The sequence below is a fragment of the Nylanderia fulva genome, unplaced genomic scaffold (genome assembly GCF_048542155.1).
Source record: "Nylanderia fulva isolate GAGA-0341 unplaced genomic scaffold, ASM4854215v1 Scaffold136, whole genome shotgun sequence".
Lineage (NCBI taxonomy): Eukaryota > Metazoa > Arthropoda > Insecta > Hymenoptera > Formicidae > Nylanderia > Nylanderia fulva.
Genome location: NW_028189580.1, coordinates 105497 through 177585, shown reverse-complemented (window position 1 = coordinate 177585; position 72089 = coordinate 105497). Strand labels below are relative to the sequence as shown.

General features: G+C 36.9%; 1 protein-coding gene, 6 long non-coding RNA genes and 1 pseudogene across 13 annotated transcripts; 1 reads left to right on the top strand and 7 right to left on the bottom strand.

The window, feature by feature from the left end:
* Positions 1-1761: 1761 nt before the first annotated feature.
* LOC146724367 (uncharacterized) lies at positions 1762-3618 on the bottom strand. Its single transcript, XR_014924101.1, has 5 exons — positions 3423-3618; positions 3182-3345; positions 2843-3055; positions 2408-2641; positions 1762-2285 (listed from the first exon to the last, which is right to left on the bottom strand). It is a non-coding gene; the product is annotated as an uncharacterized LOC146724367 (long non-coding RNA).
* Positions 3619-9212: 5594 nt separating this feature from the next.
* LOC114936325 (uncharacterized) lies at positions 9213-10099 on the bottom strand (annotated as a pseudogene).
* Positions 10100-10681: 582 nt separating this feature from the next.
* LOC146724366 (uncharacterized) lies at positions 10682-13094 on the bottom strand. 2 transcript variants are annotated; one of them, XR_014924096.1, is made up of 5 exons: positions 13051-13094; positions 12630-12914; positions 12223-12551; positions 10948-12126; positions 10682-10848 (listed from the first exon to the last, which is right to left on the bottom strand). It is a non-coding gene; the product is annotated as an uncharacterized LOC146724366 (long non-coding RNA). The 2 variants fall into 2 exon arrangements; XR_014924095.1 differs by lacking the exon at positions 10682-10848 and having other exon boundaries at positions 10855-12126.
* Positions 13095-13935: 841 nt separating this feature from the next.
* LOC146724365 (uncharacterized) lies at positions 13936-14758 on the bottom strand. 2 transcript variants are annotated; one of them, XR_014924100.1, is made up of 3 exons: positions 14535-14758; positions 14325-14453; positions 13936-14135 (listed from the first exon to the last, which is right to left on the bottom strand). It is a non-coding gene; the product is annotated as an uncharacterized LOC146724365 (long non-coding RNA). The 2 variants fall into 2 exon arrangements; XR_014924099.1 differs by lacking the exon at positions 13936-14135 and adding an exon at positions 14148-14251.
* Positions 14759-18215: 3457 nt separating this feature from the next.
* Positions 18216-23179, bottom strand: LOC114936331 (uncharacterized). 5 transcript variants are annotated; one of them, XR_003820686.2, is made up of 12 exons: positions 22854-23145; positions 22463-22646; positions 21958-22182; positions 21703-21791; positions 21450-21575; positions 21095-21191; positions 20576-20653; positions 20387-20460; positions 20024-20097; positions 19512-19624; positions 18444-18656; positions 18216-18330 (listed from the first exon to the last, which is right to left on the bottom strand). It is a non-coding gene; the product is annotated as an uncharacterized LOC114936331 (long non-coding RNA). The 5 variants fall into 5 exon arrangements; XR_003820685.2 differs by having other exon boundaries at positions 21079-21191; positions 21450-21569; XR_003820684.2 differs by having other exon boundaries at positions 21079-21191; positions 22927-23142.
* Positions 23180-40514: 17335 nt separating this feature from the next.
* LOC146724364 (uncharacterized) lies at positions 40515-42962 on the bottom strand. Its single transcript, XM_085479987.1, has 2 exons — positions 41753-42962; positions 40515-41649 (listed from the first exon to the last, which is right to left on the bottom strand). The coding sequence occupies exons 1-2, from the start codon at positions 42822-42824 to the stop codon at positions 41099-41101; spliced, it is 1623 nt and encodes a 540-aa protein (XP_085336113.1). The 5' UTR covers positions 42825-42962; the 3' UTR covers positions 40515-41098.
* A 2388-nt stretch (positions 42963-45350) lies between these two features.
* LOC146724363 (uncharacterized) lies at positions 45351-46083 on the top strand. The gene is made up of 3 exons (XR_014924098.1): positions 45351-45702; positions 45799-45898; positions 46002-46083. It is a non-coding gene; the product is annotated as an uncharacterized LOC146724363 (long non-coding RNA).
* A 14330-nt stretch (positions 46084-60413) lies between these two features.
* On the bottom strand, positions 60414-61368 carry LOC114936329 (uncharacterized). The gene is made up of 3 exons (XR_003820681.2): positions 61266-61368; positions 60906-61086; positions 60414-60770 (listed from the first exon to the last, which is right to left on the bottom strand). It is a non-coding gene; the product is annotated as an uncharacterized LOC114936329 (long non-coding RNA).
* Positions 61369-72089: the final 10721 nt, after the last annotated feature.

The following is a 72089-nucleotide window of genomic DNA, read 5'->3' as shown; positions in this document are numbered from 1 at the left end:
ATATAGAACAGAACGACAATTTAATTCCATACATTGATACTCATGAAAATACAAGTGTTTGTGAAATATTCTCAGAAGATACTGTTAACAAAAATTCATTGATAACTCTTATTGACTTTAAATCTATTGTAAGAAATCCAAGTAATGCTTTCATTGCAAAATTATACAGTAAATCTTCAATTCCACGGATTCCACATTCAATCTATTATTGATGATAGTACATTTTTTTGTCGAATGGTTATATTTCTATATTTAAAGAAAAAGTTTTTTTGCAGTTGAATGCACCTCATTCTATTAATAAACAAACAATACAAGAAATCACAGCAATGTTTGATATAATAGAGAATCCTTTCCATCACCTTCGAAATGAGTATCAACGTATGGAATATTTAAAAACTTGTGGCAATTATATAGTTCCTATTGAGTATTGTATAAGTAAAAGAAGAGTGTCTAAAAACACTGGAGAATTTGTCGTAAAACATGTAAAAGATATTTGCGGTTATTTCATACCTTTAAGGGAACCTTTAAAAAAATTTTTTGAATTGTCTGATGCTTTTACTGCTACGATGCATTATATTAACTCGCTTAAAGATTCTGATACCATCAGAAACTTTATTCAATCTAAACTTTGGCAAGAAAAAAAGAAAAGCTTTACAGATTATGCTATTGTTTTTCCATTATTTATATACTATGATGATTGGAAAGTAAACAATCCTTTAGGCTCTTACTCTACTTCACTTGGAGGAGTATACGGTTGCATATCATGTTTGCCGCCTGAATGCGTGTCGCAATTGGAAAATATCTTTTTAGTTCTCTTGTTTAACACAAAGGACCGTAAAGAATTTGGAAACAAACGAACATTTGCACCTTTAATTGAAGAATTGATTTTTTTAGAGTAGGTCGGAATAATAATTGATGTTAATGGGAATCATCATAAAATTTATTTTGTGCTAAGTTTGTAAACATCGTTACTTTTGTAATCTACAATATGATACGTATTCATTGAACAGACGACTGGCTGACTAACTAACAGATACTGTACTGAATTTCATACTCGATGCTATACAAATACTTTATTTACAAAACAAGCAGTCGCGTATTTTGACGAGTTGAAGGTCAGTAATCCTGTTTAACATAACCGACTTCAAAATATTAGTCAGTACACCTTGTGATTTTTTCCTTTGGGGATATATTAAGGACATTGTCTACGCAACTGTTCCTGAAAATGAAGAAGAGTTACGACACAAAATCACTAGAGCTGTTAAAGGCATTACAGCAGAAATGCTGCAGTCAATAATAAATATTATAAAACGCGTTGAATATTGTATTGAACATGATGGTCAAAATTTCGAGCAATTTAAGTGTTAATAAATGTTCTATAAACAAACATTGTATGTTTTCTTCTCCGAACTCTCTTTGACATTTCAAACCGTTCAAAAATACTTAGAATCCAACTTACTACTTTCATACATAAAATGTCAATTATCTCGTAAACGATGCATAGTAGGAATTTTTTACTACATATGATTTTTGTCGCAAATAATCCCTACTATACAAATATGCATAAAAATTATAGATATCCATTTAAAAAAACTATGTTAATCTGCATAACTCGAAAGGACCACGAGTAGAACAAAAATTATTACGCGCACTTTGTAGCTGACTTAGAGCCGTGCAAATTCTTCTTATTAAACTTTCTTGTAACTTCAACCAATTGCGAGATATTTGCTCAGACATCTATGGACAGACACCCTGTAGCATTCATCATCCACACCTTTCATTTACACTCTACACTTTTATTACACCTTACACTTTTCACTGCACTTTTACACTTTTTTACATCTTTATACATTTGTAATAACTTCAATTCATTAATATACATAATGTTTTTAAGAAAAATCAATATTTCCATAACAACACATTCATTCATTTATTTGTTACATATTAATTCTTTTTGTTCTTTCGCTTTATACTTTCAATGAATAAACATTACTTTTTCAAAGATCTGGTGAATTTATTTATAAGTCGCTACATTTTTGGTGACCCCGACGTGATATTAAAGCCGACGTGATATTAAAGCCGACGTGATATTAAAGCCGACGCATTTTAAAGGCTGATGCGGAATAAGTGCCAAGTGATCGTCGTATTTGAAGTCTGCGAAATATTATCATCGCTTGGAAGAATTGCTGGATATTCTGATTTTAAGAGATTCATTCTTCGGATCTTTGAAACATCAGAGGCGGATTAGTCCTTCACGGAAATTCTCAAATCATTTTATCGGATTCCTGGAACAAGAGGAAAATGCCAATCGATAGATCACCAGTTAGACCCTGTTCGGATACACAGATTGATATGGATTTGGCGAGCGGATCAAATCAGGTTGGATCAGAAAATATTAATATTTTACCTTCTCAAACTGGACATCAGGTGAGTGATCCTATGTTACAAATTCACTCAAATGAGTTTCGTTTATTAAAACTACCGACTTTCTGGCATAAACAACCTAAACTCTGGTTTGCTTCTATTGAAAGTGAGTTTACGGTTTATCGAATTCGATCAGATGATATTAAATATAGTTCTGTCATTCGTCATCTTGATGAACAAGCCTTAGTAAACATATCTGAAGTCATTGAAAATCCACCTAAAACAGATAAATATAATTATTTAAAGAAAATATTAATAAATCGCTTTACGGATTCAGAGGAAAAACGTTTGAGACAAATATTAGCTGGAATTGAACTTAATGATAAAAAGCCTTCGGAATTACTTCGAGAAATTCGTCATTTGTCTGGAGGATCTTTAGCAGATAGTGTTTTGCAAATGATTTGGCTTCAACGCTTACCACATAGAATTCAAACGACTTTAGCCGTAGTAGAGGATGTTCCTCTTGTTAAACTTGCGGAATTAGCCGATAAAATTGCTGATCGGGACGGCGGTTTGCAAGTCGCGGAAGTTTCCAATAATACAAGTAATAAATCTTCGGATTTCGCGGATTTGCTACGAAGAATCGAAGCTCTAGAAGTTTCTCGTCGTCGAGATCGTTCCAAAAGCCGGTCTAGAGAGAATAGAAGATTTAGATCGTTATCGCGTAAGAAAGACAAATCAAATAAAGATATTAAAGATACATCAATTTGTTTTTACCATAAGAAGTTTGGTGATAAGGCTAAACGATGTACTTTACCTTGTTCTATGTCCAAAACATTCTTGGCTTCACAGGAAAACTAAAAACGCCGCTTAAGACTGAGGCTGCTTACGACGGTGTTTCTAACAATCGCCTCATTATTTTCGACAGACATTCAAATTTGAATTTTCTTGTCGATACGGGCGCTGATATATCGTTGTTACCTAAAAAGGTTTTATTGAAGCCGTGGCATACTAATTTAAAACTTTTTGCCGCAAATGGTACTCAAATTAATACTTACGGTTCTAAAACTTTAATTTTGAACCTCGGTTTAAGGAGAGAATTCAAATGGAAATTTTGTGTCGCGGATATTCAACGTCCTATTTTAGGCGCCGATTTCCTTTGTCATTTTAATCTCCTAATTGACATTAAAAACAAGAAATTGATTGATAATGTTACCGGTCTTATGAATACTGGAAAAATTCAAGAAGTTGCACATTTGTCAATTTTTACCACATCTCCTGATTCTGTGTACCACAAATTTTTAACCGAATTTCCAGGACTCACCCGATTTTCTCTAATTTCCTCGGTAAAAACACATGGTGTTGAACATCATATCGTTACGGAAGGTTCTCCTAAATTTTCGACTCCCAGAAGACTTACTCCTAAGAAACTTAAATGTGCCAAGGAAGAATTCAAGTCCATGTTGGAGCAAGGAATTTGCAGGCCTTCAAGCAGCTCCTGGGCAGCCCCTCTACATATGGTACCTAAAAAGGAACAAAATTCTTGGAGACTGTGTGGTGATTATCGTGCACTCAATTCAGTGACTATCCCGGATCGTTATCCCTTACCTCATATTCAAGATTTTTCTTCTTCACTTTTTGGTAAGAATATCTTTTCTAAAATCGACTTAGTTAAAGCGTACTATCAAGTACCCGTCGCTAAAGAAGATATTCACAAAACAGCTGTCACTACTCCATTTGGGCTTTTTGAATTTGTCGTAATGCCTTTCGGTTTACGAAACGCAGCCCAAACTTTTCAACGGCTCATGAACTCTTTACTTAATGATTTGAGTTTTGCCTTTTGTTATCTTGATGACATTCTTATTGCTTCTAAAGATGAGAAAGAACATATTGCTCACTTACGCATTATTTTTGATCGTCTTCAACAAGCTGGAATGACAATCAATGTCGCTAAATGTCTTTTCGGTCAAAGCGAGATTTCTTTTCTTGGTTACTTAGTTTCTAACCAAGGAGTTAAACCTACATCCGAAAAAGTGAAATCAATTATTGATTATCCTAAACCTAAGACACTTCATGAATTACGCAGATTCTTAGGAATTATCAATTATTATCGTCGCTGTCTCAAGGATGCTGCAAATCATCAAGCTCTGTTAACAGAATATTTAAAGGACAGTCGCAAGAGGGATAGAAGAATTATTTCTTGGACTAAAGAAGCGGAATTAGCTTTCGAGTCATGTAAAGAAGAACTTTTACAAGTTACTACCCTTTCTCATCCTGCTCCTCATGCTCCTCTTATTTTAACTTGTGATGCTTCTGACTTTGCTGTTGGTGCATCACTTGAACAGTCTATTGACGACGATATCAAACCAATAGCATTTTTCTCAAAGAAACTAGACAAAGCTCAAAGAAATTATAGCACTTATGATAGAGAACTTCTTAGCATTTATTTGGCTATTAAACATTTCAGGCATTTTGTTGAAGGAAGACAATTGATTATCAGAACTGATCATAAACCTTTGATTTTTGCTTTCCGTCAGAAATTGGATAAAGCGTCACCAAGACAGATCAGACAATTGGATTTTATTGCTCAATTCTCTACAAATATTACCTATATTTCTGGAAAAATGAATTCAGTTGCTGATGCTCTGTCAAAAATTGAATCTATTTCAATGCCTATTATAGTTTCTTTAGAAGAACTTGCTAATTATCAGAAAGAAGATGAAGAACTTCAAGTTTTACTTTCTTCAAATTCTTCACTTCTGTTGAAGAAACTTATTCTTTCAGGATCAACCATACCTATTTATTGTGATTGCTCTTCGGAATTAATTCGTCCATATGTTCCTAAACTCTTACGCAAGAGAATTTTTGATGTTGTTCATGGACTCGCTCACCCCAGCGGCAGATTGACATGTAAACAATTACTACTGAAATTCATTTGGCCTTCTTTGAAGAAAGATGTGAAGGAATGGACTCGAACTTGTCTTCCATGTCAACGTGCGAAGATTTCAAGACACACCAAGAATTCTCCAATTAAGATTGCAATTCCTGATCAACGCTTTCAGCATGTGCATTTAGACATTGTTGGACCACTTCCTATTTGTCAAAATTACCGTTATTGTCTTACTATGATTGATCGTTTTTCAAGATGGCCTGAAGCTGTTCCTATTTCTGAGATTTCTGCTGAAACTATTTCTACAACATTTTATTCACATTGGGTAGCACGTTTTGGTTCTCCTATCAGCATTACAACAGATCAAGGTCCTCAGTTTGAAGCAGCTTTATTCAAAGCTTTAACAAACCTAATTGGATGTCAAAGGATTAGAACTTCTGCTTATCATCCTGCTTCAAATGGAATTCTGGAAAGATGGCATAGAACTTTGAAAGCAGCGATTATGTGCCACGAAACAACCAACTGGGTAGAATCTTTACCTTCAGTTCTTTTGGGATTACGTTCGTGTTTCAAAGAAGATTTAAAAGCTTCACCTGCAGAACTTCTTTATGGATCCACTCTTCGTATTCCTGGAGAATTTTTCATTGAAGAAGATTTTCCTGCAGATCCTGAAATCTTTCTTGAAAAACACAGGATTCATATGAGGAATATCAGATCATCTCCTACAAGTCATCATTGCAAAAGATCACCTTTTGTTCACAAGAATCTTTTTGATTGTACTCATGTTTGGATTCGAGAAGATACTGTTAGGAAGTCACTACAACCTCCTTATTCTGGCCCTTTTCCTATTGAGAAACGTATCTCTGATCATTTATTTGCAGTTAATGTTTCAGGAAGAGTTGTCAATATTTCGACAGAACGTCTCAAGCCAGCCTTCATTCCTAGAACTTCAGATTCTACTGAACTTTCTACCAGATCTTCAGCTCCTGTTCCTGCTATTTCAACTCCTGTTCCTGCTATTTCAACTCCTGTTCCTGCTACTTCAGCTCCTGTTCCTGCTACTTCAGCTCCTGTTTCTGCTACTTCAAATCCTTCTTCTTCTTCTACTGTTGGAAAAGCTTTACGCACCTACCCACCAAAGAAGAAGAAAGTCCATTTCGCAACGAATATCGTCACTTGGGGGGGAGTACTGTAGCATTCATCATCCACACCTTTCATTTACACTCTACACTTTTATTACACCTTACACTTTTCACTGCACTTTTACACTTTTTTACATCTTTATACATTTGTAATAACTTTAATTCATTAATATACATAATGTTTTTAAGAAAAATCAATATTTCCATAACAACACATTCATTTATTTATTTGTTACATATTAATTCTTTTTGTTCTTTCGCTTTATACTTTCAATGAATAAACATTACTTTTTCAAAGATCTGGTGAATTTATTTATAAGTCGCTACAACCCTGTATATATATATATATATGTCGTAGCCCGATAGCGAAATTAGCCAATTAGCTAAAAACCTAGGCGTTTAGCTAAATGCCGCCTGTTAGGCTAATCGAGGACGATATAGTCTAATGGCCTGGAAAATTCAGCCTGTTAGACGAGAAGTCGGCTTTTCGCCAAACGGCCTGGCGCGCTGTAGGCGATTAGAGAAATGCTTGTTTTGGAGCTCGATATGTTGTCAATTTATTGTTTGTAAATATCCCAGTGGGTCTTAAGTAAATCATCACAGAGCTCGTTGTATATTCAATTTTTTTCGTTAGTTGGCAATCAATAACAGCCATGGCAAGTTATATGCCAGTAAACCGCGATGAGTCTAACGAAAAATTAGATCAATTCTATTCAAATCGACCAGGCAGTAATCGAACAGTGTGGAGGCGAGATCAGATGATCAACGTTATGAAAGTTCTGCAGGAAATTCAGGTTCCAAGTACTAAAAAGACAGTATCTCATTATCATTACGCGAAGAAGTATGAGCTAGCAAAAATTGGAACGGAATCGTATGTAATTTTAAAACGGAAAACTTCGAATGAGCCAGTTATTTACGTAATAGCGATGGAGGATTACTACGATAAATTGTTAGAAGCTCACATTCAAACAGGCCATGGCAAAAGGGATAAGATGCAGTATTACATTAAAGAAAAGTACAGGATAACGAAGGTGGCTTGTGAAATATTTGTGTCTTGCTGCGGGACATGTAACAGAAAGAGGGTTGCTCCAAAACGAGGAGTTGTGATAAAACCAATACTGAGCGATGGATTTAATGTTCGCGGACAGGTGGATTTAATTGATTTCCAATCTTGTCGCGATGGTGAGTTCAATTGGCTACTAAACTACCAAGATCACGCTACCAAGTTCTTGCACCTTTGACCCTTGAGATCCAAGCACGCAGCTAACGTTGCTGAAGAATTGTCGAAAATCTTCTTTACATGGGGAGCCCCGACTATTTTGCAGAACGATAATGGTCGAGAATTCGTGGCTGCAGTAATACACGAACTTGTTTCCATCTGGCCTCACTGCAGGATTGTTCATGGGCGTCCGCGACACCCACAGAGTCAAGGTAGTGTCGAAAGGTCAAATGCGGACGTTGAAAACATGTTAAGAGCCTGGATGATCGATAATGATTCGATAAATTGGGGTCATGGTTGCTACAAAGTACAAGTAATGGCTCTCATATATATAATTAAATTAATATTGTGTTCTTGAATACATACTTGAAAATTTACATACTTTAAATATTGATTTCAGTGGCAAAAGAATACATCGCGACATAGAGTCATAAACAGGAGCCCGTACGAAGCTCTACTTGGACCAATAAAAAGCGGCATAAGAAATACATCTTTGCCTGATGAAATTTTAAATTTGCTTCAAACAGAGGAAGACTTGGAGCAAGCTCTGGAGGAGCAGAATGTACAATTGAACGCGAGGTAATTGACTTAAAATAAATATAATAGAACTAGATAAATATAATATAATAGAACTCATATAGTGATTTGAACTTTAGTGTTGAGCAGTGCGAAGACGTAGGCAAAAGAAAAAGAATGCGAGAGGATGAAGAAGAGGAAAGAGAGGGACCACAGAAAAAGCGACAGGTAGACGACTCGAGCAGTATACTTTGCACAAAGTGCAAAATGGAAATGCATAGCGACCGCGGACAGATTGCTACCTGTTCATTGTGCGCTAGGGGCGAACAGCTACTTGACACTCGGTCAAATTGTTTCGAGCGTCAAACGACAGAGGCCGAAAAAATGGTTACCTGTTCGAGTATCATTTTTCCACCCCTTCAGATCAATGACATTATTACATTATCTGTTCCCACTGTTGACCGTGGGCCTCTCGATTTTAATAACATATTTGGCGTTGTAACTGATACCAAAAATGACGTATATCAAATTGGAACTAAGAATGGGATATTGAAAGGATGGTTCCCCCGTATTGAAATTGCAAAATCGGGCACTAATCTTATTACCATGGCTGACGTTCCCAAAAATGTTCTTCTTACTTTGAGGGAAGCTGCTGCGAAGCAGTCGGCAAGTGGTGGACAGGGATATAAAAAATGCAATTGCAAAATTGCTAAAAATCAGTGTCAGACAAATAGATGTGCATGTTTTAAAGCAAAAATTCTTTGCAATTCTCGTTGCCACAGTAGCGCATCTTGCATTAACAAATAGTAATGTAGTAATAATTGTGTAATAAATAAATTGACAACATATCGAGCTCCAAAACAAGCATTTCTCTAATCGCCTACAGCGCGCCAGGCCGTTAGGCGAAAAGCCGACTTCTCGTCTAACAGGCTGAATTTTCCAGGCCATTAGACTATATCATCCTCGATTAGCCTAACAGGCGGCATTTAGCTAAACGCCTAGGTTTTTAGCTAATTGGCTAATTTCGCTATCGGGCTACGACATATGTCGTATATGTATACGAGGGCGGTCCAATAAGTACTTAGCCTACAAAAGAAAAACGAAAATTTTGGAAAAGTTGCGATTTATTTCTTAACATAGTCTCCTTTTAGCTCGATACACTTGACCCAGCGATGCTCCAACTTCTTTAACCCATCTGAAAAATACGTTTTCTCGAGGTCTGCAAAGTAGGCCTCCGTGGCGGCGATGACCTCCTCATTCGACTCAAATTTCTGCCCGGCGAGTGACTTTTTCAAGTTTGGAAACAAAAAAAAGTCGCACGGGGCCAAATCTGGAGAATACGGTGGATGGGGCAGCAGTTCGTAGTGCAATTCGACCAATTTGGCCGTGGCGACGGCGAAGGTGTGAGCCGGTGCGTTGTCATGGCAGAGCACTTTTTTCTTCGCCAAATGGGGCCGTTTTTTCTGCGTCGAATCGGCCAAATAATTCGGCATAGAAAAGCCCTGTGACCGTTTTGCCCTTCTCCAGGTAGTCGATGTAGATCACACCTTGTGAATCCCAGAAAACGGTGACCATCACCTTTCCGGCTGATAGGACAATCTTCGCCTTCTTCGGAGCACGTTCGCCGGGTAAAGTCCACTGTTTCGACTGTTCCTTGGTCTCTGGTGTGTACCAGTGGATCCATGTTTCGTCGACGGTCACGAAACGACGCAGAAACTCCTTCGGATTGCGCTTAAACAGCGTCAAACACTGTTCTGAAGTGGTCTCACGGTTGCGCTTGTTGTCCGGAGTGAGCAAACGCGGCACCTATCGCGCCGACAGCTTTCTCATGCCCAAAATTTCATGCAGGATATGACCCACGCGGTCTTTTGAGATGCCTACTGTTTCAGCTATCTCGCGCACCTTCAATCGGCGGTCTACCAATACGAGATCGTGGATTTTTGTCACGTTATCCTCCGTGGTAGCCATTTTTGGGGCACCTGGGCGTGGCTCATCAAAAACCGACGTGCGACCACATTGAAACTCGTTAAACCAATTTTTGACGGTCGCCATCGAAGGAGAAGAGTCACCGTACACTGCATCCAAGCGCTCTTTGATTTCGCTGCGCGATTTCCCTTGCAAAAACAAGAATCGAATCACCGACCGATATTGCTTTTTTTCCATTTTTCTAAAATCCGCGGACACGCCCGCTTCCACACGCGGTCAAAACAAAACTACGAGTCCGATTCGGCTAAAATTTTGACAGTAGCCGTCTACGAGAATGTACTACACGATAGTAAATCTCTCTGTGGCGTTACTGTAGCATTAACTATAGCATTTTTACATCTACACTTACACCACATATACACTTACACCTTATACGTTTTTACACCTTCGTTACTATGTTACAGACCATTTGTTTATTAAACAAATACATCTTTTATTGCTTTCACTTTTTATTGTAATTTCTCATTGATAACACGTATTAATAAAAGCTCTTAAAAAAAGTTATCGTTTGTGGACAAATATTACTACATTTTGGTGACCCCGACGTGATATTAAAGCCGACGTGATCAGTGATCAACACAGGAATATTCTCTTGAGCGGGAAATTCAATTTCTGAATTTTTGAAAAATTTCTATACGTGGTCAAGAATCTTCGGACTTGGATTTCCGGATCGTTTCTTTTCGTCATCGGAATATCAATCGAGATGCCTTTGGATAGATCTCCTCCTAGAACTGAGACAACTAACTCTACTGTTCCGTCTACTTCAACTGCTTTGACATCTTCGAAAGAGAACATTTTAAATCAGGTGGGATCGGAAATTTTTAATTCACCCTCTGGAAATATGCAACAGCAATCTGGTGAGTCCATTCAGATCCATTCTAATGAATTTCGTCTGGTAAAACTTCCCACATTCTGGCACAAGCAACCTAAATTGTGGTTTGCTCAAGTCGAAAGCGAATTTTTGGTATTTCGTATACGTTCCGAAGAAATAAAATATAGTACTGTTATCCGTCATCTCGATGAAAAGGCATTAATTGTCGTTTCGGAAATTGTTGAAAATCCACCCGAAAATGATAAATATAACGCTTTAAAATCGGCGCTCATTAATCGCTTCACGGATTCAGAAGAAAAACGCTTACGTCAATTATTAGCCGGAATTGAATTGAATGATAAAAAACCAACGGAGCTTTTACGAGAGATACGCCAATTATCCGGTGGATCTTTAGCGGATAATATTTTACATTCACTTTGGCTTCAACGTTTGCCATACAAAGTTCAAGCGACTTTAGCTGTTGTTGAGGACGTACCCTTAATCAAGCTAGCTGAACTCGCTGATAAAATAGTCGAACGAGATACCGGGTATCAAATAACCGAAGTAAATACTTCTTTAAAATCAAAGCAATCGGATCTTGCCGATTTAGAAAAAAGAATTGCTGCGCTGGAAGTTTTTCGTCGTCGCGGTAGATCTTTTAGTCGATCTCGAAGTAAAACAAGATTAAGATCTAATTCAAAAGATAAAAAGTCGGATTCTAAGGAACAAATTTGTTTTTATCACAAGAAATTTGGAGATAAAGCAAAGAAATGTACAATTCCTTGTACTAAGTCAAAAACTCTTTGTCTCACTGATTCAACGGAAAACTAGAGATACCGTTGAAGATAGAGGCAACTCGCAACGGTTTACCTTGTCATCGCCTCGTTATTTTTGACAAGTCGTCTAATTTACAATTTCTTGTTGACACTGGTGCTGACATTTCTTTGCTTCCCAAGAAAATATTATACAAACCGTTATCAACCAATTTAAAACTTTTTGCTGCTAACGGAACACACATTGATACTTATGGATCTAAAACTCTTTCCGTGGATCTTGGTCTCAGGAGAATTTTCCGTTGGAAATTTTGCGTGGCGGACATACAACGTCCCATTTTAGGCGCAGATTTCCTCGGACATTTTAATCTCCTTGTAGATGTTAAAAACAAACGTCTAATTGATTCCTTAACAGGTCTTAAAAACTGTGGAAAGATACAAGAAGTTTTGCAATTATCAATTTGTACCACATCTCCAGATTCTTCTTTTCACAAGATTTTAGCAGAATTTCAAGGACTTACTCATTTTGCCCCTCTTTCATCGGTAAACTCACATGGAATTGAACATCGGATTGTTACGGAAAGTCCTCCGAAATTTGCAATTCCCAGAAGACTTTCTCCGGAGAAACTGAAGTATGCTAAAGAAGAATTTAAATTCATGATGGACCAAGGTATTTGTAGACCATCATGCAGTACGTGGGCAGCACCTTTACATATGGTTCCAAAAAAGGAAAATGTATGGAGACTTTGTGGAGATTATCGTGCGTTAAATTCGGTCACTGTCCCTGATCGATATCCATTGCCTCACATACAGGATTTCACTGCGGAGCTCTACGGTAAGAATATCTTTTCTAAGATTGATATGGTTAAAGCGTACTATCAAGTACCCGTTGCAAAGGAAGATATTCCTAAGACCGCTGTAACTACACCTTTTGGACTTTTCGAATTTTTGGTTATGCCTTTTGGTCTTCGTAACGCAGCTCAAACTTTTCAGAGGTTTATGAATATATTGTTAAATGATTTAGATTTTGCATTTTGCTATCTTGATGATATTCTCATAGCTTCTAGAGATGAGTCAGAACACATAGCTCATTTGCGGATTGTTTTTGATCGTCTACAGAAAGCTGGATTGTCACTTAATGTTTCCAAATGTCTTTTTGGTCAAAAAGAAATTACTTTTCTCGGATATCTTGTCTCTAATCAAGGAATCAAACCTACAGAACAAAAAGTCAAATCAATTATCGACTATCCCAAACCTAAGACAATACATGATTTAAGAAGATTTATTGGTATTATTAATTATTATCGTCGTTGCCTTAAAAACGCAGCTGAACATCAAGCATTACTTACAAACTTTTTGAAGGACAGTCGCAAGAGAAATAGGAGAACTATTCCTTGGTCTATGGAGACAGAAGCAGCTTTTCAGAATTGCAAAGAAGAACTTCTCCGTGTGACTACTCTCTCTCATCCTGCTCCTCAAGTTCCTTTGATTCTTACTTGTGATGCTTCTGATTTCGCTGTAGGAGCATCACTTGAACAATCAATTGAAAATGTCAATAAACCAATTGCATTCTTTTCTAAAAAACTTGATAAAACTCAAAAGAACTACAGTACTTACGATAGAGAACTTTTAAGCATTTATTTAGCAATTAAATATTTCAGATATTTGCTTGAGGGACGACAACTCATTATTAGGACAGATCACAAACCCTTAATTTATGCTTTTCTTCAGAAACCTGACAAAGCTTCACCTAGACAAATTAGGCAACTGGATCTTATTGCTCAATTCTCTACTAATATTGTCCACATTTCAGGCAAGTTAAATTCTGTAGCTGATGCTTTATCAAGAATTGAATCAGTTTCAATGCCAATCATTGTCTCTCTGGAAGAATTAGCAGAATTTCAAAAGGATGATGAAGAACTTCAAGATCTCCTTTCTTTGAACTCTTCACTTCAATTAAGGAAACTTATGCTTACTGGTTCATCTGTACCTATATATTGTGACTGTTCCTCTGAGTTAATTCGTCCATACGTTCCTAAACCTCTTCGTAAGAGAATTTTTGATGTAATTCATGGCCTCGCACATCCCAGCGGTAGAACTACAGCTAAACAACTTCTACAGAAATTTATTTGGCCGTCATTGAATAAAGACGTTAAAGAGTGGTCTCGCTCTTGCCTACCTCGTCAACGTTCCAAAATTTCAAGACATACAAAAAATGTCCCTGTTAGAATTGCGGTTCCTGATCAGCGTTTTCAACATGTTCATTTGGATTTAATAGGCCCTCTTCCTTCTTGTCAAGATTTCCGTTATTGCTTAACAATAATAGATCGATTCTCGAGGTGGCCTGAAGCTATTCCACTTAAAGAAATAACTGCTGAAACAGTTTCGACAGCTTTCTATTCTCATTGGGTGGCTAGATATGGATCTCCTATAACTATTACTACAGATCAAGGTCCACAATTTGAAGCATCTCTCTTTAAAGCATTAACTAATTTGATTGGATGTGATCGCAAGAGAACTTCTGCTTATCATCCAGCTTCAAACGGAATTCTGGAGAGATGGCATAGGACTGTTAAGACTGCAATTATGTGTCATCAGACGAAGAATTGGTTGGAATCTTTACCTACTGTTCTTCTTGGTCTTCGTTCGTGTTTCAAAGAAGATTTGAAAACTTCACCTGCTGAATTACTCTATGGAACTACTCTTCGGATTCCTGGTGAATTCTTTATTGAGGAAGATTTTCCAGCAGATCCTGAAATATTTTTAGAGAAACATAGAATACATATGAGGAATATTAGATCTTCTCCTACCCATCATCACTCCAAAAAATCACCTTTTGTACACAAAAATCTTTACGATTGTACTCATGTTTGGCTTCGTGAAGATGCTGTTAAGAAATCTCTTCAAGCACCTTATTCTGGTCCTTTTCTTGTTAACAAACGAATTTCTGATTTTTTGTTTACTATTGACATTTCAGGAAAATTGGTCAACGTCTCAACGGAACGTCTGAAACCAGCCTTTTTTCCCAAGGAAGATTCTTCTGTTCTTCATTCATCCTCTTCGAATACTTCGTCTACATCTACATCTACAACCACATCTGTTGTACCATCAGTTGTACCTGTAGTTCCTACAACCACATCAGTCATGGCTGATCATAGTACTTCTTCTACTGCTTCTTTCGGAAAACCACTACGAACTTACCCAGCTAAGAAGAAAGTCCATTTCGCAACGTAGTCGTCGCTTGGGGGGGAGTACTGTGGCGTTACTGTAGCATTAACTATAGCATTTTTACATCTACACTTACACCACATATACACTTACACCTTATACGTTTTTACACCTTCGTTACTATGTTACAGACCATTTGTTTATTAAACAAATACATCTTTTATTGCTTTCACTTTTTATTGTAATTTCTCATTGATAACACGTATTAATAAAAGCTCTTAAAAAAAGTTATCGTTTGTGGACAAATATTACTACATCTCTTGCGATACTGGCACCATCGGGCGGTGAGACTAAGTACTTATCGGACCGCCCTCGTATATATACATATATCTGAAGTGATATATATATATATATATATATATGTGTATACTTTATTTATTTTAATGGAATTAAAACAAATATAGTAGGCCAACTGAACGAGCAAAAAATAAGATTTAAAAATTTTTTTATTAATAGTTAAATAATTAAAATTATTATTCCGTTACAGAAACAATATAAATCGTAAACGTTTCAACTGCACTACAGTCTTTTTCAATACATAAAAGTTAAATATTAAAATACAAAGTTAAATGTTAAAAATACAAAGTTAGTTAAATATTAAAATATAAAATTAAAATGATTCTTCGCTGTTGACCAATAGATGTGCAAGACAATTGGTCTGAGATGCCAAGTTATGTAGCACCCCCGACGGGGTCGAGAGGTGAGGACGTGCCTCCCCCTTCCCGGCCGTCGGCAGCTGTACCTCGCGGTGCGGCTGTTAGCGGCGGTAGGAATCGGGGGAGGGGCGCCCGAATGATCTCGGCGTCGATGTTCGACGCCGGATAAGGGTGTCGGGGGGGGGGGTGCGCGGGCGTAGGCTCGCGCTCTGCCCCCCGGCAGCCTCTTGAGGGGGGGGGGAGGCGGTCGCGCTCCTCGCGCTTAGGCGTGGGGTGGGCGATCGTCCTCCCAGAGGAGGAGCCCCCCCTGGTTGCGGCTAAATCCTAACTCCTACGGGAGCGGAGGAGGCTGCAACTGGGGGGGGCCGAGGGGGGGCCACGTGTCCCTGGCGGGCGGGTATTGCCCTCCCGTCTGGGGCGCCTAAGCCCCTCTCAAGGACGGAGACGTGACGTGTGGGGCCCTCTCACTGGGAGCCACAAGGCACCGGTGGGAGGGCAACACCGTCCACGGAAGGGGGTTTCTCTCCTTCTGAGAGGAACCTCCTGATGAGGGCTCCCTCAGTGAACCGCCGAACCGGACCACCCTCTTGGGGGTCCGGGGGTTGCGACACTGGGGGGGGGGCGAGGGGCGATGGCTCGAGCGGGAGTTCTCGAGCCATGGCTCCGCCCCTCAAACTTTTTGGGAGGGCGCGGCATGAGGTCGATGTTGCCTCGTGCCGCAACCGCGTCGACACCGCACAGTCATTGACTGTGCGGTCGGGGAGGTGTCTCGGCCGCAAGGTTGGGGCGGCTCCCCGGAGATTTATGGGCGGGGGGGTGGTTTCCGAGACGGCATGGGTTACCAGCATCCTCGGCACCCCCCATCCAAACGCCCCGAGTAGGACATCCTCTGGGGTTTTAGTGCGGTAGGTCCTGTCCCGGCTCTCCGGCCCGCTACGGCGGACCGGCCAGACGGAGGTGCGGGCCGGCCAGGCGGGGCAGGGAGTCCCACATAACCCTCACCTTTACCCGGAGGTGAGTGGTACCATGAGGTTTCCCCAGAGTAACCAAAAAAAAAAAAAATGCCAAGTTATGTGACATTTAATCATGCTGCGGATGGAGTCCGTCGAGAGACTATCTTCTCGGTGCACGTGCACTAAGTACGCTCCGTACCTAAGTACTGAAAAAGGTGGTAAATTTTCGGTTTTTAATACCAAAAACATTATTGGTGTATTGTTTTTAATGCTTAGTTCACTAGTAAGTGGAGGCAAATTGATTGAACAAGTATTTTGTTTAAAATAAGCCTCTTAAATATTGACATGTGCTCTGCCTGTCTAGTGCATGATATTGACAGGTAGGGAGGACAATTGACATTATGACTTAAAAGTGTGTTAAAAGTGGATTATTTTACTGTGGGATTATTTGTTACTATGTTCTTGACTATATATAATAATTTCAAATAGTTCTATTAAGTATTTAATTCATAATTAATGAAATTGTGTGGAGACTATTGCTATCTCTCTCACACCAGTGGACTTACACTTGACGTATATTTTTCTTGACTTTAGATATTTTCTGTGTGTTGGAATATATTTTTAATACATTCCTATGACTGTTTATTAGTAACTGTGAAAATTTGGAGTGATAGAGTTTGTTAGTTTGACTGGAAATTATACTTTTCATTTATATCTGTTGCTGTCTCTCTCACTCCAGTGGACTGCAGTGAAAGTTTATATTTGTGGTGTTATAAATTTTCCACATGATGGAATATATTTTTAATATACTCTTACGATTATTTGTTAGTGTATGTGAAAATCCAGACTATCAAAACTTATTAGTTTGTTTATAAATGACAGCTGCAATTCCAAACTATTGCCATCCTTGTCTGGCTTGGGGCAAATCTATCAAAAATCTTTGGGCTCTCCAATAAGCTGGTCGGAATTTTTTACGGTGAAGTAGACATTTTATATATGTTATTGACAATTGCAAGTTGTTATCTAGTGACTAGGAATAGTTGAAATAATTTTAGTTATTGTTAAAATTGAATTATTAAATTGTAACTGTTTTCCACTAGACTAATGCGCTCGCGTGCTCAAAAGTGGGTTGGCTGCATTTGCGTGTGTATCCGCTGGCAGCCTCTCATTGGCTTTGCTAACTGTAGTTATTTTCATTTAAAATCTGACTTTTAAACCTTTAATAAGTTATAAGTGCCTTTTATTGCCTTATAAACAATAGACACATAATTATATAAGTGTTTTCTATGTGACTTACATAAATATATAACATTTTTTCATTAAATAAGTATATTGAAATAAATTGCACGTGGCAGTTCTTGCTACAGCGCATTTGTTCTGCGCAGTGCGCGCGTGCTCAAGTAGGTTGGCAACCTGCCTGTTAAGTGCTGGCAATCCTTCATTGGTTGATATATTAAATGCGCGAAATTTTGATATGTGATAATTAATAACATAATTATCAATTGAAATTATTGAAATCAAGTATAATAGTTATAGATTAGACAATAAATAAGAATATTTAAGACATATATATATAATCTATTAACAATTAAAATGGACTAGTAATAACTTTAAAATATTATATTTCAGAATACATTATTATTACTACATTAATTAGTTTTAATTAAATTAGGCTAAACTAAATTGGTTTAGACACTGTCAGAAAGATATTAAATCTTAAATATCTAGTGTTAATAATAGTGGACGAACTGTTCATGTTTGCTGCTTCTTCTGTGCTACGATCCAGTTGTTTCTGCAATAAAATAAGAAATCTTTAAGTGGTTGATTTCCTTTTAAGTAGGAGAATCATTTGATTCATGTAACAAGATGTTAAGTTATAAAATATGTCTAATTTAACAGACTTACAATTATGCATCTTATAATATGCGTGTAGCTGATTGTTATAATTGTTAAAAAAGTTTGCATTGCCCCTAATCTATCTTGGGAGCTTGATTCTGACTCTGTCAAGCAATATAGTATTTTGGTACTGTTGCGTTGAAGTCGGATAGTATTTATATCTTCACCGAAAGTAATTAGTAACAGTTTGCTCCTTATCCTTGACCTTATTGGATGAGTTATCTAGAAGGAAAATCCAAAACTAATAATTCTTCATATTTGGATAATCAATCTTGATTAAATAATATAATTTTGTATCTGTATATTGATATAGATGCACATATATATATACATGACTATAAAATCTTACTAGTAGGGGTAGTTTGAATTAAGGGGTTAGGCCACTGTAGAAATTTCAAAAAATCGTTTTTTTTTTTTTTTTGCTTAAATGATGCTTTAAGATCTTAGAAATAAGAAAAAAAAGGTTTTATAACGGAAACAAATTCCTAAGTGTCATTTTTGGAAGTTACATAAAACTTTAAACGCGTTTTTCTCGAAATCACTTTTTTCAAACTGGGCGACCTCATAACTCCCACAAATCTTGACCGATTTACTTCAAATTTAAACTGTAGCTTCTAAGATACATTTGTCAGCGAACTACGTACGGATTTTACGTTCCGTTGTAAACTTTTTTTTTTACAAACAATTTTGTGCAAAATTTTTCGTCAAAAAATGAAACTTTTTCTTCAAACTTGTGTCATTTTTACAAAAACAATTATTTTTTAATTTCCGTACGTAGTTCGCTAGCTAATGATATAAAGAATTAAAAAAAATTTGGTTTTTTGTTCTACAGCAAAAATTGGAGCAGCTAGTAGGTCGCCCGTAAGGCACTGTCCGAAACGAGTGGTCATCGTTGCAGAGCTCTGTCACCGCCATTTTGTAAAAAAAAAATGCAAAAAAATTTTTTTTATATATTTCGAAGTATGTAAGATTAAGTACTTAAAAAGGATTTTCTATCACTGTTTTTGTTTTATAGTAAAAAATTATCAAAAATAGGCCTTTTTTGGGCGCTCTACAGTGGCCTAACCCCTTAACTACCTTTGTCATCTGATTATGTGTGAACAAACACTGTTTCTTCATCCTAGAATAGCGTAGGATTTATACTTGGATGTGCAACCATATTCTGGCGCCCCATGCCTCGTCTTCCCAATCTGAAATAAATCAATCGATATTTAGACAAATATCTTATAATTGATGTTTGATCTAAGCTGGATAAATATATTGATTTGTCACAAGTGCTAAACAACAAACAATAATTAGCATATAAAATACTTTATTTTATTTTACTTTATATTTACAAGTTTATATGATGATTGTGTGAATTGATAGTCATTTGTTTCTCAAATAAACGAATGTGCTGTAAAACATCGCGTTGGACTAGAGCAAAGAACTACATTTGAGTTTGTAACTGTGTTTTAGGTGTTTTACATAATGTTTTCTTAATTGCAATGCAACGGACAATTACTTATAATTGATTAACTTTGAAACTAGACAAATATCTGACTATTTTCAAGTGTTAAATGAAAAAACAGTAAGCATAATATTTATACCTGCTAACATTTGTGATGTAATGAATCTCCTATAAACGAGGTGCGCGCAGATGAAAAGATAGCTGACGGTCTTTCTGCGGATATTAATATATGATAATTCTATGGAATTACATAAACAGCTTAAGTATTTTAGTAATATGCATAGTATTTGGACTACGAATATATTTTCAGGACTTAGAAATTACTATCCAAAATACTGAGCCTATGGGCGAATATGCATTGTCTTACTACACATTAATTATTTTAGTTAATCACTATCCTGTGTAAATATTATAGCTGAGTATTCATCATTGATATTATCTAAAATAACATTAATCTTATTACGATAGAGTTTGTAAATCTTATAGTGTTATGTTTAAACACCTCCTTAAAACAGTGTCAAGGAACGCCTTTGTGTTTGTAACTGCGCTTTTGCGTTCTACACCTTTTTCCTCAATCTGAAATACAACAGAGAGTTTATATCATATATGACTAACTATGAAGTCGTATAGGAATTGGCTAATCTTAAATGACAAACACCAAATAATAGAGTATAATATCGTTTATACTTACATATCTGTGTTGTATTATATCCTCAAATAAACGAAGTTTGTAGGAGAAAGATAGCTTGGTGGCCTTATGTGATATTACCTGGAATCATACAAATATTAGGACTATTTTAATACTAGCAAGTTTATAGATTGATACTGAAAAACAGACTTGAACAGTTAGTATTCTTCTACAAAGTTTAGAAATATAAAGTTGGTGGTGAAATCTATAATATACTTTGACCTATTGTTCAATACTTTAGTTTGTGATAGCCAAAGAAACACTAATTTTATATATAACTGAATTGGATAAATTTATAGTGCGGTGATAAAAATTCATTTTAGATCAGTGCTGAGAAACACTTTTGCGTTACAATTGTGCCTCGGCATTTACATCTTATCCTTATAATCCAAAACATAGCAGACAGTTAATATTTGACCAATTGTTTTCAAGCTAGATATACGTAACTAATGAATTCCAAGTGTTAGATGGTAATAGCGAGATGTGATATTATATTAATATCGCACCTGTAATTATAATCACCTATGATGCATTTATAACAACTAACTGGTGCATAAATAAGGTGCCGGAAGTTCAAATAACTTGGTGGTCTTCCCGTTGTGTGAAATATCATAATCATCTGAAATTACATAGAATTGATTACTTTTTAGTAATACGTCTACTCATACAAATACTTTGACTACTTTAATGCTGTTTGTAACAAGTTTATAGACTGATATTGAAAATAGACTTGAATAGTTAATATTCTTTTATAAAGTTTTAAAATATAAGCCGGTGGTGAATCTATAATATACTTTGACTTGTTGTTTTAAAATACTCTAGTTTGAGAAATATATTAGCGTTGAATATCTCTTGATATTAGTTAAATAATACTAACCTTATATACGTCCGATCTAGATAAATTTTATAGTGCTGTGATAAATTCCGTCTAAGAACAGTGTTAAGAAATGCACATGTGCTGTAACCGCGTCTCGGCATTTTACATCTTCCCTATAATCTAAAACTTAATAGATAGTTAACACTTGACTAATTAACTTAAGTTAGATGTATGCAACTATTAAATTTTAAGTGTTAAATTAAGATACTAAAGTGTAGTAGTATATTGGTACTACACCTATAATTATAATTACCTGTGAAGCATCTATAATAACTAATGGATGCATAAATGGAAGTTCAAAATAGTCGAGTGATCTTCCTGTGAGTGAAACATGACAGTCATCTGAAATTATACAGACTCTTTAGTTATTTCTAGTAATAAGTTCACTAAGCTAAAAATAAATCAACAAAACAGAATTGAACGGTTAATATATACTTTAGAATGTCTTATGATCATTTTTTAAAAACTCTAAGTTGGTGATGAAACATGCGCAGTTTTGTTTCACTACCTATTGAGCGTTTCGCTGGGAATTATTACAAGTGCTGTGATGAAATGTCAAATTCCTGAATTGATGCTTTTAAACATTCTAATCTGGGACGGAGTGGGTTTTCGTTGAGATGCTGAAGCTGTTTTCCTGGTTATCTTGGAATTGTTGATGCGCTGGAATCCCTGAGACCCCTCAGATGCTTCTGGTGATCTTACGGAGCCTTTCATCATCTTGGAGTTCTTTCCGCTGCGTAAAGATAAGTGAAATTAATATACACATATGTTTTATGTGATAAATAGAGTGACGTTAAATGACAATTAGTCCAATTTGCATATGACTGTGTGATTTTTTAATGAATATAAACTAAGTAGTCAATGGATCTTACATATCTGGACTGTAATCAATAATTAGTAGAAATGGATTTAAGAATATTACACTAGAACATAACTTTTATACATATATACACATATATAAATAAGACAATTTTATAATTATTCAATAATTAATATTTAATATTTGAACTTACGTCATCTCTAATAGTGTAAAATATGTGACTTTCTCTGCATGGCTGCATTTGTGTTAATATACTTGAAGTTGCGGTAAACCTAAATACAATTCAAATGACCTGCTGACACCTGCATCATTGTAGTGCAGGATGTCTCCTTGTAAGTTATATCTTGTACTCCTGTTTCCGGGTGGTGTGCTTTTTACTGTTAAATATAATGAATACCATGTATTACTGACATCCGATTAATGCATGGGGAATAACACACACAAGTACTTATATGATTCTTTAATATCATTTTCTAGTTTATACAATAATATTGATAGACGTGAATATATATACTTAATAATCAATTAATCATAAATAACTTTATAGTATTTAATAATGATAATATAGAACTGCTTTAATTTACCTCCATATACATACTGTTAAATATCTTGGATTTCTTTACTATTGCTATCAACAATATATAAAGTCTATGTTACCTTTTACACTTGCACAATTATTACGGTCTGTTCATGTAAACTAATTATTTACTATCCAAACGAGTATATTTGTGAGACCACTGCACTGCTAAAGTGACACTTTGCAAGGATTAGGTTATGAACTCTCTCTCCCGGGTATGTTTTCTCCTCTCGGGACCCAGATAACCAAGCGTGCGATTCCTGCACAAAATACCGCTACTGTACTATTAGTGTGCCGCCACGAGATGGCAGCATACGGAGTAACCGTATGGTAACAGTACAAAACCAATACGTGATATTGTAGTACAGCGTATCATCATTGTACCTGTACTACGTATTAGTGCATATTATCGGTACATATCGTACAATACAGTTCGTACGAACCGTACCTTACCAATATGGCGTATACAAATATTATTTTTTATAAAATTTAAAAAAAGGTAAATATTGTAGGCCAACTAAACAAGCAATTAAATAAGATCTAAAGATTTATTAATAATTAAATAATTAAATTCTCATTCCGTTAGAGAAACAATATACAGCGTAAACGTTTCGACTGCACTACAGTATTTTTCAATACATAAAAATCAAATATTAAAATACAAAAGTTAAATATTAAAATACAAAGTTAGTTAAATATTAAAATACAATGTTAAACGATTCTTCGCTGATGACCAATGGATGAGTAAAACGATTGGTCTGAGATTTCAAGTTTTGCGACATTTAATATCATGCTGTGGATATTTTACGCGAATTAAATTAATATCAGAGAAAATGAAAAAATCTTTCAACTTACATTATCGTTTTAACAAGTTCTTCTTCTCGACATTTCAAGTGTGTGTTGCGAAGTCTAAATTGGTCATCAGCGAAGAATCGTTTAACTTTGTATTTTAATATTTAACTAACTTTGTATTTTAATATTTAACTAACTTTTTATTTTAATATTTATAACTTTGTATTATAATATTTGATTTTTATGTATTGAAAAAGACTGTAGTACAGTCGAAACGTTTATGCTGTATATTGTTTCTCTAACGGAATGAGAATTTAATTATTTAATTATTAATAAATCTTTAGATCTTATTTAATTGCTCGTTTAGTTGGCCTACAATATTTACCTTTTTTAAATTTTGTTAATTTATACGAGCCTTTCATTAATTAATTTTATTTTTTATATTTTTTATATTATATTTTGACAACATTAAAATTATTTCCCTATTTGAATATTAATTTAGCAATGATAATATTTTTTTTAAATATATAATATTATAGGAGTGTCTGAATTGTATCAAAGCTCCATTTTTACGCGCGCAACCAACGCAAGCACGGTTGGACAATATATGCTACCAATCCACATTGCCAATTGGCTAGTTTTGGACTAGGATCTTCTGATTGGTTAACTACGCTGGCGTTTTAAGTCGCGCATGATGTGTGCAGTGACTTAACGAGATCCTCCTAGCGCGGCGATTTTGTTTTTTCGCTCTTTCTCTGCGATAACGTGAGCCCATACGGACGTGTATTTTGTGCCTCCGATATTTGCGAAGTTATCTCGAGGAATTCCATACTTTCTACATCATTATTTTGATTTATCAAATATCCGCAGTGAGTACCTAACAGCATGTAACAATTAAATTGATAATTTCTTTTTTATTTTATGATGATTAGAAATCATTCGAGAGAAAGAGATTCGCGGTATTTTATTTTCAAGTTTCTATATATTTTATTAATATTATTTGTTATATTTCTTATCGCAATATATTTGTCGCGTTCTTTTGGTATTATACAATAATTAAATAATTTGTTAAATAATATTGAAAGATGGGAATTGTTGCATTTGGCTCGATTTTCGTAACTTAGCAACGAGACGTCGGCGCGACTAACTAAAGGCCTGCGCACAAAGGCGCGCCAACTCGTTGTTAAATTCTATACTTTTTACATATTATTTTAATTTATCAAATATCTGCAGTGAATATCTAACATCGTGTATCAATTAAATTGATAATTTCTTTTTTATTTAATGATGATTAGAAATCATTCGAGAGAAAGAGATCGCGGTTTTTTTTCAACTTTCTATATATTTTATTAATCTTATATGTTATATTTCTTGTCGCAATATATTTGTCGCGTTCTTTTGGCATTATACAATAATTAAATAATTTGTTAAATAATATAGAAAGATGGGAATTGTTGCATTTGGCTCGATTTTCGTAACTTAGCAACGAGACGTCGGCGCGACTAACTAAAGGCCTGCGCACAAAGGCGCGCCAACTCGTTGTTAAATTCTATACTTTTTACATATTATTTTAATTTATCAAATATCTGCAGTGAATATCTAACATCGTGTATCAATTAAATTGATAATTTCTTTTTTATTTAATGATGATTAGAAATCATTCGAGAGAAAGAGATCGCGGTTTTTTTTTCAATTTTCTATATATTTTATTAATCTTACATGTTATATTTCTTGTTGCAATATATTTGTCGCGTTCTTTTGGCATTAGACAATAATTGAGTGATTTGTTAAACAATATAGAGATGGGAATTGTTGCATTTAGCTCGATTTTCGTAACTTAGCAACGAGACGTCGGCGCGACTAACTAAAGGCCTGCACACAAAGGCGCGCCAACTCGTTGCTAAATTCTATACGTTTTACATATTATTTTAATTTATCAAATATCTGCAGTGAATATCTAACATCGTGTAACAATTAAATTGATAATTTCTTTTTTTATTTAATGATGATTAAAAAAATTATTCGAAAGAAAGAGATCGCGGTTTTTTATTTTCAATTTTCTATATATTTTATTAATCTTATATGTTATATTTCTTGTCGCAATATATTTGTCGCGTTCTTTTGGCATTAGACAATAATTGAGTGATTTGTTAAACAATATAGAGATGGGAATTGTTGCATTTGGCTCCATTTTCTTAACTTAGTAACGAGAGGTCGGCGCGACTAATTAAAGGTCTGCACAGAAAGGCGCGCCAACTTGTTGCTAAATTAAAAAAATGGAGCCAAAATATGTAACAATTCCCATTTCTATATTATTTAACAAATCACTCAATGTTATTATTTAATAAGAAAATGATAACATATTTTTTTATATGTTACCAATTTACAAGTCAAGAATTATTGCGATTTTTGTCAAGCCCTTATAATTCTTAATATATAAAGTGTCTTTTCGATTTTTTTAGGATCTATAATATTAAAAATACATGTCCACTTTTATACAAAAATTTTTTAATGATGTTTGAAATATATTTTTAATATATCTTTTCCCTATCGTCATTGATCACACTATTTTCGAGTGTACGTTTCTTATGTTAGAGCGGTATATTCTAAATATAGCAAATGTTTCGAAATCTTTTGTTAAGGGATTAGACTGTACTGACCGGTCGAAAAAATAAATAATTTTAAAGCATGAGTTACTAAGAAATAAAAAAAAGCTATAAACTTGTAATTTAGTACTTTATTTAAGTATGCGAGGGGTATAAAAGCATGTAAAAAGAAAACGTAAATAATATTTTTAATATCATTTATTAAATGTTAAAAAAAACTAATTTTTTTCACTAGTGTCGAAGATTTTTCGGTATGTACTCATTGGATCGACTTAAAGTTTTTTTTTTTTTATTAACCTTTCTCTAAACATTGACATAGGATTTTTTCAATATCATTGTTAGTTTGCAAAATATTAACAAATTAATTAACAATTTTTATGCTAAAAATCAAACCAAAATTTCAACAAATTTTTTTATCGTGTACTTAAATAAAGTACTAAATTACAAGTTTATAGTTTTTTTATATTTCTTCGTAATCCATGCTTAAAAATTATCTATTTTTCCGGTCGGTCACAGTAATCTTTAAGGGGGATCAACGCTGTGATGGCTAAAAAAAGTAGCTCTTTTTTGCGAATTTTTTGGGATGCCCATAAAGCAGGTAGTTAAATAAATGTTTTTGCATTGAATTTATTGTTCTTTGAACTATTAAAAAATATTTTTTTATTTAGTTAAATACATTTTTATTTTAATATAAAATGTATTTGTAGTAGACTCTGTATTATCTATCGGCCTTGCACGTGGAGTCCTTAAAAGTCATCTAAAATTTAAAAAGTCAAAATTTTTTTGAAATATATAAATATATTAGTTTCAGTTAAGCGTACAGAAATTTTAATGTCTTCATTATTCGTAAAATGGTGCATTTTTAAATAAAATTTTAAAATTTTTCAAAAAAAGAAAACCGTTTTTTATCGTACAAATCATAAGAATAGGAAATTTTAATTGTAAAAAGAAATCTGTACGCTAAACTGAAACTACATTTATATACTTCAAAAAAATCTTGGGTTTTTTAATTTCAAATGACTTTTAAGGATCCCAGGTGCAATAAAACCGATAAATAATGCAGAGTCTACTACAGACACATTTTATATTAAAATAAAAATGTATTTAATCAAATAAAAAATATTTTTTAATAATTCAAAGAATAACAATTTAATGCAAAAACATTATTTATCTATCTGCTTTATGGATGTTACAAAAAATTCGCAAAAAGGGTTACTTTTTTAAGCCGTTACAGTATTGATCCCCTTTAAACAATTAACATATTTAAACTAGGTTTTATACTATTTCTATATAAAACTTCTATTAAAAATTTACAGTATATAACTTCATTATGTCATGAAATTGTTTGTTTTCTTGAATTTTTTTTGTGTATTTTTGAAATTTTTTTCTTCAGCAATTACATTCCTACATAATTTTATCATATGTCATAGGTTCATAATTATATGTATAAACATTTGTATTATTTGTACATGTTTAAATGATGTTTTTATTTGTTTTGGAATAAATATACACCCTAGTTTTTTAAAAAGTATTAAAATTTACCGGAGCACATCACAAAAGTTATGGATCTAATTTTAATACTACTGTTATATAATTTTTCGCAAATAGTACACTGTAAAAAAAATAATCAATCTAACAGATAATTTAGTTCAATACGCACAACAACATATTTATTTAAATAAAGCAAAAATATATTTGAATTGATAAAGTACCTACTTAATTGTAGATAGCATATTTTATTGATTTAAATATATTTTTACTTCATTTAAATAAATATTTTGTTAGGCGTATTGAACAACATTATCTGTTAGATTAACTTTTTTTTTACAGTGTAACAATTTGTTTAAAGTTTCGGCAGATGCCTTTAAAGTTTGTGCAAATTCCTTCATTTAATCTGAATAATATTGATGATATTTTGAAGTATTGTTATTGTTAAATTCATTTGTAATTCTAAATCAAAATCCGAAAACTTTTTCAGCAAAATATTTTTTGAGCTATCTGTGCATGTTCCTTTTTCTTTCAGATATTTTAATAACCCAGAAATCTTTTTTATTTATAATGACACACACACACACACATATATATATATATATATATATATTCACAAATTAAAAATTTCCTGACAATATATATGATTTTTAATTAAAAAATATATTCATGTAAAAAATTAATTATTAACCCTTACTCCGTATTGTAATTTTTGGCACCTATAGACACCGTACAGGTGGGTCAATTATTTTTGATGCATCTTATTAATTAGTGAAAGTGTTTAAAAAAATTTTTTTAAATTCATACACCTTCTTTGATCTTTCTAAATAGACTAGAATAATAAATTTGAAAAATAATTTACTTAAATATATTGTTCTTGCAAATATGTGAAGTAGAAATATAATACTTTTAGAAATTACACGGACATAAATCGCCCACCAATACGAATTAAGGGTTAATTGCATTTTAATTTTGTGGCATTTGTGAGCATTTCTGATATTAGCTATTATATATTTAACATATTAAATAAATTAAATTAAAATATATTACGTATTTAAGTAATATATTAATTATTATAATTATTATATTGCATTTAATTGTAGAAATGGAAGATGATAAATCATTGCTTAGAAATAATAGTACAAATAATGCTCTGAAAAAAAAAGATAATAGTGAAAAGAATGTCTTCGAGGAAAGCTTTTGCTTGCCTGCTGAGCTAAATAAAAATTTAGATTTGGCTGATGTAGAGAACAAACCACCTGCGAGAATAGCATCACTGGCTAAGTACGTGTAAATATTTTATTTAATATTTCCTATTGTAAATTTCTTATATATATATATATATATAAGAAATTTACAATAGGAAATATTTTGGGTGATAAATTAAAATGAATCACCCTGTGTATATATATACAGGGTGACCCATTTTAACTTAGGCAGCCAAATAACTCGAAAAATAAGCACACTACGAAAAAATGTTTATAATCAAAATTTCGTCATTTCGAGGGGGACGTACAATGACGTTAACATTAGCCCCCCCACCTCTCCCCCTAGGCGGTGAGGGGGGGCAAGTTTGAAATCTTAAATGGAAACCCCTATTTTTTATTGCATATTCGGAATCTTTGGCTAAAAACACATACAATTTGTCTGAAACATTTTTCTCGATTCAAGATAGATGGCGCTGTAATCGACAAAATTCAATTTCTTCGATTTCTCTTACTGAGAACCCATGCTTACGATTCTGCAATACATTAACAATAAAAATACCACGTTTTTATTGTTAATACTCGAAATTAGTCTTAAAACAAACTTCTCATTATTTTTTATTACTCATTAATTACTTCTCAAGAAACTGCTTTTAGCGTAACCCAGGAACAACGACGTGGACGTAGCAGTTTTCTGTTCCCTTCGGGGTGCTTGATTAACGTGAGTCCCCTCGCCTCTCACAATTCGGGGTGCTTGAACGTGTGGTAACCCAGCCAGTGAAGGCAAGGTCGAGTAGTGACCCAGCCAGTGAAGGCAAGGTCGAGTGGTGACCCAACCAGTTAAGGCAAGGTCGAGTAGTGACCCAGTCAGTAAAGGCAAGGTCGAGTGGTAACCCAACCAGTTAAGGCAAGGTCAAGTAGTGACCCAACCAGTAAAGGCAAGGTCGAGTAGTGACCCAGCCAGTGAAGGCAAGGTCGAGTGGTGACCCAACCAGTTAAGGCAAGGTCGAGTAGTGACCCAGTCAGTGAAGACAAGGTCGAGTGGTGACCCAACCAGTTAAGGCAAGGTCAAGTAGTGACCCAACCAGTAAAGGCAAGGTCGAGTGGTGACACAACCAGTTAAGGCAAGGTCAAGTAGTGACCCAGCCAGTGAAGGTAAGGTCGAGTGGTGACCCAACCAGTTAAGGCAAGGTCGAGTAGTGACCCAGCCAGTAAAGGCAAGGTCGAGTGGTGACCCAACGAGTTAAGGCAAGGTCAAGTAGTGACCCAGCCAGTAAAGGCAAGGTCGAGTGGTGACTCAACCAGTTAAGGCAAGGTCAAGTAGTGACCCAGCCAGTGAAGGCAAGGTCGAGTGGTGACCCAACCAGTGAAGGCAAGGTCGAGTAGTGACCCAGCCAGTGAAAGCAAGGTCGAGTGGTGACCCAACCAGTGAAGGCAAGGTCGAGTAGTGACTCAGCCAGTGAAGGCAAGGTCGAGTGGTGACATAACCAGTTAAGGCAAGGTCAAGTAGTGACCCAGCCAGTGAAGGCAAGGTCGAGTGGTGACCCAACCAGTTAAGGCAAGGTCGAGTAGTGACCCAGCCAGTGAAGGCAAGATCGAGTGGTGACACAACCAGTTAAGGCAAGGTTAAGTAGTGACCCAGCCAGTGAAGGCAAGGTCGAGTGGTGACCCAGCCAGTGAAGGCAAGGTCGTGTGGTGACCCAACCAGTTAAAGCAAGGTCGAGTGGTGACCCAACCAGTTAAGGCAAGATTGCATTATTATCAGCTCTCTCCGCATGAAGGAGATGCTCAAAGTGTGCACCATTATTTTCTAAGGATAACAGTAATCGACAGCGAAAGTTACGTTGTACATTTTCTAGCATTAAAGGAGTTATAGCTTCACAAGCTCTTCTTATTCTTTCCATCATATTCAATCTTGTTGTTGGAGCTTCACTATACACTGCATCTTTAACGTATCCCCATAAAAAGAAATCAAGGGGGTTCAAATCCGGTGATCTCGGAGGCCACAGAACTGGTCCATCCCGCCCTATCCACCGATTTGGGAATCTTTGATTCAAAAATATCCGTACAAGACGAGCATAATGAGCAGGAGCACCATCTTGTTGATACCATAAATTTAGTCTAACTGCAAGGGGAACATTCTCTAGGTATGCTGGCAAATCATTTTCGAGGAAGTCTAAATACATTGGACTATTAATTGGACGTTCAAAAAAATGAGGTCCAATGACTTGGCCATTGCAAATGCCTACCCATACATACAAACTCCAACGATGTTGATTAAGCACCTCACGATACCAATGTGGATTTTCTGGTGACCAATAGTGGCAATTATGCCTATTGAGACTACCATTGCTGATGAATGTTGCTTCATCACTGAAACAAATATTACTAAAAAAATCTGGATTCTGATCTAACATCTCAAGAGCCCATCTACAAAATTGTACTCTGAATACGTAGTCGGCCTCACTTAATTCCTGTACCAGAGTAATATGATACGGATGGTAATTGACTGATCGTAACAATCTATGTGCCGTAGTTTAAGGGATTCCCAGTTCTCGTTCTATTTGACGGGTACTAATATGGGGATTTTGATGAACCATAGCCAAAACTGCGAGCAATCTAGGGTCATTATTATTATGAAGTCTATTCCTTCGCCTTTCGCGATGAAGTGGATTATTACGAGATCTCCTTTCAATGTTTATAATTTGTTGATCAGTAGGATGGCGGCGATTTGGGAATCGCTCCGCATAAGTACGGGCAGTAAGTCTGTAATTTCTACCACATTCACCAAAGGTTATAAGAATATCGACTACTTCTGTAGGCGTATAATTTGCCATTTTACCAGAATTTTATCAGAGTACAAATGTTAAAAAAATACATAAACACTTGTGACTTTGGCATTAAATGGAGTGCGCACTGAGTGTGCACTCGCCGCAGGGCGTTTCTTGTGCGGTACTTTGGACCATTCAAGTTGCTTAAAGGGCAGGTTACGCTAAAAGCAGTTTCTTGAGAAGTAATTAATGAGTAATAAAAAATAATGAGAAGTTTGTTTTAAGACTTATTTCGAGTATTAACAATGCACACTAGGTCTCTCAGGGAAAAACGCCATTAGTATCCCTCCAAAATTTTGTCCATTTAGTGCCAAAGTCACAAGTGTTTATGTATTTTTTTAACATTTGTACTCTGATAAAATTCTGGTAAAATGGCAAATTATACGCCTACAGAAGTAATCGATATTCTTGCCTTCACTGGTTGGGTCACTACTTAACCTTGCCTTAACTGGTTGGATCACCACTCGACCTTGCCTTAACTGGTTGGGTCACCACACGACCTTGCCTTCACTGGCTGGGTCACTACTTGACCTTGCCTTAACTGGTTGTGTCACCACTCGACCTTGCCTTCACTGGCTGGGTCACTACTCGACCTTGCCTTAACTGGTTGGGTCACTACTCGACCTTGCCTTCACTGGCTGGGTCACTACTTGACCTTGCCTTAACTGGTTGGGTCACCACTTGACCTTGCCTTCACTGACTGGGTCACTACTCGACCTTTTTTTTTTTTTTTTTTTTTTTTTTTGCGATCGGCGCAAGGCGGAGGAATGCGTTTACGCATACCACAGTGGGGCCGTCCCCGCCGGGTTATGTGGGACTCACCTATGCCCGGGGTACTAGTTACCCCAGTACTAAGGCACCTCGCCCCGGCTAGTTTCCCCACGTAATCGAGCCATCGAAAATGGCCCGACTGCCGTAGGGATCCCAACCGAGACAACAGCCTCAGCTAGTCCTACCCACTAAACCTCCGCCTGGGCACAGAAGCTATCCTCTGCTTCTGTGATCGGTTGGGTCCGCAAGAACCGTTGTGCACAATACTTTTGCGGGTCCAACACAGGTGCGTTTGCACGCCTCTTCCTTCGTCTTTCCGTCCTCTGGCTGGTCTTGACTAGTCTTGGCCAGTTCCTTCTCCTCTATCTTTCCTCTCTTCCATCTCTCCCTTCTTCCCCCCCACCTCAGACTCGCATAGCGAGGAGAGGGGGGGGAAAGGGGGAGAGACCTCCCTCTTTGGACCTTTTAGGTGCTCCTTCAGTGCACACATGCATACACTCATACACACACACATACATACATACATACATACATTCTATCGTTCGCCCTCTACACACCCACACACACCCACGCACACACTCACACACACATACAATCTTATGTACATACATACAATATATATATATACTCACATATACACATGTACATACTCGCATATGTCCGGTAGGTCAAATCGATTCGGATTGGCTCAAATCGATTATACAGTGACCCGACCGGTCACGCTGTCCTCCTCCTGTGTTCGTCTTCGTCTTGTCCAGTTTGTTGAAAATTGGTCATCTCTGTTTATTTATCTATTAGCTAGACGAATCTTCTCCATCCGAGACGGGAGTCAATAGGACCTCGCGAGCCTGTTTCTCCCGTTCTATATTTTCTTTCTTGAGCATTACGTTTCCGCAGAAGGCGGCAAATGCTCTCCATGCTTTTTTGTTTTGACAAATCGCCTGCACCACTGTTGCCAACGTCAGGTCAGGACCAATCACTTTCGTTAGTTCCTCCCTTTCTTCAGACCATGCTCTACACACCTGCAGAGTATGTTCCGAGGTGTCTTCTAGGTTCTCTGCACAATGTGTGCAAAGTGCGGAGTCTATTTTGCCTATTCTGTTGAGATACGAGGCAAAACAACCATGTCCAGTTAAGATCTGTGAGACATGGAACGTCATACAACCGTGTGACCTTTCCAACCACGTCTTCCAGTTGGGTAGTATCGCATCCCTAGTACGTTGACCAGCAATTAAAGGTCTGCTTGCGTACACCTTCCATTGTCTTCTGGTGAGCAGTGACTCCTCCTCGCGGATTTCTTTCAATGTTTGTTCCGGGTGCTCCTCTCTATCCTTCACCTCCATAGATCTAATATAGGCCCTCTTTCTCATTGAGGCTATAAGGTTCAGGGGTGGGGATCTCGCCAATAGTGACGACGCATCCAGAGACACCGTGCGGTATGCCGATATCGTTCTTATGTTGACGACTTTCATAAGTCGATCTAATTTCTCCCTTTGTCTTCTGGAGCGAGTGAGGGCATCGCACCAAATGGGTGCCGCGTACATGATAATCGAGATCACCACGTTAGCGTATAGTCGACGTTTACCCTCCCCGGGCCCCCTCAAGTTGGGCATCAGCTTGTATAGAGCGCGCATCGTCTTGTACACCTTTCCTTCCAGGTATTCGAAGTGAGCCTTGAAATTCATCCTGCTGTCAAAAATTACGCCTAGATACTTCAAGGTCTCTTGAGTTTGGATGCTTGTTCCTCCTACCATGATGGATGGCATGTTGTCCGGCCTTTTCCTTTTACCATAAAACAAGACAGCCTCTGTTTTTTGGGTGGAAACTGTTAAACCCAGTCTGCTTATCCTGTTGAGCGTTAGGCCAACCTGTATATTCGCTCTTGCAACCGCGTTGTTTATACTATCCGCTGTCGCGAGTATGAGGGTATCATCCGCGTAGCATATTGTATAGCATCCTGTCTCGGTACCTCTCTGAAGGATACTGTCGTATCCTATGTTCCACAGGGTCGGTCCGAGGACCGAGCCCTGTGGGACCCCGGCTAGCATGGGCCTTTTAATAGTATTTCCGTCCTGGTCTGTATACTCGATGTATCGGTTGTGCAGATAATCGTCTATGATACGCCTCAGATATTCGGGTACCTGTTTCTGGGCCAGCCCTTCCCTTATAGCCTTGAAGGGTAGCGTATTGAACGCATTAGCTATGTCTAAGCTGACCGCGATCACGACTCCATCCTCTTCAATCGTTTCCTCTATTATATTTTGCACTCTGAATAGAGCGTCGCACGTGGATCTACCTTGCCGGAATCCAAATTGGTCATCCGAAAGTTGGAAGTGTGGATCACCATCCATCCACCCTGTAACCCGATCTGCTATTATCTTCTCCAAGATCTTTCCGATTTCGTCCAGGAGGCAAATAGGCCTGACCTTTGGGATTTCTTCATCCAGGGAGCTACCCTTAGGGATGAGAACCAGCTTGGCTAGTTTCCAGATCGTCGGGAACTTTCCCTCTTGTAGGCATCTATCATAGCATTCCACTATTTTGGGGATCATCTCTGGTGGGAGCTTACCATATGCGCTCATCTTCAAGCCATCTGGTCCAGGAGCGGTGTTGTTGCTCTTCTTTTGCTTTATCACTCTCTTGACCTCTCCTCGAGTGACAGACCATTCGTCCTCCCATTGCCATTCCTGCCAGTGAGGTCCATGATCGTCTGATCCTCCTTGTGGGAATAGCGAGTCCAATAATAGTTCTCGGACTTCTTCATCCAGGGTTTCTGTGAGGCTTGGAGCTGCACATCTCAGGCGGTTCATCACAATCTTATAAGGTCGGCCCCAAGGGTCATCGTCGATTGTTTGGATCAACTCTTTCCACGCCGAGGACTTGGCCTTGTTGATTCCTCTTCTTAGTAGTCTTCTCGCTACGTTGTACTCCTGTCTGAGCCTGTCCACCGTCTCCTGGGGTCTTCTCCTTTCTTTGGCATGTGTCCATTCTCTGCGCGCTTGTATGGATGCCTTTCTCATATCACCGATTTCTGCATTCCACCAGTAGACCTGTGCTCTTGGTGGTCGGGGGCCTACTCTTGTTGTGGCAGCGTCGCATGCTTTGTGCATCGTGCGTTTAAGCCATCTCGCGTATCTGGATGCCGTTATATTCTCTGTTGTTGGGGCCGTCTCGGAGTTCCATATTATGGAAGCCTGGAATAGGTCTTCATCCAGTTTCTTCCAATTCCACCTTGGGTACTTACTCTTCTTCTTCTTTGCCGGTTGTTTATTTTGGGCTGGTGTTCGTCCAATGTACATAGAAATGTATGCATGGTCTGATAGCGATTCTATTTCTGACAGTACCTTCCAATCCTGCACTTGTGCTGCGATGTCTTCCGTAACCCATGACAGATCGATTATGGAAGTTCCTTGTGGCCTGATGCATGTGGGGGAGTTCCCAGTATTGGCCAGACACAGGCCATACTCTGCGGCCCATTCCTCCATGCACTCTCCGCGTTGATCTGTTCGCGGTGATCCCCATAGACGTGACTTTGCATTAAAGTCGCCACAAATCATGGTTTTGCCTGGCAGGTTTGTGATAGCCACTCCAACTTCGTCGAGGAAGGTTTGGAACTCCCCAAATGATACGTTGGGAGAGATATAGCATGAGATGACGCTATACCCTCCCATCGCTGCCACCACAAAATCTCTCGCTCTGTAGATCAGCCTGCATGTCTGCACAGCGCCTCCAGGATTCCAGCGAATAGCAGCGCGTTCGTTAATGCTTTTAAACCAATATTGGTTTTCCGGTACGCTCCTCGGTTCCGATACTGCGCAAATTGTGGCGCGGAGTTCCAGCATATGCTGTTCAAGCAGATGTTGTGCTTGCCAGCAATTGCCCAGGTTGCATTGAACAATTCTAAGCATTCCCTGTCTCCATTTTTTCGGGCCTCCGATCCGCGTTCCCTCCAGTTGTCCTAAAGTCCGCTGAACACTGTGCAGTGCCAACACGGTGATGTGGATCCTTTCCCTGCTCTTTGCATAACAAGCATGCCGGCGGATTGGTGCAAGTCAGCGCCGAGTGCCCTGTTTCCCCGCATCTATAACAATTTTGGCTCCTGTCGTTGGGAGACTTACAGTTGCTTTTTAGGTGTCCGTGCCCCCAGCAGCGGAAGCATTGTAAGGGCCGGGCCTTAAGAAGCTCAATTCTCGCGACTGTCCATCCTATTTTAATTTTGCCTAGTTGGGAGGCCTTGATCGCGGCTCCCAACGGGCATTGTGCCCATGCGGTAAACAGACCATTAGACATAGGTCTGATGGTGCCCACCTTCACTTCTCCAGATTTGCAGCCTCCCTCCGCGCTTATCACGTCCGCGATTTCGTCCGGGACAACGGAGTCATCCAAACCAATGAGCCGAACATCTCCTTTGATGACTGGACGGGATACTCGAGCTGTTTCTCCTAAGGCGCTGCAGACTTTTTCCCTCAGGGCTTCCGCCTTGGCTGCCTTATCAGGGCCTGGGACCTCAATAATCATACCGCCATTGGCTGAATGTCTAATCGAGGTCTTGCTTATCCCCAGGTCTGGCAGAGATATCTTGTCTCTCAGTTGTCGTAGCGCAGCCGCATATGAGAAGTCGTCCGTGAGTCCCTTTACTGCAACTGCAGCTGTACGAGGTGGTCGACGTCTCTTATTTTCCGGACTCTTGGTCTTAGGCAGATTATTCCCTGTTGCTGGTTGTTTCTCCGTTCTTCTCTCAGAATTGTTCTCTTTATTGGGACGGTTCACAGCCTGACTAGCAGCTTTCCGTTGTCTCTTCTTCTGCTTTTTAGTAGTAACCGCTATCCACTCCATCCTCTCACTATCCATTTGTTGGGCAGGTGGAGGAAGAGGTGGGAACTCTTTAGGCAAGGGCGGGGCGATCTGTACGTTACCGATCACACGAGGTTTCCCTCGGGATGGACTCGGTGGTCGGGACGCTTCTTGATCGTTCCTGGACGCTTGTCGGAGTTCCCTTCTTCTAGCTGTAAGCTCAACAATCTGCCGAGACAATTCTGCATCCAACTTTTGGTCGTGTTCTTGTCTTGAACGTAGACCACTCTTTTCTACCGCCGGAATGGGTTTTGAAATACCCTGGAGCGGTGGTCTCATGACAATGTCCATTGTAGAGTCCGTCTTCTTGATATTTACGGTCCTTGCATTATTACTCCTACTTCTCTCTCTACTGTGCACAGGATCTCTTCTCGAATCAGTTTTAGTCTTTGTTTCCTCCTCTTTCCTGGTTCGAGATATGGATCTCGAAGTCTTTCTCTGACCGGCATCCAGTGGAGAGGTTGCTTTATCCGCACGTTGGGTGTCAAACGTTAGAGCGTTTGTGAGGTCCTGTACCTTCCTTTTTAGATCTTCTATATCTCTTTTCATTTTAGCAGATTCCTTCTTTGACGCGGTAAGCTCTGCTAGTAGCTCCGCATTGCGCCTTCGTAGGTACGCTGGGTCACCAGTGTCCTCCAACTTCTCTGCAAGTAACCTCACCGTTTCTTTAATAATGTCTACTCTTTTACGAATCTGACCACTAAGCGCGCCCTGGTAACTGCTCCTTACGCGAATGGTGTCAATGTCCTCGAGCCATTCAACAGCTGCAATGCTGGCATCACCCACGGTCATAATATTAAGTTCCTCAGCCGTATGGAGCGGGCGAAGCAACTGATTAATTGTGGGTTCGTCAGGCCGTCTTTTACGTGCTGCTTTCTTAGCAGGGTGTCTCCTATTGCTCAGTTTGTGTTCTACTTCGGAGCATGACTGACTCGGGAGGTCTGAATCAGTTGTTGCTGCAACTGGCTGAGACTGGTCCACATTAGAGATTATAGCCTGGGACCTGGTCTTCCTTGCAGAAGGTACTTTTTTATCATCTGTCACTATGCACTTTGTCTTGCTCGCGCGGGATTTACGTCGAATCTGTGGCGTAGGATTCTCTTCTTCTTCTTCTGAGCTATTGATTTCAACATCCTTTCTACGTTTACCGAGTAGGGCGGTCGAAAAATCCATCATACTGGCGGATGCAGATGCTACCGAAGATGCCTCCGTCACTACACCACCTGATCTGAGTACATCCATGTTAAAAGAGAGTGGAGCCCCAAATTCCGGTTGCGCGTCCTTCAGCTCCGAGAACAGATAAGACTGACTGTCGTTATCGTTTTGTATTATAGAATCCGCTGCGGAATTCGCAGCAGGGGTCGTTCCTCTAGAAGGTGAAGGGCTGTCTTTCCAATCCTCTAGTATAGCAGATATGTACTGTCTATTCTGCGAGGTCGTCTGTTCGACCATTTCTCTTCCTATTTGCTCTGTAAGGCTACTTAGAGCCTCTTTGCCAAACCTTTTTTCAAACTCTTGATGAAATTCTTGATTAGGTGATTCACCTCTTTCGTAGTCACCGTCTTGGTTCTCCACATGTGACGTCATTGGAGCGCGTCCTTCTTCCTCCCTTTCCAACAAGCTCGATCCTATTTCCACCTCTTCGTTTCTTTCGACATTAATTGTCGAGAGTACCCCCTGTTTTTGGTTGTTTTTCTCATTGTTGTTTAGTTGATCATTCATTTCCTTCAATATATCCCATGCTTCATGAAGGCTCCGCTGGCCGGCGCATCTCCCACCCACCGGGGGGCGACCCGAAACGTGACCGGCATCACCCCCCGGCGGGGCCCTCGGTACTCCGGGAGAGCCAGCATATATCTCTGGGCGAGGGGGAAAACTCCACACCCTCGTCACTGGATTCCTGCCCCTTACTGACTGATGCTTTCGGGGGTCTCTCGCCTCCGACAACGAGAGCACCCTCATGAATGGCGCCACCCAGGGGGCCCCGTGGACAGTTGGGGTGAGAACGCCGCCCCCCGACCCCACCTTGCCTGCCACGGCGACCAGCACAACCGCTGCAGACTAACTGCCTGCAACGGCCAACGCCTTCACCAGTTGACGACTTCGGAACAGAAGACGGTCGCCGCCAATAGGTGATGCTACTCTCGCCGCCGGGCACTGCCCCGGAATAAGTCCGGGCGGCCCCGACGGCAGGCCCGCGCGGCACCCTCCGGGCGATGCCCCTTGGGTAGTCGCGCGTGGCTCCGCACCCGGCCCGAGCTCGGAATATGTCCGAGTGGCCCGGGTGCGGGAACCAGCCAGAGGCGCTGGGACGGAGACCCAGGCTACCCAGCCCGGGGACTCCCAACCAGCACTCTGGATCATCCTTGTCTCCGGGCCCCGCCTCGGAATATGTCCGAGCGGCCCCGGAGACCAACCGACACAGCCCCCTCCGGGCAAAGCCCCTTGGGACAACCCTCCGGGCAAAGCCCCTCGGGTGACTGTGTCGGTCCCTCCGCCGGCGTGACCCCCTCCGGGCAATGCCCCTCGGGAAACCCTCCGGGCAAAGCCCCTCGGGTGATCACGCGCGGCTCACACACCTCCCCACCCCGGCGGCCCCCACCGCCAAAAGAACCCACCCCAAACTCCGGGGGAGACTCCCCCAGAAAACCCCAGAAAAATCCCCCCCAGAGCAAAAGGCGAGAACCCCGGGCGGCAGAAGCCGCCTACGGGTCACTACTCGACCTTGCTTTAACTGGTTGGGTCACCACTCGACCTTGCCTTCACTGGCTGGGTCACTACTCGACCTTGCTTTAACTGGTTGGGTCACCACTCGACCTTGCCTTCACTGGCTGGGTCACTACTCGACCTTGCCTTCACTGGCTGGGTTACCACACGTTCAAGCACCCCGAATTGTGAGAGGCGAGGGGACTCACGTTAATCAAGCACCCCGAAGGGAATAGAAAACTGCTACGTCCACGTCGTTGTTCCTGGGTTACGCTAAAAGCAGTTTCTTGAGAAGTAATTAATGAGTAATAAAAAATAATGAGAAGTTTGTTTTAAGACTAATTTCGAGTATTAACAATAAAAACGTGGTATTTTTATTGTTAATGTATTGCAGAATCGTAAGCATAGGTTCTCACAAGGGACATGTCACAACTGTCCGGAACCGATTTGATTCTCCTTGAAATATGTTGTTAAATACACAAATCTAAAAGACACGTATTTTTTTATACGTGCGCAATTTGAGTTTTAAGGGGTGAAACACCCCTTTAAAGAATAACGGTATTTTTCTTTAGGATCAAATATCTGCTAAACTATAAGAGATATAAAGAAAAAACGTACAACAAATTTTAATGGCTTGAAGAGTACTTTAAAGTTATATGAACAAAAATTTTTTTTTTTTTTTTTTTTTTTAAAAAACCCTCACCACCTAATTTTTTTTTTCAAAATTAAAAATTTTGTTTTACCTAATTTAAAGCTTATTTTTTTCCAAATTCAACCATGTGTAATAAAGTTATGTTACGAAATATCATTTTCGAAAATTAATTATAAACGCTCCCGTATATACGCTCATCCGTGCTATGTGCGTAAGTAATTACCGTCGAACAATAAAATATATAAAAAATGTTTTTGTATAATTCTTATTTATGTTTTCTATGTATTTATAACTGTGTATTGTGTATATTTAGATTTTTTTAAAAATGTATTTGCATTTTATATTATTCACTCATTATACACATTACAATAATGATATTCGACAAAAAAATGTTTCAAACATAATGACTTCTTGCACCAAGAACATCTTACTACAGCTATATTATTGCAACCTTCGATATCACATTTTGTTAAAGTTTCGTCTAAACTAAAGTGTACTGGATTTTCGAATTCGTCTGGTCTTTCATTCGTATAACCACTTTTAAACCACGAATATTTAAATAAGTTTTGATATCGTGGGGATGACAATTGATTATGTATCAAAGATTGCAATTTTATTATATTATTTCGTTCATGTAAGTTTATATTACTTTCCAACAGTAAAACCGCATCTGAAAATCTTTTAGCAAAATTTTTCCAAATTCTGAATCCATAAACATCTAATGGTTGTATTTTCCCTGTAGTTCCTTTCGGTATTATCATAGTAGTAATATGTGTTCCAGGAGGTGTTAAATCCGAAATCATATTGGGGCAATGTCCAGTCCATGAATCGATAAGAAGAACGCTATTAGGACCAATGTTTGCGAAATAAGCTTCTTCTAACCACATTTTAAAATGATCTGTACAAAATATAAATGTTAATTTAATAGTTTTTTTATGACTCTTATTAAATTGTTAAATAAAATAAGGTTGTTAAAAAAAGTAATTATAAAAGGAAAATACCTGATGTCATTTTACCAGATTTCGATGCTTTTACAATAACATTTTCTGCTTTAAATAAATTTTCTTGTACTCTTGGTCCAAATTTACCATTAGCTTCTTTTAATACAATAAATAAAGGGGACAACAAATTGCCATTACAGGATATTATTGGTTGTATCGTATATGAATGGGTTGTTGATGATATGGATTGCACGACACGTTCTACTTTCTTTTCTCCCTGGTTAGACAATGATCTTCCAGAGTGAAGTTCCAATTGGAAACCACTTTGATCTGAATTGTAAATATTTTCAGATCCAAACTGTTCAATAAGAGGTTTTACTGTTTCCAGAAAATCATCAGCTGATTTTTGCAAATCAGCAGAATCTTCTAATGTTCTTCTAGTGACAAACTTCGTAACTTTTCTTGAAACAATTCGGTGAGACTTCTTAAATCTTGCTATCCAACTGTGAGATGCTTTAAATATAGGATTTAAATTTCCTATTTCTTCTTGAGCTTGTAAAGCCCATCTTTTTAAATCAATATCATGAACCATGAATCCTGATTCGACAGCTGCAGTAAATTTATCATGTGTAAATTTGGAGATGTAAGATAATTTTTCTGTACGACTTCCACCTGATTGTATTTGTTCTTCCCATCGCCTTAACTGACGTTCAGATGAAACTCTTCTAAATTTATTTTGTACTACTCTTAGAGGACGATTCCTTTTTCTGTCATTACTGTTTTCATCAGTGTCCCGAAATCGCCAATACTCAACAGCTCGTCTTTTATAAGAACTATCAAAATTTGTATCATCATTTGAACAATGAGGATGAGAATTTAAACTATCTTCATGCCATGCTTCTTCGTCATCTTCAATTATTTCAAAACTATGTAATTTATAAGGTTCTTCATAATCGAGATATATTTCTTCCGTTACTTCCACCCCATTATAATGAAAAACGCTATCCAGTAATATTTTTTTAATGTTTTCCTTTAATTCCACTTCTGCTTCAGTTACTGGCGTTTCTGTTAAATATATTGAATTTATTGACACCAATAAAAGTCTAACAACGTTAAGCGGATTGATAATCATATTCAAAGATGTTATATTTTGCTTTCTATTGCAATAAAAGAACAGTTTACACAGATATTATTACAACGAAAAGACTACACCGACTGTGAGAATTATGCTGCTACATGAACAATTTATATTAACTTATCAGAAATACGTCATCACATAATCTTATTTTATTATTTATTTTAACGTATTAAAGATTTTATTGTAAAAATTATAACTTATCTGGAACACGTACACATAATCTTATCTTATGATTCATTTAACGTAAGATATAAAATTTGTTTATGCCAAATATTGCGACATTGGTATTCGCAAGATTCAATTAAAAAATAATTTTATTATAAAATATAATTGTTTTTAATTTTTATAGAAGAAATTAAATATTAAAGAAATAATAAGAAAGCAGGGGGTATATTTAAAAAATTCTTATTAATTATATTTAAAAATTTTTTTTTAAATCTAAATATACACAATACGCAGTTATAAATACATAGAAAACATAAATAAGAATTATACAAAAACATTTTTTATATATTTTATTGTTCGACGGTAATTACTTACGCACATAGCACGGATGAGCGTATATACGGGAGCGTTTATAATTAATTTTCGAAAATGATATTTCGTAACATAACTTTATTACACATGGTTGAATTTGGAAAAAAATAAGCTTTAAATTAGGTAAAACAAAATTTTTAATTTTGAAAAAAAAAATTAGGTGGTGAGGGTTTTTAAAAAAAAAAAAAAAAAAAAAAATTTTTGTTCATATAACTTTAAAGTACTCTTCAAGCCATTAAAATTTGTTGTACGTTTTTTCTTTATATCTCTTATAGTTTAGCAGATATTTGATCCTAAAGAAAAATACCGTTATTCTTTAAAGGGGTGTTTCACCCCTTAAAACTCAAATTGCGCACGTATAAAAAAATACGTGTCTTTTAGATTTGTGTATTTAACAACATATTTCAAGGAGAATCAAATCGGTTCCGGACAGTTGTGACATGTCCCTTGTCAGTAAGAGAAATCGAAGAAATTGAATTTTGTCGATTACAGCGCCATCTATCTTGAATCGAGAAAAATGTTTCAGACAAATTGTATGTGTTTTTAGCCAAAGATTCCGAATATGCAATAAAAAATAGGGGTTTCCATTTAAGATTTCAAACTTGCCTTCCCTCACCGCCCAGGGAGAGAGGTGGGAGGGGCTGATGTTAACGTCATTGTACGTCCCCCTCGAAATGACGAAATTTTGATTGCAAACATTTTTTCGTAGTGTGCTTATTTTTCGAGTTATTTGGCTGCCTAAGTTAAAATGGGTCACCCTGTATATATATATATATATATATATATATATATATATATATATATATATATACAGGGTGATTCATTTTAATCTATCACCCAAAATATTTTGTGATAGATTAGTCAGGGTGATAGATTAAAATGAATCACCTTGTATATATATATATATATACATATACAGGGTGATTCATTTTAATCTATCACCCAAAATATTTCCGTTTCTATAAATTTTATGAAGAAATGTTTCAGACAAAAGTTGTATGGTTTCGAGAGGGACATAAGATGGTACCATTGATTTAACTTTGGATAATCATATGAAGATCACGTGAAGGTAACCTTCAATTTTTTAAATAGAACCTACTATTTTTTATTACATATTCTTGTAGTTTACCTCGAGAGCTTTCCAAAACACTACAACAAAATATTTTTTCATTAAGTATTTTTCGAGTTATTAAGGCTGCAAATTTGCAGTATTTTGACATAAAATGTCAATTTTGTATTATAAAATATCTTGGGAAATATTCATTTTTCGATTATCATACCTTAATACTTTTATGCACAGAATAATGAAACAAATCAGTTGGTATAAAGAAAACACATAGTTACTTTTAAAAAAAATATGAAAATTGCAATAAGCAGTTACATAATTTTTCTTTAAAACAACTATGTGTTTTCTTTACACCAATTGATTCGTCTTATTATTCTGTGCATAAAAGTATTAAGGTATGATAATCGAAAAATGAATATTTCCCAAGATATTTTGTATTTTATGTCAAAATACTGCAAATTTGCAGCCTTAATAACTCAAAAAATACTTAATGAAAAAATATTTTATTGTAGTGTTTTGGAAAGCTCTCGAGGTAAACTACAAGAATATGTAATAAAAAATAATAGGTTCCATTTAAGAAATTGAAGGTTACCTTCACGTGATCTTCAAATGACTATCCAAAGTTAAACCAATGGTACCTTCTTATGTCCCCCTCAAAACCATATAACTTTTGTCTAAAACATTTCTTCGTAAAATGCATAAAAACGGAAATATTTGGGGTGATAGATTAAAATGAATCACCCTGTATATATATATATATATATATATATTTATTGTTATGTCCGCGGATCCGATTTCGCGATATATTGATATCAGCCGCGACACGCAACGTCGTTCACTTGCGAACCGTGAAAGAAATCGTACTCGTATTTAGAGGAACGAAAGACTTTTATTAAAGATATTAAATAGAAGAAATACAATAAAGGGAAAATGGGAAATTATCGAACGAAAGCCGAATCCGCTCGTGACAGTTGCGGAATTCGAACTCAGAAGACGACAGCTGTTGATCAACAACCCTTGACGACGCCTTGACAAGGCGACGTTCGTAGATCTCATAGAAGACTCGATGACTCGATGTTCGAAGACAAATTCAGGGATCGTAGTATAACACGGACGTTACAATATATATATATATATATATATGTATCTAATGAAAATATTATTTACAGATTGCAAAAGAGAAAAGAAAAGATTCCAAAGCGGATTAATATCCGTTGCAAAGCTGATAGAGCAAAACTGAATGGCTGGGATTGCTGGCAATGCGAAAAAGTAATATTATATTAATATTACACCATTAATATATTAATATTACAATAAAATATATTTCTTGATAAGAAAGTATTAATTATTATATATAATTTTTAGTATTACAAGGCTTTAACCCTATCTGAAGAGGAATTGCAAAAGCGAAGAAATCAATGTTCGCGGCATCGGCACAAGTACGAAAGACCGCGAACACCAGAAGGTACTCATATATATTTTACGTTTCTCATTATTTCATATATATACATATATACATATAATACATTTATTATATAAAATACAATGTAATCTTTTTTTCTTAACAGGTTTTTGGGATCCAGATTTTCCCGAGATGTCTCCGTCTCCATAAGACATTGTGAAATTTTATATATTGCTATTAACAAAAAGATTAACAAGGATTAACAAATATTGTAATTTTGTAAAAAATAAATGAAAACATAAAAAAATAATAAAAATATTAAAAATAATATAAAAAAATAATTTTTTTATCGTTTGCAAATTGACCAAAGAATCTGCCATTAGTACGTTTTTTCCCTCTTTTCTCTCTTTTCCTTGTCCTCCTCATTCCTCTCCACGTTCCTTTTCCATCCTCTCTTCTCCTTCTTCCTCCTTCCGAATCGTTCTCCCTTCTCTCTGCTCTCCTTTTCCTCTCTTTCCTCGTCTCTCTCTCACGCTCTCTAGTCCACTATCGCTTTCTTTCTCCATCTACCGCCTTTCCTCCTTTTCTTCTCTCCTTTCTCCATCAATACGTTTTTTTTCTCTTCTTCAGTCCCCTCCTGTCACCATCCTTCTCCATCCACCGTCCTTACTCCTCTTCTTCTTCTCTTCTTTCTCTACCGTTACTTTCTTTCTCTCTCTTCTTTCTTTCTTTCTTTCTCTTCTACTCGTCCTCCTTTCTCTGACACTCTTTTTCCATCCTCTCTCTTCCTTCTTCTTCCTTCCGTGTCTTTCTGTTCCAGTCACTCTTTTCCTTCCTTTTCTCTTTCCTCTGTTATTCACGCCTCCTATCACCTAGCCTTCTTGTTCTTCTTATCACGTGTTCTCTCGTTATCGTTACTCCTATCTTCATCTATCTCTGCATCTCTTCCCTACTTCCATCCGTGTCTCCTCACACTCATCCGATCTATCTTCCCGCAGGGGACATTTGAAGTGCACAAGTGTCGGGGTTTAGCGTTCCTCCGGTCCTGAGCTCAGTACATTGCACAAAATCACGAACATTTACACTAGCACCAGCGACAGATTAAACATTTTGCCGCCCCTAGGCAGCGTACATTTTGCCGCCCCTAGGCAGCGTACATTTTGCCGCCCCTAAAAGCAAAAAAAAAAAAAATTTAGTACAAAATATCAACAATTTTCTGTTACCCCTGCATTAGCTGGTGAAAACGTAATATATTTTTAAATATTTTCACGACCCCAAAGTGCACCACGAGGAGGTTTGCAGATAGGATTTTACACTCCTTTTTTTTACTTTCTTTATTTTTTTTACTTTTTTTTCGAAAATTTTCTGTCTTCGAAAATTTGCCGCCCCCTCCAATTTGCCGCCCTAGGCAAATGCCTCTAGTGTTAATCCGTCGCTGACTAGCACACGCTCATTACTCTACTCTTATTGTTCGACTTCCCTTATCCCCCATCCAAAAGAAAATTGGAAAGCCCTTTTTCCTTCCCTTCCTTCTTTTTCCTTTCCTTTCTTTCCTTCTTTTCCATCCTACCTTCTCCTAATCATTCTCCCGTGCTACTGCTTTTCATCTCTTCTTCTACGTTATCCTCATCCTTGTTCACATCAATCTTATTTGAATTTTCTTTCCTGTATAACTTCTTCTCTCTGCCCTCCTCCACTTGTCCTTCATTTCCTCGCTTCACTCACTATCCCGTCATTCTTTTCCCTCATTTTTTCCGCCTTCCTCCGCCTTTCACATACTTCTTTCCCACTTTCCTTCACAATCCTGCTTATCCTTCCCGTCTGCCATTTTCCCCCCTCTATTATTATTAATATTATTTAATAGTAATATATTTTTCAATTTTTCTAGCCAGCTGTGGTCTCCAAATACACTAGCACACAAATATGTTTATTTCTATGTATTTTCAATCATTTTATACAATACCATACACTATTTATTTGTTTTCTTAATTCACAGGTTAGATTGCTGGCTGAGATATTACTTACAATAAATAAGGGACGAGGTTTGTGTAATTTGTATAGTATAGTATTTTCTTTTTAAGTTACATATTTTTAAATTTTAAGTAGATTACAAACTTTTGTCTTTCTTTATTTCAACTTTTTCATTTTTTTCATCTCATTATCATTTTTATTCGTTTCTTCCGTTTATATTTTATTTCAATATGTTTCGTTTAGCGAAAAGGCGCAGTCGCAAGCCTTTTCATTTATTATCTACAGTTCATCGTCGTCGTTTAGAAAAATTAGAAAGAGATGCGCGTAATGAATTTCTACAGGAGAATTTAAAGATTGCCAGTGCTAGAGTCGATTCAGACTTTGTTGATGAAGGTCAAATTCTTGCGGAATCTAGTCAGCCAGGAAATGAGGAAATTGCATTTTATTCTAATGCATCATCTGATGATATGCAGTTTGATGAGGCATCAAGTTCTTCAGATGCTGCTAAATCTACTTCAGATAGTGATGATGCATTAGATACTGAGCCTCAAAATACTCGCGATAATTTTCAAGAACGCCTTGCTAAAATCTTCGTACGTAGTAATATGTCTCATGCGCAAGCAAATGCTGTTTTACAGGTAGTTCGAACACATCCCTGTTTATCCACATTGCCAAAAGATTGTAGAACGCTTTTAAAAACTCCACGGATCACGCATCTCACATTTAACATTGCAGGAGGTGAATATCTTCATTTAGGGTTTGAGGCAGGAATTCTTTCCATTCTTGAAAATTTTCTCCGGACGTTCCACTTAAACCTTAAGAAAAATTTTGCAGTGGTGACTTTTAATGGGCAGGGAAAATTTCAAAGGTGGCCGATAAAATTAAATTTGAAATTTCCCCCGAAGAAAACCTGAAATTGTGGGTTTTTGGCGGGGTACTCAAACCAAATAGCGCAAAAAATTTTTCAAATTTGAAATTAAAGTTCGAATTTTTTAAAAAGTGGGGAAATTTTGTTTCCTAATTTTCAAAATCACGGCGTTGTAAATAAAAAACCAAAAGAACTTTTGCTTAAAAAAGCTCTCAAATGTGCTCAACACTCATCCCTTTTTTTTATTAATTTCTTTAAAATAGCGCTGGCCGACCGGTAAGATCCCCGCCCCGAAAAAGAAAGCGTTTATTTTAAATCCCCGAAAATTGTAAACACCAGGTCCGCAGGGGAATTTACACTTTATTCCGAAACAAAAAAAGATTATTTTCAAAAGTAAAAATTCCCCAAAACGCTTTTGCCCTCAAAAAACGATAGAATAAAGAGGATTTTTCGACTTTCTAGAAAAGGGGCCTTTAAAAAACCCCTCTCCTGAGCGGGGGCCTCTCCTTTGCTCGTCGCGTAAAGAGGGTTTTACTGGAAAAAGATGTTTTGTCTTTTTTTTTTACCACGTTTTTTCCCTTTTCTTGCAAACTTTAATTTTTAAATTTCCATGGGCTTTTTTTTTGGGTTCTCCAACCCGTTAATTTTTGTTTCTGGGGGTTTTTTCATTTTTGTATTTTTTTTTTTTTTTTATTAAAAAATATTTTAAAATTTAAAAAGTCTTTTGCGATTTCCCGTGCTTCGTCTCTTCTCGTTTCCGACATCCTTACCTGCCTTCCGCGCGAAAAATTTAAAAAAAATATTTAATTTAAAAGTTTTTTTCATAGCTGATTCCTGCCAGTTTTTTTTTGGGGGTATAAAGGTCCGGGTTTTTTTTCCGGGTTTTCAAAATTTTGGTTTGGGGGGAAAATTGGCTTCGTCGTGGTGGTAGTTATCGGGATTCAGATGGCCCCCCGTCGACAAGAATACAAAATAACTTGAGGAGAAAAATAACTGAATCAAATCTGCTCTGTTCCTTTAGAGAGGGTTGGAACCAACGGTTTTCGATTACATGCATACGGGTTGTTTGGTGTTTTTCCCCAAAAAAATAGTGTTCTCGTCTGGAAAAATAACCAATTTAAAACTTTCGGGTTCATTTAAATTAATGCACGCCAAAAACAATTGCAATTACACCCAAAATTTTTTTCACAAACCGAATTAATAAAAAAATGGGGGGTTTAACCCCGGGAAAAATCGTCAACTTCTTTTTTCCCCGTTATTTATACGGACTTAAAAATCCTACGCAAAAAACTTTTCTTTTTTACTTCCCCAATTTGAGTTTTTTTTAGTTTTCCTTACGAAAAACCCGTCTTTTTTTTGATCTACACATTAAACTTTTTGTAAAAACGAAGTATAATGGTCCAAAATTTTTCCCCAACATTTCTCATTCCTTTTTACTCTCGTAGTACTTTAGGGGGTTTCCCCTTTATTATTGATAAAATTATTATAAAGTTTAAAAATGAAGTGAAGAAAAGGGGTTTTTTTCCGAAACCCTTTTTGGCACATTAAAGGGTTTTTGACCCCTTTTACTTTTTTTGGGAAAAGTTGCGGGAATTCCCCATACTAGGGGGGGAAAAAATCATTAGGTAATTAGAAAAAATCATTTTTAATTTCAGGGGGGGCCCTTTTTTTTAAAAGGGGCCCTTTTAAATCCATAAAAAAATTTTACTAAACCCGTACAAAAAAAAAGGGAAAAAATTTTTTTTTAAGATTTTTTTGTCGTTTCTTTTTTTATAGGGGGTTTTTAAATTTTTCGATCAAAAAAGTAGCTTAAGGCATTAATTTTTTGGAAAAAAATTTTGTGGGGGGGTTTTTTTTTAAAAAATGGTAAAGAGGGGGGGACGGGGAAAAGGGGAAAAAAGGGGCCTTTAAACCCCCCCCAAGGGGAAAAAAGACCCCCCCTTTTTTCCCCCCCCAATTTCCCCCCAATTTTTAAACCCCGGGAAAAACTCAAAAAAAAACCCGGGGCCAAAAAAAAAAAACACAAAAAAAAACAAAAAACTACATTTAAAAAAAAAAACCCCCAAAAAAAAGCAGCCCAGCTCACCCAAGTATTTTAAAAAATTAAAAAAAGGATCTTTTTTTCCTTTTGTTTTTCCTCCCCATCATTCTCATAAAAACCCCCCAAAAAAAAACACAGGCCCCCTCCATCCCCACCATTAAAACCTAGACCCTTTTTTTTCACATTCCCCTTCAAACCAAAAAATTTTACCCGAAAAAAGACTTTAAAACCAGTACAACCCCCAAAAAAACATTATCCGCTGTCAAAAACAGCATCTTTTTCAATAAATTCACGCAAAAAGTCCACCCATCTTTCAAACCACCATCACAACAAACAAAAAAAAAAAACATTTTCACGCTCTTTTTCCCCTCAGATCTTAAAATTTTTTCCCCCGCAAAACATCCAATCATTTAAAAAACTATCAAAAAAAATAAAGGGAAAAAAAAACCCCCAACCGGGTCTTTTTTTTATAATGTACGCACCATCGCCGTCCCCAAAAAAGAAAAATTGATAAAAAAAAGGGGAAAAAATGCAGTCTCTAAATAATTTTTTTAAAAAAAATTACAAAAAAAATAGTCTTTTTTGGGCACGAAAAAAGGCTTTAAAATTTTTTATTTTAAAATTTTTTTTGGGGACAACTAGGGCCCAAATGGGGGAAAAACGAAAAAAATTTTATGGGGAAAAAAAAACCGGAAAATATATTAAGGATTTTTTTAAAAATAGAAAGAAAAAATTAATATTTAAAAAACCCTTTTTTTAAAAAAATTTTTTTTTTTTTCTTTTAAAACCCCAAAAAAAATAAAAAAATTTTTAAAAAAAAATCACAAAAAAAAAGCCCAAAACAAAAACAGGGGGGGCTCAAAAAAAACTGTGGATTTTTTTTTGGGGGCCTTTTCGAAGAATTTGGGGAAGAAAAATTTTTTTAATGTTTTGGGTAAGGAAAATTTTTTAAAAAAATAATATTTTCAAACCCCCAAATAAAAAAGAAATTTTTTTTAAAACCTTTTTTAAAAAAAATTTGTATTAGGGGGGATACTTCTTTTTTGGACGACCCAAAACCTTTTGATTGCGCCGGGGGAATATTTTCGCAGCTTTTTTCCAGAAACGAGGGGGGTTTACCCACCCCTTTTACTCAAAGGGGGAAAAAAAATGGAAAACGGGGGGGGTTTTAAAATTGGGGGGGCAGTCGTTTCGCTCGGGGTTTTGGGGGTTTTTTAAAAAAAAATTTCTTGTATGATGTGCATTTTGTTTACTTTAAATTTTCTTTTTAACCCAAAAAATTTTAAAAATTTTGAAAAATTCCTTTTGGGAGGTAGGCTAAAAAAAGTAAATTCTTCAAAAAAAATTAAAACACTGTCTTTTAAACCAAAACCCCCTTATGTCGTCTCCCCGGGGGTTTTTTAAGGGGAAAAATTTTTAAAATTTAAAAAATTTACAATATTCTTTATTTTTTTAAAATAAATTTTAAATTTGGGTTTTAAATTTTAAATTTTTTAAAATTTTAAAAAATTTTTTTGAAATTTTTACGCATTAGAACAACTGGGAGGTTTTAAATTTGTTTAAAAGAGACGTAAATGTAATTATTGGGGGGTTTGTAAAAAAAAAATGTTTCATGCCCTTTTACTTAAATTTTTTTAAAAAAAATTTTCCTGAAAATATGTTGTAAAATCATAGGATAATTTTAAAAATTTTTCCCAAAAAAATTAAAAATTTTTATCAATTTAAAATTTTTTTTAAATTTTCGCGGGGGGAAAAAGGGGGCATTAAATTTTTAAAAATTTAAAGTTTTTTTTTCTTTTTTTTTTAGACCCCAAACTAAAAAAAATATTTTTAACCCCCAAAAAAGGGCCAAATTTTTTTGGGGGCCCCCGGGGGGAAAAGGGCCCCTTAAAAAAATTTTTTAAAAAAAAATGGGGTTCCCCAAAAAAAAAAGGGCCCCAAGAAAATGGGGGAAACTTTTCCCCCCAAATCGCCCCCCGCCGAAAAAAAAGGGGATGGGGTTGTTTTTTTTTTTTTTTTTTTTTTTTCCCTTTTTTTTAATTTTTTTTAGGGGGGAAAATTTTTCCTTTTAATTTTTAAAAAAAAAAAAATTTTTTTTTTAACCCCCTTTTCAACATTTCCCAAAAAAAATTTTAAACTTTATTTTTTACAGAAAACCCCAAAATTTGAAGAAAAACGTGGATTTTTTAGGGGGAAACAAATGTTTACAAAAAATTTTTGGAAAAACGTTTTTATTTTTGGGGGCAACGTGAATAAAAAAACCAAAAAACACGGGGGGAAAAGGGGGGTTTTAAGATGGGGGCCCCTCTCGGGTTTTAAAAAAATTTTATTTTTTTAAAATTTTCTTTTAATTTGGGGGTTTTTACAATTATCTTTATATAAAAAACACCGTCTGTCTTTTTTTTTCCCGTCTGTACGCAACAAATTCCCCCGCATTTGGGGGACCGTTTTCTGGGGAAAATTGGGGCCCAAAAATGTTGCCAAAATTTTTTGGGAGTGGGTGCTGTGGGGTTTTTTTTTAATTTTTTTTTTTTTATTTTTTTTTTTCAAAAGGGGGGGATGTTTTTGCGAAAAAAAAAACTTTTTTTTTTAATATTTCTGAAAAACATGGTATAAAATGTTTTTCAAAATTTTTGGAGTAGCGACGATTTCGGTTTTTTTAAGTGTTAACACTCCCCCCACGCATCCACCCCCGCATCCACCCAAAAAGGGATGCGCATTTTTGGAAAAATTTTCACAAAATTAGTACCAAAAAAATTTTCAATTTTTTGAGAAAAATGGGGGGTTTTTTTTTTTAATTTACCCCCTACCCACGCCCCCCACCCAAAGCAATCGTATATTTTTGAAACCCATTTTTTTTAAATTTTTTACCAAAAAGTTGGGAATTTTTTTGGGGATGGGGGGACAATGCGGGGTTTTTTTAAGTGGTTCCCCCTTCCCCCCACGCACCCACCCACCGCATGAGCATTTTAGGGACCAATTTCACGAAAAAAAATACCAAAATGGGTTTCAAATTTTTTTGACAAAACTGGGTTTTATTTTTTTAAGTTTACGCCTCCACCCACGCCCCCCACCCCGCAATCGTATATTTATGAACCGATTTTTTTTTTTAAATTTGGGACCAAAATGTTTTCAAAGTTTTTTTTAAAAATGACGACGATGGGGGTTTTTTCAAATTGTTACACCTCCACCCACCATTCAAACCCCCGCGGGTTTGGGATTTTGGACCCAAATTTTTCCCAAATTGGTACAAAAATGTTGCAAATTTTTTTTAGAAAATGCTGGTGGTTTTTAAATTTTTTCCCACCCCCATACACCCCTTATTAAAAGACTTTTTCGAAATTTGACTCAAATTTGTTTGGGGGCTCTTGATTTTAACAAAATTTTTTTTTTTATCCTAATTACCCCCCACGACCCAGCACCCATGTGCATACGCATTTATTGAATTTGGGCAAACCAATAAGTAATTTAAAAAAATTTGTGTACATGTTTGTGATTTCAAAAAATTTTCCCAAAATTTTGGTTTCTAATTTTGTGAAAATTGAACAAAATTTAAAATTTTTTTACACGAATTGAACACCCCAAAAATAAGTACACAAATTTTTAAAAATTTCTTTTTGGGGTGAAAAAAAATTTAAAAAATGCGTTTTGCAAAGGGGCATGGGTTTGGGGGGGGATGAATAGGATGAAAAAAATTTTTAAAATTAAGTTTGCCCCTCCCAAAAAAAAATTTAATACAAATTTCAAAAAAGTATGTGAATTTAAAATTTTTGAATGCGGGGTGCATACGTGGGTGGGAAAAAATTAAAAAAAACCCCCCAGCAGTTTCTCAGAAAAAAATTTTCAACATTTTGTTAAAATTTTGTGGAAAAATTGGGCCCTAAAATGCGCATGGTGGGGGTGGAGGGTGGGTTGGGGGTTTTAAAAACTTGAAAAAACCCCTCGTCGCCCAAAAATTTTCCCAAATTTTTGGGACCAATTTTTTAAAAAAAACCCTTCATAAAAATTTTCGATTGTGGGGTGGGTTTGGGGGGTGGGGAAACGTAAAAATTAAAAAACCCCACACACCTACACAAGAGAGAGAGAGAGAGGGGGAGGAGAGAGAGAGGGGGAGGAGAGAGAGGAGAGCGTGGTCTTAAAGAAAAGAGAAAAAAAGGGAGAGAGAGCATGTGTCTTAAAAAAGAGGGGAGAGGGAGCGCGTGTGTTTTTGAGGGAGGAGAGAGAAAGCGGGGCTTAAAAAAAAGAAAAAAAAAATATCTGGGGGGAAAAGGGAAATTTGATAAATGTAGTAATTTCCCCAAAAAAAAATTTTAAAAATTTATTTTTGGGAAAATTTCGTGAAAGTCAAAAAAACAAATGTGGAAGTTTGTTCGCGGTAATTTACAAAAAAAAAAAATTAAAATTTTTTTGTTTAAAAGGATTTTTATAGACTATATGAAGGGCCGCGCGAAGCGCGGGCCCAATAGAAAGGCTGGCTTTGAGGACCGCGCGAAGCGCGGTCCGAAAAAGTAAAGTAATTTAAATTTAAAAATAAATTTTGAAAAATTATTACAAAAAATTTAGATTTTTAAAAACGGGTTTTTAGGAAATTTAAAAAAAAAAAATTAAGGGGAAAATTTAACTTTATGTATCATGTAAAAAATTTTTTAAAATTTTTAAAAAGGCCCCAAAAAATTCAATTTCTATTTTCAGGGAAAATTTTTGGGTAATTTAAAAATGGGTTTTATTTTAAAATATTATTATTAAAAAAGAACACTTTTAAAAATATATATATATTTTATATTAAAAGAACAATTTTAAAAAATTTTCCATAAATATTCGACCCAAATTTGTATTTTTTATTTTGCAAAAAAAAAAAACAGGGAGACAGAAAAAGGGAAAAACCAAGGGGGGGGGGAAACCCAAAAAAAAGGGGAAAAATCGAAATTTTTTTTAATAATTTTTCAGAATTTATTTTTTAATTAAATATCACTGGTGTTTTTTCTATGGGGGAAAATACCAAAAAGGGAATTAAAAAAAAAGGGTAAAAAAGTAAAAACATCAACATTTTAGGAAAAATTTATTAACTAAAATATATATTTTATATATAGGTTTAAAGATAAATTTTGAAATGTATGATGTTTTTACATTTTTTCCCCATTTTTTTTTACATTTTTTTAATTTTCCCCTAGCAAAAAAAACCCGTGATATCCCTAGTGATTTTTTGGGGGTGTCATTTAAAAAAAATGCGAAGTCCGCTTGTGTTCAAGTGTTTAAAGTCACAATGATATTGAAAATTCGGAAAAAATTTTTTACAATAAGGGAACGTTTGCCCCTGGCTTTGAATGGGATTTCATTTAAATTTTTTAAGCGATACAAAAAAACCAAAAGCGGGCCAAAAAAAATTTTAATTTTTTAACCCCCCCTTTCCCCCTTAATAAAATTTGGGATTATTTTCCCCCCCCCCCCAACCCGTTTTAAAATTTTTCCATTTTAAGTTTTTAAATTTTATTTTTATATCTTATGCAAAAAATAAAGAATAAAATAATATTTAAAATTAAAATTTTTATCTCTATATAAATATTATGAAATGCCCTTCAAAGATAGGACAAAAATAACCCCCATGCAAAAAACACCAGGATAAAATGTGATTGTTTTAATGCATTAAAAGATAGCGAATGTCCCCTTGGGTCACAATGTTTTCATTGGGACCCTTACATTATTTTTTAATTAAAACGGGGCATTGCAAACGTTAATGACATCTAGAAATATCACTAGAATTAATGGGGTTTTTTCTATGGGGGTTAATTTTTTTCCCATCTTTTAATGCATTTTTAATATTATATAGAGATATAAATTAATGTTTAAATTATATTCTATCTTTTTTTTTTGCTTAATTTGATAAAAAAAAAAAGAATCAAATAATGCGATTTTTTCGTTAAACATCATTATTTAATGGAAATTAAAGAAAAATGACGCTTTTGGATTTTTTTTTATCGTATAAAGCTTCACGGGGGCGGGGGGGGGGCCTTCCACCCTAAATTTTTTTTTTTTTTTTAAAAGGAAACCCCCTTTTTAAGATCCGAGAAGGTCCGAGAAGTTTTTAGCCAATAAAAAGCCGTTTTTTGTAAAAGCTGCAAATTTTTTACAAACTTCCGGCCGAAAACTGGACCAAATTTGGATCGGGCCAAAAAATTTTGTTTGGGAGGGGAAATTTTTTGGTTTGCCTAAAGGGAAAAAGGGGGGAGGGGCCTTTTTTCCCCAAAAAAAAAATAAAATGGGAAAAAAAAATTAAAAACCTAAAAAATAGGCCAGATAACAGAAAAAAATTTTTTTTTAATGTAAAAATTTAAAAAAATTTTTTGTTTTATAAAAAATTTTTTAATTCAATTTTTTCAAATCTAAAAAAATTTTTTTGTTATCTGGCCTTTTTTTGGTTTTAATTTTTAAATTTAACGGGGTTTTTTGTTTTTTTTTAGGTTTTTTTTTAAAATAATGGACTTAAATAAGTGGGTTTTCAATTTTAAAAAAAAAATTTTTTAGTTTAAAAAATTTGTTCAAAAAAGGACGAAAGGGGAATTTTGGTGAATTACCAGAATTCCTTTTAACAACAAATACTTTTTGCACCAAAAAAACTGTTTTTTGTCAAAAAGATGCTTTTGCAAAAAGGAAATTTTGGAGATTTTTCTTTTTTGATTTTTTAAAAAAGGGAATTTTGGTAGTGTTTTGATTAAAAGGGAAATTTGGGATTAAACCAAAATTTCCCTTTTCGCCTTTTTTTGAAAGAATTTTTTAAAACCAACAAAATTTTTTTCAGGTGGATTTTTTTTGTTACAAGAGTTTAGCGGAAATTTTAATTTTTAAATTTAATTAAAAAATGATTTTTGGTTTTTTTTGGGGGGAAAAAATTAAAAAATTTCCCCGGTCCCCGCGCCTTTTGATATAGTATGGAGCTCTCGAATTGTACACGAAGTTTTTTATTGGAAAAAAAGGGGAAGCGCCAAAAAGGAGAGAGTTTTCCCGGTTTTTTAAAAAGGGCGAGCGGAGGGGGCGATTTGGTGACGGCCGCCGGAAACCCCGGAAGAACTTTGGATCCAAGAAAAAAAAACTTTTTTAACAGAAAAGAGAATTTTTCATCTTTCCCCACGGCGCCCCCAAAGGGAAAGGCAAGCCCGAAAAAACCAAAGGGGAAAAAACAAAACAGAAATTTTTAAAAGAAAAGGAAAAAAAAAAAACAAACAAACCAGAAAAAAAAAAATAGCTTTAAAATATTTAATTTTAAAAAAAATTTTTATTATTTTTTAAAGAAAATAAAAAATTTTTTTTTAATTTTAAAAAAATTTATTTTCGTTTTTTTAATTTTAAAAAAAATAATAAAAAAAAAGGGGAAGAAGGAAGGGGGCGGTTTTCGAAAACCTTTTTTTTTCGGAAGATGAGTTTTGGTATCGTTGATACCTATTATTATAAGGGTACCGTATAATAAATTTTATTTAAATTTTAACGTGGGATACAGTGGCGTACGTCCTACCCCGTCTAAACGGGTTTGGAAGTACCCCCCGGTACGCACGTGGGGGAGGCCCCCGGGTTTCATAAAAACACGTCCCTTTTTCCGCCCGGGTAGGGAAGTATTTTTTTATCGGGGGGTTTTTAATAAATGGAAACTTTTGGGTTCTGTGTTTTTGTTTGGCATTTTTAGATCCACAATAAAAAACTATAATTACCCACTAACCTTACACCTTTCGTTTTTCACCTTTGTTATGTTTCAGACCATTTTTGAAAAAAAAAGACTTTTTTTATTTTACACTTTTTGTACACAAATTAAAAAAGCTCTTCAAAAATTAATTTGAAAAAAAATTTCTACTTTTTTGGTACCCCGAGTTAATGATCAACACGGGAAATCCTCTTGAGGGGGAAATTAAAATTTTTAATTTGGGGAAAATTTCTTTTTGTCAAAAATTTTTGTCTTTGTTTCCCCCGGGGTCTTTTCATCTCTTTGGAAAAAAACCAGACCCTTTTTTGATAGATCCCCCTAGATTAGACAACTTCTCTGTTCTTTTACTTCAACTGCTTTGACATCTTCGACAAGAACATTTTAAATCAGGTGGGTGGGAAAAATTTTAAATTACCCTCTGGAAATATGCAACAGCGTCGGGTGAGTCCATTCAGATCCATTTAATAAATTTCGTCTTAAAAAAACTTCCTACTTTGGCATAAGAACCTAAATTTTTTTTTTGCTAAGCAAAAGCGAATTTTTGGTATTTCGAACTTTCCCGGGAAAAAAAAAAATATAATACCGTTTTCGTATTTTGATGAAAAGGCATTAATTGTCGTTTGGGGAAATTGTTGAAAATCGCCCAAAAACAAAAATAAACGTTTAAAAATCGGCGCTTTTTTAACCCCGCTTCACGGATTCGAAAAAAAAAGGGTTACGTCAATTATTACCGGAATTAATTGAATGACAAAAACCCAAGGGGAGTTGTTACATGAGATACGCCAATTATCCGGTGGTCTTTAGCGGATAATATTTTACTCACTTTGGCTTAAACGTTTGCCATACAAGTTCAAGGACTTACTTTTTGTTGAGGAGTACCTTTAATAAAGCTAGCTGAACCCGGGAAAAAAATAGTCAAAGAAAACCCGGATTCAAATAACCGAAGTAACCTTCTTTAAAATCAAACACAATCGGATCTTGCTGATTTAGAGGAAAAGAATTGCTGCGCTGGAAGTTTTTCGTCGTCGCGGTAGATCTTTTAGTCGATCTTGAAGTAAAACAAGATAAGATCTAATTCAAGAGATAAAAAGTCGGATTCTAAGGAACAAATTTGTTTTTATCACAAGAAATTTGGAGATAAAGCAAAGAAATGTACAATTCCTTGTACAATGTCAAAAACTCTCTGTCTTACTGATTCAACGGAAAACTAGAGATACCGTTGAAGAAAGAGGCAACTCACAACGGTTTACCTTGTCATCGCCTCGTTATTTTTGACAAGTCGTCTAATTTACATTTCTTGTTGACACTGGTGCTGACATTTCTTTGCTTCCCAAGAAAATATTATACAAACCGTTATCAACCAATTTAAAACTTTTTGCTGCCAACGGAACACACATTGATACTTATGGATCTAAAACTCTTTCCGTGGATCTTGGTCTCAGGAGAATTTTCCGTTGGAAATTTTGTGTGGCGGACATACAACGTCCCATTTTAGGCGCAGATTTCCTCGGACATTTTAATCTCCCTGTAGATGTAAAAACAAACGTCTAATTGATTCCTTAACAGGTCTTAAAAATTGTGGAAGGATACAAGAAGTTTTTGCAGTTATCAGTTTGTACCACATCTCCAGATTCTTCTTTTCACAAGATTTTAGCAGAATTTCAAGGACTTACTCATTTTGCCCCTCTTTTATCGGTAAACTCACATGGAATTGAACATCGGATTGTTACGGAAGGTCCTCCGAAATTTGCAATTCCCAGAAGACTTTCTCCGGAGAAACTGAAGTATGCCAAAGAAGAATTTAAATTCATGATGGACCAAGGTATTTGTAGACCATCATGCAGTACGTGGGCAGCACCTTTGCATATGGTTCCAAAAAAGGAAAATGTATGGAGACTTTGTGGAGATTATCGTGCGTTAAATTCGGTCACTGTTCCTGATCGATATCCATTGCCTCACATACAAGATTTCACTGCGGAGCTCTACGGTAAGAATATTTTTTCTAAAATTGATCTTGTTAAAGCGTACTATCAAGTACCCGTTGCAAAGGAAGATATTCCTAAGACCGCTGTAACTACACCTTTTGGACTTTTCGAATTTTTGGTTATGCCTTTTGGTCTTCGTAACGCAGCTCAAACATTTCAGAGGTTTATGAATATATTGTTAAATGATTTAGATTTTGCATTTTGCTATCTTGACGATATTCTCATAGCTTCTAGAGATGAGTCAGAACACATCACTCATTTGCGGATTGTTTTTGATCGTCTACAGAAAGCTGGATTGTCACTTAATGTATCCAAATGTCTTTTTGGTCAAAAAGAAATTACTTTTCTCGGATATCTTGTCTCTAGTCAAGGAATCAAACCTACAGAACAAAAAGTCAAATCAATTATTGACTATCCCAAACCTAAGACAATACATGATTTAAGAAGATTTATCGGCATTATTAATTATTATCGTCGTTGCCTTAAAAACGCAGCTGAACATCAAGCATACTTACAAACTTTTTGAAGGACAGTCGCAAGAGAGATAGGAGAACTATTCCTTGGTCTATGGAGACAGAAGCAGCTTTTCAGAATTGCAAAGAAGAACTTCTCCGTGTGACTACCCTCTCTCATCCTGCTCCTCAAGTTCCTTTGATTCTTACTTGTGATGCTTCTGATTTCGCTGTAGGAGCATCACTTGAACAAACAATTGAAAAATGTCAATAAACCAATTGCATTCTTTTCTAAAAAGCTTGATAAAACTCAAAAGAACTACAGTACTTATGATAGAGAACTTTTAAGCATTTATTTAGCAATTAAATATTTCAGATATTTGCTTGAGGGACGACAACTCATTATTAGGACAGATCACAAACCTTTAATTTATGCTTTTCTTCAGAAACCTGACAAAGCTTCACCTAGACAAATTAGGCAACTGGATCTTATTGCTCAATTCTCTACTAATATTGTCCACATTTCAGGCAAATTAAATTCTGTAGCTGATGCTTTATCAAGAATTGAGTCAGTTTCAATGCCAATCATTGTCTCTCTGGAAGAATTAGCAGAATTTCAAAAAGATGATGAAGAACTTCAAGATCTCCTTTCTTTGAACTCTTCACTCCAACTAAGAAAACTTATGCTTACTGGCTCATCTGTACCTATATATTGTGACTGTTCCTCTGAGTTAATTCGTCCATACGTTCCTAAATCTCTTCGTAAGAGAGTTTTTGATGTAGTACATGGCCTCGCACATCCCAGTGGAAGATCTACAGCTAAACAACTTCTACAGAAATTTATTTGGCCGTCATTGAATAAAGACATTAAAGAGTGGACTCGCACTTGTCTACCTTGCCAACGTTCCAAAATTTCAAGACATACAAAAAATGTCCCTGTTAAAATTGCGGTTCCTGATCAGCGTTTTCAACATGTACATTTAGATTTAATAGGCCCTCTTCCTTCTTGTCAAGATTTCCGTTATTGCTTAACAATAATAGATCGTTTCTCGAAGTGGCCTGAAGCTATTCCACTTAAAGAAATAACTGCTGAAACAGTTTCGACAGCTTTCTATTCTCATTGGGTAGCTAGATATGGATCTCCTATAACTATTACTACAGATCAAGGCCCACAATTTGAAGCATCTGTCTTTAAAGCATTAACTAATTTGATTGGATGTGATCGCAAGAAAACTTCTGCTTATCATCCAGCTACAAACGGAATTTTGGAAAGATGGCATAGGACTGTCAAGACTGCAATTATGTGTCATCAGACGAAGAATTGGTTGGAATCTTTACCTACTGTTCTTCTTGGTCTTCGTTCGTGCTTCAAAGAAGACTTGAAAACTTCACCTGCTGAATTACTCTATGGAACTACTCTTCGGATTCCTGGTGAATTCTTTATTGAGGAAGATTTTCCAGCAGATCCTGAAATATTTTTAGAGAAACATAGAATACATATGAGGAATATTAAATCTTCTCCTACTCATCATCACACCAAAAAATCACCTTTTGTACACAAAAATCTTTACGATTGTACTCACGTATGGCTTCGTGAAGATGCTGTGAAGAAATCTCTTCAATCACCATATTCTGGTCCTTTTTTTGTTAACAAACGAATTTCTGATTTCTTGTTTACTATTGACATTTCAGGAAAATTGGTCAACGTCTCAACGGAACGTCTGAAACCAGCCTTTTTTCCCAAGGAAGATTCTTCTGTTCTTCTTTCATCCTCTTCGAGAACTTCATCTACATCTACAACCACATCAGTTGTACCATCAGTTGTGCCTGCAGTTCCTACAACCACATCAGTCATACCTGCATTTACTATTTCACCAGATTACCCTAGTACTTCTTCTACTGCTTCATTCGGAAAATCATTACGAACTTACCCTAAGAAGAAAGTCCATTTCGCAACGTAGTCGTCGCTTGGGGGGGAGTACTGTGGCGTTACTGTGACTTTACTGTAGCATTTTTAGATCCACACTTACACCACATATACACTTACACCTTATACGTTTTTACACCATTTCGTTGCTATGTTACAGACCATTTGTTGAAAAAAGAAAGACTTCATTTATTATTGATTACACATTTTATTGTACTTACATTAATTAATAAAAGCTCTTCAAAAAGTTATAATTTGTAAAAAAGTTACTACAAAACGGACATCGACGCGCCATCTGTTGGTATACGAGTGAACTCCGTAGCCAAAGTTGTCGAACAATCACGAACTGCAACATAGATGCGAAACTCGATGTATCTTTCACATTTTGACCCAAGTTACTAGATCTAGGGGAAACTTGGTGAATTGGACAATTTTCGGTTTTCCTTATTTTTAAAGTAATTTTACATACAAAAACACTGTTTTCTTGCACAATTGGACTAATTTTACTAAAATAATTATATATTATACATATTTTTACAAAAAGTGATAAATGATTGTTAAATAGAAATCAGCACTATAAATTATTGCTGATACTAGCATATGTGAACATAACAAAGATGTTTGACTTAATATATGTTGTCTGAAACCCCAGGTTACCAGATTTAGTAAAAATTGGTAAACTGAATATTCTTAACTTCTTTTGTGCTTTAATACACAATGGGATGATAAATGTTAATAACTTGAACTATTGGATGAATTTACTAAATTATATAAATGAAGTGATAATTAAACCTAGTGCATTGGTCCAAAACTGACTATTACATTGTTAAACTCTAATTATGATACATGGAGTGTTGCCAAGTTACCGAATAAACACGAACTGCGGCATAGATATGCAACTTGATGTGTCTTGTGCGTTTCAGCCCAGGTTACTAGATCTGGGGGAAATTTGGTGAATTGGACAATCTTTAGTTTATTCCTTATTTTAAAGTAATTTTGTATACAAAACATTGTTTTCTCAAATAATTGGATCAATTTTATCTAAATAATCGTATATTGTGTATAATCTTCACAAGAGTGATAAATGATTGTCAAAATAAAATCAGCACTATAAATATCGCTGATAACTAACATATGTAAATATAATATAGACATACTACTCAATATATATTACCTGATATCCCAAGTTACTAGACCTAGGGTGAAATCTGGTAAATTGATAATCTTGACCTTTTCGCGGTTAAAGTGATAAATGTTAATAACCTAAACTACTGGACATACTTATTAAATCATACAAATGGAAGTGATAATTAAATATAATGTATTGATCCAAAACTGACTATTATATTGTTACACTTGGACTATGATACATGGAATGGTATGTCGATACAGTATATAGTTAACATACTGACAAATCACACTTCTCGATCGCCGTGCGCAATTGTTCAAAACCTTTGGGCGTGTCTGCATAATTTTGCGGCATCTCCTCTTCAAATAATTTTGAGGTCTGGCTGATTGCTGCTGTATGGCACGTTTTAATTGCAACTAATTATTTGTTAGATAACACAATCAATGTGTTATAACTATTGCATGGGTTCTCTATGCTATAATAGCTTTAGTGGAGCCTTGCAAAAAATTTTTTAATTAATTACTTTGACATATTATTGCCTAAAGTGTAACACCTTATATTGACATTCAATTATACAATTCTAACATGGAGTCAATTGAAGAACTGATGGCACGTCTAAATAAAGCCCGCCTCACACCCACTATGCTTTTGGGCTGTGCGATGGGCTCAATTGCTAAGTTACGCAATAACAATTTGATATGTGATTACTCTGAAATTCTTGCAGATCTGAACTATATTGAAGCATGCGTCAAAATAATATATAATCAGGGTTACAAAATGTTTTGTGCCCGCTCGTATCTATTAGGTAAGGTGTGTAAATATGAACTGCTTATTAAGGACCTCGGCTTTGACAGTATTTTAAGGATAAATTCCCTACCGAATATAGACGAAGTCGAACTTAGCTCACGCAGGATAAATAATACCTCGCCTAGTTTAAATGAAACAATACCACCTAATCAGCTTATGGTTGATTCCATGACAACACAGCTTGAGGATCTAACAAGGATGGTCGAACTGGATAAGGCAGAGGACAACCTTATCAACATGAGACACTCGATTAGCGACAAGAAAGCCGAGCTTGAGAGGATTAGCGAAAAATTTCGCGCTATCTCTTGCTCGATGATTGACGATATTGCTAAAAACACTCTGAACGGATCTTCTGTATACCAACTCGGCGAGTCCATGGATTGCGATTACGGGGGAAGGACACCCTCTGAAAAACCAAATTATTATACAAATATGACACACAATCAGGAACACGAATTAAACTTACTGTCGCAGGAGGTGATCGGAGCCTCCAGCGACCGGCATGGTGGAGTTGTTGTCCCCGGCTCTGCTTTGTCGTCATCGAACGAGGGGCTGGCCTGCTCGTTGCCGTTGGGCGAGCAGGTTAATATAGCTACCGCGGTCTTAAATGAACCTGAGGTCGAGGCAGGTTATGAACAGATGGACGTAGTGGTGGCAAATACTGACCCACCAGGTGATTAGCAATCGCATGTTGATCCAGTATATGATCCTTTTAAGACTGTCAGAGTGGGATCTAATACTCCTTCAGTCGAATTTGTCAAAGATGTGTTACCATCCGATCATGCATCTAAAAGAAAAGCCGACGAATCGCCTGAAAATGATGCTGTTGCTTCGGTCAGAAGGAGCCGTAAGCATAGAATGATAGTCAGCTCTGATGAACAGGACGAACAGGATGCTGCTGCTGAAAAGGAAGAAGATGTTGAGCCTACTATTGATTCGAGTCAGGACGATGCCGGATCCTCCTCACCGGATGAAAGAAGAATCCTGCGCAAAACAAGAAACACCGGGAGAAAAAGGCGTAGCAAAAGGCTTGCTGCTGTTGATGACAGAGGTGTGCTACCTGAATCAAGTCCTGTTATCATCTCAGATGATGATGACACGAATGCGGCTGCATCGGATTTGTCGATCAGCCAAAAAGCTAGCGGATCTAAAAAGAAAATACCTCAAAATAAGAAAAAAAGTACTTTGGTTTCCAGTTCAGGATTGGAGAAAAGCAAGACTACCAATCCGGATCTGGATATTTCGTGCGACTCAGACGTCACTGCTAGAATTAGCATTGAAGAACTGGTCGCTATGAATAATGGCGAAATTGCCTCGTATGGCCTGTCCCTGATTAATCAAACAGAAATCCTGCGAGGCAAAAGTAAGAATGTCTCTGGTCCGTTTAGTGGTCGTTGGAAGCGGTATCTGGAGCAATTAGGAGATGTTGTCCACGCCTATAGCGAAAAGGTCCAGGCTCAGGGCGACATCAACCACCTGCAACGCGTTAATCAGGAGCTTCAGGCTGAGATCAAAGAGATCCGTAAGCGTAGTGAGGACACTGAAACTGAGCTCAAAAGTGTCAAAAATACGATGGCAGCGCTACAAGAAGAGTTACGGACGCTTAGAGACGAACGGAACAATGTGCCTACATTCAGCAAGGTATCTAAGGTTAGAGTTCAAATTGCTGAACAAGAAGATACTGACTCTTCCGTTGCTAAGCCTCTTATAGTTGATACCCGTAAGGAGTTGGGTAACTCGAGTCGTGCTGTGGACTGGGCTTCAGAGTCGGCTGGGTCGGCGTGGAGTCCACCTCTGTTTGCAAATTTGGAGAAAACATCATACATTGCTTCAAGGGTGTTTCGCAATACAAGTGCCGATAAAACACTGGACAATAAAGCTTTTCGTCCACCTCTGAAAAGCCCACGTACTAGGGGCATCAGAATTGTGGAGAACAAACAGGTTGCTCCCCCTAGAATGACGTACGGTAAGCCTGCCTCACCAAGGATGGCGCCCGCTGCGAGAGGTGATGAGGATTTTCCCTCGCTTCCCATACCCTCTTCCTCACGTAGAAGTTCTAGGAGTTCCCGTGATGATGTCGCTGGTGGTCGGCGTGATGTTGGTAGTTCTAGACCAGTAATTAAATCTAGGGTTGGTAGGCGTAAAGTGGCAGTTGTCACGATCACTAGCAAGGCTGGTACTGAGTCCTCCTATGCTGACATTCTTCGTGTCGCCCGGCAGAGTATTTCTCTTGAAGGCCTTGGCATCAAAGAGACCAGGATTCGTCCGGCCTTTAATGGCGGCTTTAAGATCGAGGTGCCTGGAGAGAGTGGTACGGAACTCGCCGGCCGACTTAAGGATCAACTGGAAGTCATCCTTCAAGATGTAGCCAAGGTTGATAATCCGATTGCTCGTGGTGAGCTTAAAATAGTAGGTCTGGCCCCCTCCACCCTCAAAGAGGAAATCAGAGAACAGCTGGTTCACATCAGCCATTTTTCTCCAACGTCTTTTAACATCAGTGACATAAAAAGAATGCGTGATGGAATGGGGATCGTTTGGGTGCAATGCCCCCTCAATGCGGCAATTTCGATTGCCGAAGTTGGTCGCCTTTATATTGGCTGGACGTCGGCGAGAGTCGAGCTGCTCAAAAAACGTCCAGTCTAATGTTTTAAATGCTGGCGATTCGGTCATGTTAGGACGAACTGTTCGGCCTCAGAGGACAGGTTTGGTTCCTGCTTCAGATGTGGAAACAGTGAGCACAAGGCCAAAGACTGCTCTGCTCCTCCGCACTGTGTAATATGCTCTAATTTAGGTAAAAATAGTAACCACCGTATCGGTTCTTACCCTTGTTTGGTTAACAATGGCTACGACACTGTTAAACGTGTAGAGCAGAAACAGCCGGAACAAGCTTTCAGACATGGCAACTAAGATCTTCCAGTGCAATTTAAACAGGTCATGGCAGGCTCTTGATCTATTGCGTCAGCAATCGATCGAGCTTAGCATTGATTGGCAGCAATTTCCGAGCCTCCTTGCGGAAGGTGTACTCCGACAGATTGCTACTATAGTAAAGACAATTCAGCGGCTATTATACTATTTAATAATAATGTTAGAAATAGATTATATAAGAACCTAGACAATATTATAACTATGGAATACGCTGATTTCTATCTAGTATCCTGCTATATTTCACCGAATAGCTCAAGGGTTGCTTTTGAAGCTTTTATAGACGTCCTGGATGATTTAATTAAGCAACTCTGTTATAAAAAGGTCCTTGTTTGCGGGGACTTCAATGCTAACAAGGAGATGACGCCAATTAGAAAATCGCTTTTCCAACGAGTCATAGTGCGTTCGATAGCTTACATGTAGCTAATAAAAACCCTAAAGGCGTTTGTGCCAATGGGCCTTCGTTTAGGAGAAATTACTAAACAAAGTTAGGGTCACGCAACTATGTCCCATGTAAAGAAGAACATTGGAACCTTTTTCGAGTAAGCGGCGTAGTTGAGTCGACTAAGGCTCTCGTCCATACATTTTTGTGCCGGCGACGTGCGTTCGAGTCCCGCCGACGACTGCTTCGCTTTTTTTTTTTTTTTTTCAATTTTGGATATATAAAAGACACTACATTAATTATTATTTATTTTTTTAAATTTATTTTATTTTTCTATGTAAAAATAAGGACATTTCGGGATGTTTGAACGCAATACAAAATAAAAAACAGTTTTAAAGTCATAAACTGATTATATTTCTCATGCAATATACATGTGTTATTTTGTCAAGAATATTTTGTACAATATAAACTTTCTTTTATAATTATATATTTATTTACATATGATAAAAGGTTTTCATCGCTTCGCAATGTTGTGGATGAAAATTGATGTAAAAACATTGGAAACATAAAATTTTTTCGCACCACAAACATTTAATAAATGAATTATGTTGTCCACATACACATGTTTTATTATAAATGTTCGAAGGGAAGCATAATTGATTCACATTTAAAAATATTTCTCTATCGTCAGCTAATTTGGATGCATACCATGCATATTGAAGCATACATTTAAATTTCGGCGCTGATAACAGATAATGAGTTAAAGATTGTATACGAATCGCATCAGCACGAGTATTTAATTGTTTGCTTTCGTCATCTGATTGTGAAATTACATCTGAACAGTTTTGTATTTTCTTAATTATAATTTTCACATAGTTGCGTGACCCTAACTTTGTTTGGTAATTTCTCCTAAACAAAGGCCCATTGGCACAAACGTCTTTAGGGTTTTTATTAGCTACATGTAAGCTATCGAACGCACTATGACTCGTTGGAAAAGCGATTTTCTAATTGGCGTCATCTCCTTATAAGTCTCACCTATAGGGATCAAAGGATACAGATAGACGTGGCACGCTGATTGGTCTTATGGCGGCTTCGAATGGCCTGTCGCTGCTGAATGTTGGTAACACTCCAACCTGTGTCCGTCCGCAGGGGACATCTATCGTTGATCTTACATGGGCATCACACGGCATAATGGACGACATAAGTGAATGGCAGGTCATGAATAATATCGAGACCTTATCTGACCATGCCTATATTAGCTTTACCTACCTGTGTCATGTTAACACTCAGCGTACATCTGATCGATCACCAGTTAAAGGATGGAATTTTAAAAAGATGGACAAACCATTATTCATAGAATGCATAGAATGGTATTGCAACTCAAATTCCATACCCGCCTTGGAGGACGATTCTGCTGAATCCCTCGTTGAATGGATCAACCAGACAATTTCCGATGCGTGCTGTGTGTCTGCGCCCAGGCTGAGCAAATTTAGTAAGAAGTGCAGCTATTGGTGGACTGAAGAGATCGGCAACCTCAGGAAGAAAACCATTGGCGATAGGCGCGTTCTTACTCGTGCTAGGAGGAAGCAGGATGATGCTCTTATTAGAAGTGCTATGGACAATTATAGGATGTCAAGGAGGGATTTGCGCATGGCCATCAAGAAATCCAAGAACTCGGCATGGCAAGAATTGATTGGTACCTTAAATGAGGATCCATGGGGGTTGCCATACAAAATGGTCCTGAATCGTCTGCGTAGGTCTGGCAGCAACTTGGCTACATCCATATCAGGTGAGGAACTGTCCGACCTACTTGCTAGGTTATTTCCATCTAACAGATTTAGGACTAGCCACCCCATTTCGAGTGTCGCATGGAACGAAGAATGGGATATAACACCTGCCGAAGTCCATAGCCTATTAAAAAAGAGGTTGGCTCGTAATGTTGCCCCGGGCCCGGATGGCATTAAGTCCTCGGCCTTGAAAATCGTGCCATGGTCGATGATCCGTGTTATGGCTGCGTGCTATACTAGATGCTTGCGAATGGGCGTTTTCCCAGATAAGTGGAAAACAGCCAACCTGGTTCTTATTTCTAAAGGTGCCATAGCTCCAAATACACCAGTCAAGGCAAGACCCATTTGTCTCTTGGATGAATTAGGGAAGACTTTCGAACGAGTCATCGTCGACAGGATTCAGTTCTGGTTGAAGGAAAACCCAGTCTACGACCTATCTTCCCAGCAATATGGGTTTAGAAGGAATAGATCCACGGTTGACGCTCTAATGGATCTCAGGCAGTACACAACCTCTGCGCTTGAGGAGGGCAAGAAGGCTATAGCGGTTAGCCTGGATATTAAGAATGCGTTCAACTCTGTCCCTTGGGGAGTTATTGCAAATGCCTTGCGCAAACGTAATATCCCGGTTTATCTACGTAACATTATCAGCGGTTACTTACGTAATAGGTACGTCATTTATCAAGACAGAAATGGTGGCTTGCATAAAAGAGAAGTGGACTCTGGTGTGCCGCAGGGTTCTGTTTTGGGACCTCTGCTCTGGAATCTGGCCTTCAATAATGTCCTTTGTTTACAACTAGAACTTGGGTGCCGCATAGCAGATGACACATTGATTGTCTCTGCTGCTGAAACCATTCCTAGAGCAGTGCTTAAGGCTGATATTCAGTTGGCTAGAATCCTCCGTTATATTCGTCTTATCCAGCTTAACGTAGCTGAAGAAAAAACTGAGGCAATACTTTTCTGCTATAGAGAGCCACGTGACAGACCTTTTATCACGTGTGGCAACTCCAGAATAAAGGTAGGATCTGTCATGAAATACCTTGGTGTGATGATCGACAGTAAATGGTCATTTTTTGATCATTTCCACTACATTGAGAAGAAGGCTTCTAAGACCCAAAGATCATTAGCGAGATTGTTGCCGAACCTTAGAGGACCTATAGCTAGGAAAAGAAAATTATATGCTAATGTAATTACATCTATCGTAATGTACGCGGCCCCAGTGTGGGCAGATAAATATTCTGTGGCACCTTATAAGGAGACGCGTATGCTGCAAGCGCTTCAGCGTAGGACGGCTATACGGGTCATCTCGGGCTATCGTACGATATCCTACTTGGCGGCCTGTTTGATTGCTGGGATCCCTCCGTGGCCGCTTCTTGCATCATGCCGGAGGCGTGTGTATTATCGCGTATCTGAACTGAGAGACACTCCGGACTGGCAGCCGCAATTTATTGCGGAAATTAAAGAAGAAGAGGAAATAATAATGCTACGCCAGTGGGAAATTACCATCAGACGACACGGAGCTCCGGGGGAGATTACTAGGATGGCCATCAAGCCTGTTCTGAAGCAGTGGTTTGAAAGAAGTTTTGGTAATGTTGACTTTCACATTACACAAATATTATCAGGTCATGGCTGTTTCGGCTATTATTTATTTAGGATTAAGAAGAGACTTTCACCTAGATGTCAGCAGTGTACTAACCGTGATGATACCAGTGAACACACATTGATTCATTGTCGCGAGTGGCTCTTTGAGCGCAATAGTTTGTGCAATGCAAATCCACCCAGCCCACATTGAGGGCAGCGTGCAATGTGCAAAGTGTTTTGGACTTGGACATTGACTCTCTCAACCTAGAGAATATCATAAAGGAAATACTAACATCCGAGGACAAATGGATTGCGTTCAATCAGTATGCTAATGCTATTATGCGCTGTAAGGAGGAGGATGAGAGGAGGTTGCAGGCTGCCCTTCTCTCACCCGCCTCTGATTGATCCAGTTGAGGCTGACACGTCTTCTTCTTAATGCATGTCAGCCAACTTCATTTTGTTGGTACTTTCGGTCCAATTTATCGCGATACCCCACATTAAGGAACAGCAGACATTACAGATGGGGTATCTGTACGTCATTGCACGCTGCCCTCAATGTGGGCTGGGTGGATTTGCATTGCACGTGGCGCAGATCATCCAAATAGTTGGTCAATGTTAAAAAAATTTTTTTTTGTCACTAGTCGTAGTATGTAGCGGTGGATGCGGGGGGTTCCGGGGAGGTTGCCGAAAGGTGACTCCGTGGTCTCCCTGCTCC

What these genes read in the sequence shown, in the direction of transcription:
- LOC146724364 (XM_085479987.1), bottom strand. Translation starts at nt 42,824, where the DNA reads ATGATTATCAATCCGCTTAACGTTGTTAGACTTTTATTGGTGTCAATA. An exon ending in ATCTGGTAAAATGACATCAG is followed by an intron (nt 41,650 to 41,752) that starts GTATTTTCCTTT and finishes TATTTTGTACAG; the next exon opens with ATCATTTTAAAATGTGGTTA.